We start from the raw sequence: 60,948 nt of genomic DNA on the forward strand, positions 1-60,948 counted from the left end.
TTTCTTCATGTTGTTCTTATGAATGCACACATACACTCTTCTAAATCACTGTTTGAACTACTTGAATCTTCTGAGCCTGAATCTATCATATAAATACTCTCATTATCACTTAAACCATCTAAACTATATATTAACTATATATTTTCCTCTTCTTTTGATTTGAATAACTCCATCAAATGTACTTTATATCTCAGTTTTTTACCTTGGACATTTTGGTCTTATATGTCCTACTTCTCCACATAAATAACATTTACAACTACTTTTATCTTTTGGTGCATTAGACTTTCTAATCCATGGTTTACTACTTCTCTTCCTAAATTGTTTTGGAATATATTTTCGCTTTCTTTATGTTATGAATGTCTTATGCTGAAATTCTTATGTGGTTTGTTTGGTTTGTATGACTTATATTTCTTTTTATATATTTTCTTATGTTTATTCTTCTTATGACAATCATACTGTAGTGGTCAATCTATATTTTTACAACTCATGTAAAATTGTTTCCTAATTTGTCTATCTCCTTTTATTTGGCTACACTCTTGTCTAAGTATATCAATACATGTTGAATTATAGATTCTATTGCAATATCGTTTTTCCTTAAATGTTTTTCTCATTCATTCCAAATCTTCCCTCCTATTGGTCCTTTTATTTTTGTCGTATAAGTATCTAACAAATTAATATCACTAATTCTAGATGTTCTTCCTAAATATTTAAAGAAATCTGAGGTATAATCAACTATGTACTGTAAATCACAAATTTATAAGGGAACTATTATTAACACTCCAAAAATCTTATTTTACACTCCTTAGAAGTGTATTTTTCTTTCTAATTATAGAAAGTTTGGAGTGCAAAATGAGATTTTTAAAGTAAATGACAATTTTCATTTGTAATTGTTCATTTCTAATTGCTGCTATTTGTTCTTGTTCATTTCTATCATCTAACCTATTATGATCTAAAAACTCTTGCTTGATTAAAGTAACAAAACCATCTATATTAAAATGTATTTTAGTTACCTGAGGCTGTTCTAGATTTTGAACTTTCCATGATTGAAAATAATAAAAAACTAATCCATTTACAGTATGCTCAAAATAATCTAAAATATTTTACACAATCTTTTTCCCATATTTCAATTGTTTTCTCCTAATCTTGTGGATCTACATTATCTAAGTTTAATATATTACCTACTTTATTAATTTGTCTAATCCTCTCAAGTATGGTATTCTATTTTTTTCTAAGTAGTCTCATCATTTTTTTCATCCAAATAATCTACTCCTACTTGCTCATTATATTGTTCATTTGTTTGCCTTGAAAATTGTTGATCAATTCTACTTGTGCATCCTAAATTATTTTCTACTCTTGATGTACTACTTGCTTCCGCTGGATTACATTCGATTTTTAACTCTAATAACTTATTGTATTCTTTTTATTCTAAAGTATGTTCTACTCCTATTTCTAAAATTAATTTTTTTTCATTTCTTCATCTAAAATTCTATGTAGTCCTAAATCATTTGTCTTATATTTTTCTAAATATTGTTCTTCATCTAGATTATCAATATCTTCTATGAGCTTGTTTACAATATGATCAAAATTATGTTCAACTAAATTAACATCTAAATTATCAAAAGTCATGTGAAGACTCTCATTTTCCAATTTCACTCTCATCATCTTCTATATTTTCTAATTGCTTGTAATTACTAAATCTAATTGTTTCTTCTCTTGTACTAGTTTTATACATTTGTACATTATATGGTTATCTATTTCTTACTACTTGTAAATTAGGTAATGTCTACTGAGTTCCTTCTAAAAAGTTATTATCTACAAGTTTTGCTTCTATCATATTTACATGCTTGCTACCAAATGTTTAAACTAAATTTTGAAATTCTAACTTAAACTTAAGATTATTGTGACATCCCACATCGCCCAGAGGAGTGATCCTTATATGTATATTCTCATCCCTACCTAGCACGAGGCCTTTTGGGAGCTCACTGGCTTCGGGTTCCATGGGAACTCTGAAGTTAAGCGAGTAGCGCGCGATAGCACTCCCAGGATGGGTGATCCATCAGGAAGTTCTTGTGTGAGTACCCAGAAACAAAACCGTGAGGGCGTGGTCGGGGCCCAAAGCGGACAATATCGTGCTATGGTGGAGTCGGGCCCGGGAAGTGGTCCCGCCCGGACCGGGATGTGACAATTTGGTATCAGAGCCTAACCCTAGCCGTGGTGTGCCGACGAGGACGTCGGGCCCCTAAGGGGGGTGGATTGTGACATCTCACATCACCCAGAGGAGTGATCCTTATATGTATATTCTCATCCCTACCTAGCACGAGGCCTTTTGGGGGCTCACTGGTTTCGGGTTCCATGGGAACTTTGAAGTTAAGCGAGTAGCGTGCGATAGCACTCCCAGGATGGGTGACTCATCGGGAAGTTCTCGTGTGAGTTCCCAGAAACAAAACAGTAAGGGCGTGGTCGGGGCCCAAAGCAGACAATATCGTGCTACGGTGGAGTTGGGCTCGGGAAGTGGTCCCGCCTGGGCCGGGATGTGACAATTATATTTGTCAAAAACTTTACCAATATACATTAAACTAATACATAAATTTTTATATTCTTTTTTCATATTACAATTTTTTTTGTTCTTATACTTATTTTAATAAATTTACTAAATTCATTAATTGTCGTAACATAATTAGGAATACAACATATAACTGCTAAATTTAATCTTAAGTCTACTTCATCTATTGCTATTGCATCATGTTGGTGATTATCTCATCTATCATCATATATGTACGCTAAAGCTTTTATGCCTAATTGTAATCTAGTTAATCATGTTATTCCCATTAATATTGTTTCTATATGAGTTTGACTAAAATGTGATTTTCTTAAGTGAGTAACTGTTTCTTTACTAAGTAAATTAAGTATAACTTCTTTATCAATACAGCTAATTTCATGTTGACTGATGCTACTTACAATTTTGCTTCTATTTTCAAATAAACCTAGTTGATACAAACTATATTTATTTTTCTGTGTTCTCTCAAAACCTTTTCTAATAAATTCTTGTGCTTCTTCTTCATTTAAATAAATATCTTTAGCTTTAACTACTTCTTTTCCTTTTCTTCTAAAGAGTTTCATTTTCTACTATCAAAAGGATTTATCTTAGGTCTTCTAATATTATTATTTGTACTTAAAGTTAAATTTTCTAATTTTTGTAACAAAGACGATGGAAGTGATGAAGATATGTTATGTAAAACTTGATTTATTTCTACTATTTGTTCTGCAACTTGATCTAATTTTTCAGCTAAATTTAAAACTAATTTCATAATTAAATAATTTTGTCTAATTTGGATATTACTAATAGCTACTTGTGTTGAAAAAACTATTAAACCTATTGGTTCTTTATCTAACTTACTAATTTCTTTCAAAATTTGGATATATTTTCTTTTAGTTCTAGAATCGGTCATTAAACTAACAATCTATCGATTTTATTATGTAACTTATCAAATTGTTCACTCAAATCTTTTTGTACTAGTTGAATTTTTTGTACTTCTAATTTTAAGTGCTCAGCTATTTCTAATGATCTTAAGTTCTACTTCCTTAAGCTTACTAATCTATAAAATTAATAAGTTCTTTTATCTCTTTTTTGCTAGGAAACCTTTGAATTTTTTTATCATTATCTTCTAACTAAGATGTAATATAATCTAAATTTTGCCTAATAGTTTTTATGGAATTTTCTAAAAATAGGCTAACAACTGGTTTAATAAACAATTATGCTTATTATTTGCTAATTTTATATTTTATGTTTGACTAATAATAAAATCCACAATACTATTGGTTTGTGGATTTTCTTCACTATGTAAAATATAATTATGTTTTCTTAATGGAAAATAACAAACTAAGTTATTTTGGTCTAAAGTTTTTTTTTTATTTTTTATTTTTTGGTGGTTCACTAATTTCTATTAAGTTATCAATCACAAACTGCAATATAAGGTTATGGCTAATTGATTTCTTGAAAACTGTCTTTCTTCGCTCAAAGTCTCTAATATATGATATGTTGGTCTTTTTGCTTCTAATACGTTATGCTGCACTTCTTTGTTTTTATATTTACTAATAAATGAAGGGTGTTCAAGATAACCAAGATAAAACTTCTGCTTCTTCAAAGTCTTGCTAATTCTATTGGAAATATATGCTAACCTTCTTTTTATGCTAGTTATAGTGGGTGTCTAGTACAATAGATACTTGATGATTGTGGTTGACAAGGTCTATAAAGACAATAATATCTAGTATTTATACAAAATAAACAAGTGTAATATCAGTTGTGTTAATGACTTCAGTCCTCAAGGTACTTTACTATTATAATTATACAATTAAAATGCTAAACTTGGCTCTAATACCAATTTCAAAAACAAAGGCCCGGTTAAATAGTCGGATGACCATTATAACACTAATACCAATTTCAAAAACAAAGGCCCGGTTAAATAGTCGGTTGACCATTATAACAACTAGACATAAAACCATGCACATGGAACTCGGCATGCTTCAGCATGACGAACATTCACACTACAGGTATAAGGCCTTAGAGGCTAAACTCAGCGGTACGAAGGACTCAGAAGTATCCTGGTTAATGTCCAGTTATTTGTATGGCAAGCATTCAACTATAACAGAGGGCTCAAACAAAGTATGATCGTCAATTTAGCCAGTTAATAATATAACTACAATAGTGTTTCTGTATTTTTAACTGGAAGTCTAATTAAATGACACACTATAAGTTTACAAAGGATGCTAGGAAGTTTTCAGATGCTCTATGCTTGAACTTGCAGATTAAGGTGTGTGACGTATGTTTACAATGAGGAAAACCCTATCTTATATACATAAATGAGAATATTATTGGACAAAAAGTCTTTTCAAAATGAATGGTGTAGACGTCTTTTTGGGTGCTAGTCAACTTTTTCTTGATTTGTCACTTTGTTTCCATTGTTTCTGAATTTGCTGAAATTGTCAATATTGTTTCTGAAACGTGGACTGAATTATTTGTCTTCCTTGTGTTTTGTCTCCTTTTGCTTTTGTTTTGATAATGGCCATGTGAACTTGTTGCATGCCTTGTCTCCCTGGAGCCCATTCTTGTCAGCTTTTCTTTATGTCCATTTTGGGTATAAACACAAAGTTTTTAGGGGTCTTTCAGTAGTTTTTCAATTAAAAAATAAGGGCTTTTATAAAATCAAGTGTGTCATAATTTAATAATAAAATGATCAATAAGTTAAGAAAAATAAAGAAATATTTGTGCCCAACATTAAAATAACAATTTTTTTACGTTATCTTCAAATTCGAGAGCAAAGTGGAGAATGTCAATTCATGTAGGATTTTGGCATCTCCTTTAGAACTAGAAGACCACATTTTTTTGTTAATGAAAACTAATGAGAACTGTAACATCCCACATCGCACAGGGGAGTGGCTCTTATATGTATATTCCCATCTCTACCTAGCACAAGGCCTTTTAGGAGCTCACTGGCTTCGGGTTCCGTAGGAACTCCGAAGTTAAGCGAGAAGGGGGCTAGAGCAATCCCATGATGGGTGACCCACTGGGAAGTTGCTCGTGAGTTCCCAAAAACAAAACCTTGAGGGAATGGTAAGCCCAAATCGGACAATATCGTGCTACGGTGGTGGAGCAAGCCCGGGAAGTGATCTATTCCGGGTCGGGATGTGACAATTGGTATCAGAGCCTAACATTGGCCGCGTATGTGCCGACGAAGACGTCGGGCCCCTAAGTGGGGTGGATTGTAACATCCCACATCACCTAGGGGAGTGATCCTTATATGTATATTCTCATCTCTACCTAGCACGAGGCCTTTTGGGAGCTCACTGGCTTCGGGTTCCGTAGGAACTCCGAAGTTAAGCGAGAAGGGGGCTAGAGCAATCCCATGATGGGTGACCCACTGGGAAGTTGCTCGTGAGTTCCCATAAACAAAACCGTGAGGGAATAGTAAGCCCAAAGTGGACAATATCGTGCTGTGGTGGTGGAGTGGGCCCGGAAAGTGATCCGTCCTGGGCCGGGATGTGACAAGAAGGGCTCAAAAACTTTAAATTTTAACCAAAAATCATCTAATAACTTTATTTATTGATAAGAACGAAAAAAAAAAAAAAAAAAAAAAAAAAGAGAAAAAAAAAATAGGCCAAAGAAAACCTCATCAAAGGCGCTTGCATTGCGCGCAAACCAATCTTTCGATTTCTCGGTCTCTCAAACTCTATGGAAAAATCTTCATGAGTAGGATTCAAGTTCTCGGTCTCTCTCTTTTGATGGATTGTCCAATGTCATTGCTTCCATGCATATTACCCATGATGTGCAGACTGGGTCCCGCACATGCATTTATATATTATATATAATATAATTGTGGTTATTTTATATACAATATATTATATTATATAATATACAATTATGGTTCTATATTAATCTTATATAAGATGCATTTGTTCAATATATATTAAACTGATTTCATATTTAATGTTACTATCAGACAAATATCATCACAAAAATCTTTATAAATGGAAGCTGCAAATGTGCGGATAATAGAAGAAAATTAAGTAATTGATGTAGAAAGTTAAGAAATCGAAAAGATTCAAAGAAAATTTGATGAGAATCAAAGAAAATTAGAAGAAAATGTGACATCCCGTCCCGGGATTATTAGAATGCACGTGTGAAATTACATAATTGCCCCTAGTTCGTTTTCGTCACGTTTATTGGTTGTTTTGTGTGTTGTGGCATGGGTTGGGCCACACACACACCTGCACATTCACTGTCTCTCTCCACCCTTTCTATGTCTCTGTCTCTCGTCTCTCTCACCCTTCCTGTTCACCTTAATACGTACGGACAAACCCACAACCCACCAAATCCTCACAGATCGAAGAAACTAAGGATACCAGTGAACTCGTGTGGTCGAGGCGAGCACAGCCATACCATTTTCAGCTCGTAGGTAGCTTGGTGGTGTCCTAAGGAGCCTCGGAGTGCTTCGTTGGACGAATTTGGACGTCGGGATCGTCCTGCTCGAAGTTGGCCGGTTTTGGTTGTTTGCACAGGTGACACGTACCCCGAGGACGAGCGTGCACACGCGAGGCAGGGGGGTTACGACCCTTTTACATATCAGTGAGTGGGCTTTTGTTTTCCGTATATACCTATATACATTTATATTCCCAGAAATTTATTTAAAAAGGGTTATTTGCCTTATGCCATGCATGTTATTATTATCGTTTATGCATCATTGCACGCATTAGTAGTGGCATACATATATATGCATATTGGGTGCTGTGGACGCACAGGTAAGTGCCAGGTAAGTGGTATTCATATTTACTTTCAGCAGTAGTTTAAGAGACTTAGAGAGCTCATAACCTGCACCCCCGGTGTTAGTGCTCCCGCCCAGAGTAGGGCACAGTCCTTCACGTGATGTTCACCTCCCGCACCACACGCTCAGCTTGGATCCAAGTTAGGTGCATAGGCCTGTCGTACAGACCACATTAGGTGGTTCCGACTCGTAGGTGACTCGCGATTATTCGCACAGCCTTCACGTGATCGTAGCACTAGAGCGTATATATATATGTTACACCCAGGCCTGTCGTACAGACCACCTAGAGTGGTTCCGACTCGTGGGCAGGTTCAGTTATAGAGTTGAGATTTGAGCTCTAGATGCAGCCGTACAGGCCACGTTAGGTGACTCCGGCTGCCAGATGTTATGATGTTGATATGATTTATACCTGGGCACTTACATTCATTATGAGGTTTTGACATGGCATATCTTGAGCATGATTGGCATACCCTTGAGCATGTTTGGCATGTTTATACATACATTTATATGTTTATTTTCTGGGAAGTATACAGGTTTCACGGCGAGGGGTTAGAATGTATTTTGCTAAATGGTTTTCAAAGAGCTTTGTTTTTGCCCACTCACGCTTTTGTTTTGCGCCCCTCCAGGTTCTAGTTGCTTAGCAGTTGCGGTGGTTTCCTTTGAGGGCTTTCCGGCGTTTCTGACAGACACTCCCCATTGTAGGCTCGCCTTCGGGCGTATTACTGTTATCGTTTTCGTTTGGGCTGCTATAGACCTGCTCTGAAATTGTATCTCACTTACTAGCACTTGTTTTAGTACTTTGTATGCTAGTTTTTAATTATTCGTACTTTTATATTACTACTTTATTAGCTTCTGCACGTGCACATGGCTACGTCACCTTCGTGTGACGGCCAGCACGCTCCGATCTCGGTCGGGGTGTGTCAGAAAATGTGTTTGGAAGGTGAGAAAGTGCCGAGAAATTCAAGAAGAGGAGAGAGAAGAATGATCGTTAGACTTTATGAAGAGATCCATATTCAGTTTAATAAATAGTTAGTGGACGCCAAATTTTAAAAATAGTACTTATGCTCTGTTTCGGAAATAGTGTAATACTCGTGTTTAGTTTCAAAAATAGTGTAGTACTCGTGTTTAGTTTCATAAATAATTAGTGTTCAACTTTCCGTTCAGTTTCAAAAATAGTATGTGTGACTGGCACACGCGTTAATTTTTTATTGCATTTTTCTATTTTATTTTTATTATATTAAACTTTTTTTCTTTTCGATTAAAATTTAAGTACTTTTCATTAAAGTTTAAGCTCTTTTGTCCTTTTCATTAAAATTTAAGTCATTTTTTTAATTAAATAAAGTTATAGAATGATTTTTTGTTAAAATAAACTTAAACCAAGCCATTTTCATTTAAGCTTCATTTTTGTTAAAATATGCCACATAGGATCTTTGACATTACCTTTGAAGATGCTCTTAGTTGTCATAAATAAATTTGGACTTCTCATAAACAATCTTATACCCAATCACACTATGGCTTAATTTATATGTCTCCCAAAAGTTACTGAAACCATCAATAGAGGCTAGGAAATTTCTTGGAATAAAAAATCTAATTTCTCCCTGTGGTTGTGGCTTGGAAAGATGTATATTTACCTAAGACTTTAGGGGGAATGCGTATTAGAAAGCTGAAGATTTTAATCTTGCCTTCCTTGCGAAGCTTGCTTGGAAATTTATTTCAGATAATGACAATTGGTGGGCTAAAATTGTGAAGGTAAAATATCAATGAAACCTTTGTAATGTGAAGTGTAAACAAAATCAGTCTATGGCATGGAAAGGAATTCTGGCTAATAAACCTATCATTCAAAAATGAATGAGATTGATTGTGGGAAATGGTCAAAACATTTTGTTTTGGTCCCATAACTGAGTTTTTCCTTTTCCACTATCCACTCTCATTCAAGACCAGTTAATAACCTCTTTAAATTTAAATCTGAAAGTTAGTGACGTGATGGTAGATAAAATGTGGAACAAGAAATTAATCCTTCAATTGCTGCCTAATGATGTGGCTGATAAAATTTTTTCCATCCCTATCCTTTTAAGACATGGAGGATGAGTTAATCTGGGGGACCATATGCTAATGAAAATTTCTCAGTTAAATCAGTTACTTGGATTCAAATGGATGATACCCACAGTAAACCTTTCAAAGAGTTACTAAAAAAAGTGTGGAAACTTATCATTCCACATAAAGTTAATTTTTTTGCTTGGTTGCTTATAAGAAATAGATTGTCTACCTTCAAAAGATTAAGTAAGTATCATCATAATGGTCAAACTCTTTGCCTTTTATGCAATATTGCAATGGATGATCAACTATACTGTTTTGTTTATTGTACTCATGCTCAAGAAGTTTGGAAGCTTTGTAATAACCTGTCTCCACCCTCCTCCATTAGCAATATGAATGATTGGTTAATGGGGATGTCAACTTTCGATAAAGATGGCATTTCTGATCTTAATAAAATCCTAATTCTTTGTTGGCAAATGTGGAATGAGAGAAATAATTTTGTTGTTAAACAGATTAAACCTCATCCAACTCGTTGTCTGATGGCAATGGCTACAATTGGTAAAGAGTTCTTGAAGGCTAATTTGAAACAGAAACCAAGGAAGACTAAGATTTCAAGCAATACCATTAGTTGGAAAGCACCTGCATAAGGCTTTTATAAGCTCAATTTTGATGGGTCAGTGAAGGGCACTTTTGCCGCTGCGGGTTTTATAATCAGATTCATTGGAAACAACCTTCTCTCTCGAGTGCTCGACATCTTGGACCAAATGCTATCACTGTGGTTGAAGCTCAGGCTCTTCGGGATGCCTTGGCTTTGGCCAAACAACGTCAAATCAGGAAAATTGTGGTAGAAGGGGACTCAAAGGTTGTCATTGATGCAATTCTAAAAAGTGTGCAGTACCATAGAGAATTAGGTCCATCGTTGAGGACATTAAATGGCTTGCCTCATCATTCGAGTTAGTAGAATGGAATCATGTCTACAGGAAAACAAACTTCACAAGGGATGCCATAACTTCTCTTGGGCATAATTGTTCTAATTTATATATTTGGGATAGGTGTGTTACCCAAGCAAAAAAGGCTCTCTTGTATGATTCTCAAGGCCTTGGGTGTCTCCAAGGTTTCTCTTTAAATTAATCTTCTTTCTTCCTCCAAAAAAACAAAAAAACATAAAAAAATCTCCCCAACTCAAGGGGTGGAAACCCAAAATTAGCCTAGTATTTTCAACTATTCATCTATACGTATGAGGTTAGTCAAGTTTTTCTTCCAAGGATAACTGACTTATAATTCTCACTTCTAATTTTATAATTTGTTAAATATTTTAATTTCTCTAATAATTTTTTTTAACAATTGTGGATTTAGTTTTATATCATCTTTCTTATTTTTTACAAACAATTCGATGTAAAAAATCTGGGTTGCACAACAATATGACCGTTGGAAAGGCCTATAGATGGGAGCGCCTCACTAGATCATAACCATGAGGCTCGACAGCCTATGGATGGCAGCAGTCATGAAATCACATATGCATAGTTTTCTCCAACCATATGTTACACCACATTGAATCAACCTGCGTCAGTGAAACTTACGCGAAGGCTCTGTTGTCCCCCTTTCCCAAACAAAACAGGAAAGGAAACTGGAACATCATAACAACGAATTTGACCAACGGGTCCTTGAACCGTAAGCGGTTTCTTTTCATTCATTCATTGATTGATTCAAGGTAGCTGTAGCTTGCTTCCAAGTCCAAGTGCTAGCGGTAGAAGCTAGTCGCCAGAAGCGAACTTCCGGGGAGATACATGCTAACTATGTGTAGGAAGCAGGAACCATTATGTAAATAATTTAAGGGAGTTACAGATCTCTTATACTACATAGGTTTGCTTCCAAAAACCTTATCCACCCGGGGTGTATACTAGACCCAATTACCCACCCAAATCCCCAAAGCTTGTTTTTCCCACCCAAAATACACCACTTAGAGAAGAAATGGGCTTAAATTCTAATTTTTTTTCCCCACCTGTGTTGGAGATAGTCTAAGGCTTGAGCTACATTCTTTTGACTTAGAGCATCAGTAATGAGAGATGCAAATTACCTTGAAGTGAGCACGTTTACATTTGTTCTTTGCCTAAAGCTCTATAATAATGTAAACTATCAATCTTTGTTTGAACATGTAAATAAATATGTGTATTTATTTTGTTTTTATACTTTTAGAAGGTGGATTCTGCTGATCAAAGAGAAAAAAATAAATAAGATTTTAAGTTTACATCAATTTACGTCTTCAAGTAAAATGAGATGTAAATATAATTTTTACATCTAAAATTTGCATCTCTCTTAAACACCTTTATTAGGTGAGATTGGATGCAATAATTGTAATCTCTTGTAAAGTGAAAGTAAACTGATCCCTTTTGCATTAGATTTTGAATCTCCTTGTCACGGTTATTAATGATTGTTTGGAAGTACTTAAAATGATTGAAAACGCTTTTAGAAAACACGTTTTTGAGTTTAAAAAAAACTTAAAGTGTTTTTTGTAGAAAACACTTCAAGTTTTTTTTTTTAAATTCAATTGCATTATATCTTTTTTTGATGAAGAAGAAATTTATTAAAGCTTAAAACCTCTAATACAATTGTTTCCCATACAATCAAAATTAAAAGCCTCCATAGCCGAAGTTGGAAGACAAAAATCCCAAAAATGTGGGTTGGCAACAGTGAGGCTCACGTGAGCTAATGCGTCAGCCACAAAATTAGCCTCCCTATAAATATACTTCCAACTAATACGCTGAAATTCAGAAGCCAACCATTTGATGTCCTCTATGATAGGTTTAAGATGCAAAGGGGGCATCCAAACATCTTGCACCACCTAGATGACAAGCTTAGAATCCCCTTCCACCATCAACTTCTTCACACCTTTGCGCCTAGCAAACAAAAGCCCTTCCTTTAAAGCAAGAGCCTCCACAACCGAAATGGTGACGCCATCAAGGTTCAATGCCCCCGCACCAACAGGTTGCCCCTCCTTATTTCTAAAAACAAAAACAGCTGCAGAGCGATCCAAACTAACCGACCCATCAAAGTTTAATTTCACATAGCCATGGGGAGGAGGACGCCAACAAATGGGGTGTTGGTGGCAAGGATCACCCCTAGAGATCGTCTTACAATTAACCTTAAAAAAAGATAAGCCTACACTTGCGGCAATGGAGATACTCCTAGCCTGATTAGGAATTATACTTCTAAAAACTTATTATTTATATCATTCCATATTTGCCAACAATTCAAAATAGCTTTACTAAGATCACTCAAATCATTGCATTCAACATTGTCAATTAGTTCCATACAATCTAACACATTATTAAACTGAGTCAAATTATTCTTCCAAGGACTTACCGGAGAGAGGTTCTACATTTCTTTAGTATGCTCGCAATTAAGAAAAAGATGATTTTGAGTCTCATCCTCATTGCCACACATAGGGCACAATTTGTGAATATTTTGAATAAATTTACTCAATCTCATCCTAGTATGAAGCTTTTCATGAGTAAAAAGCCATGAAATTTTTTTTACCTTTGGAGGTATCATTAACTTCCTTATCTTCTTAAGGAGCTTCTACCTTTTAACTTCTTGATTATTATTACTCTGAATCCAAGTCGCTAACTTGATTGAGAACTCACCAGTAGAGGAGTGTTCCCACACGAAATTGTCACTTTTATTTTGAAGGGAAATAGGCACCATACAAATTTTCCTCACGACATCCAAGTCCAACACTTAGGAAAGACGAACTCTATCCCAACTTTTATTATCAATAAACTCACTCACTTTAGTGTTTCAATTTATGTTTTGTCGTTGATTTTTAGGAATTAGCTGGAACAATGGATAAGGAAAAACCTAATGATGGGTCCAAAAAAGGATATTCTCACCATTACCTACAACCCATTTAATTCCTCTGTTAATAACATGTCTATTATTCAAAATCTCTTTCTAGGCCGAAGAGTGGTTCTGCTTGACTTTGCAACTAAAAAAATCATGGGGCTTTTAGATCCAGGTCCAAAAATGTAGTTTGTTTTTAGGAATGAGTCCAGTTATCTAATTATATGTTTTTATTTCTTTTATACTCATTTTATATTTTCTAAAAATATTAAAAATCAATTAAAATCTTCTAATATTATGCATTTTCCAACTCCAAAAGAATATATTTAATATCGTATAACAAAAATACTAATATACTAACATAAATTTATCTACAAAACATTCTACCCTAACTCAAGTAACAAATATATGAATGTATATAATACCTATACGTGAGATATGAAACCTAATTAAAATGTAGAAAAAACATAACATACCTACAAGTAAGACACATTAATCTGTGACAGGTTGATTATAAAAAAAGAATCTGTCATATAGGTAGATAAATATAATTAACCTGTGATATAGGTTGATTATAAAAATTAAAAATAAAATCTATAAATGGGGTTTAAAGTAGGAGGAAGAACGAGAAATAACAAAAAGATAAATAAAAAGAAATAAGCAAAGAGATAATTGGGAAGAAATTTGATTTTTATAATAAATCTTATCATTGAACAGATAACTATTGATAATTAAATAATTAAATATAACAAATTGGACTTATTTTAATAAACTGGACTATTTCTACTATTGGCTCAAAAAATTGGACTTATATCAAGTTTCCCCAAAAATCATCCTTCTTTAAATATTTTCTTTTAACAATTTACACCCACCAATTGCATTATATCAAGAATTAATTTTAAAAACATTTTCAATAAAAATATTTTCAATCATTTTAAAACAACTCAAACGAGCCTAAAATAGTTTTGAGAAGAATATAATCGTGTAATAAAAAGATACCGTACCGGTTTGTTGTATCCTCCACCGGGTCGGGTTTAACACAAGTCATTTCTCATCGGTTTTATTTTGTTATTCTTCTACTGTCGTCGTCTCTCTTTAGACGAAGCATTTTGGTTTGACGCAATCAGTTGCACAGAGAGAGAGAGAGAGAGAGAGAGAGAGAGAGAGAGAGAGAGAGGAGAAGGCTCCGGAGCAAAGAGATGAGCGGCCACGACTCCAAGTACTTCTCCACCACCAAGAAGGGCGAAATCCCTGAGCTCAAAGAGGAGCTCAATTCTCAATACAAGGTCATCTCTCGCTCTCTCCTCTTTCTCTCTCTACACTCATATTTGTATGTTCAAATAGATCTGTGATCTACTTCTATTAGGGTTTCGATTCTTCGTTACGGTGTTTTGTTGCCAATTGGGGATTGGTTCGAGCAGATCTGTTGGTTTACAATTCGAGTTTTTGCTTAAATTGGTGTTCGATTTCTTCATACTTGTCAGTGTCACCCCGGGGTTTTGGAATTGTGTGGATCCGATACGGAATATGTGTATTTCACTTGTAGTGAGCTTTGTGTTCTGTTTGGTGCTGGCAAAATTAATGGAAATTGAAACGGAAACGAAAACGAAAGCGTAAAGGAAAATCTGCTCTTTTGTTTTTGTTTTCTTCTCGAGTGAGTAGAATTCGAATGCAATTCCTTTTTCGTATTTGGTAGTAACGAATCGCAGCATTTTTTATTGCTCAAAGTGCAGTCAATTGTAATTTTACATGATAATTTTACATTTCTGATGTCGGCATAGCTTATAAGTTCATTCCTGTGATTTGTTTGATTCCCATCACAATACCCTCGTTTGCACCATTAAATTTGATTTTTTTTAATATTGGGCCTTTTTTTCAGTTCCGAATTATGTTTCTTGTGTACTTTGGTGGAGACTGAGAAAATAATCGTCTTATATGGGTGGTACAGGATAAGAGAAAAGATGCCGTCAAGAAGGTGATCGCGGCAATGACTGTTGGGAAGGATGTTTCATCACTTTTCACCGATGTAGTAAATTGCATGCAAACAGAAAACTTGGAGCTGAAGAAGCTAGTCTATTTGTATCTGATAAATTATGCTAAAAGCCAGCCTGACCTAGCTATACTTGCGGTGAATACATTTGTCAAGGTAAAACTGCAATGGAACCTTCAGTTTTATACAGTTCACGCATCTTGATGTCAGAATCTGTTGCCCATCCAATATGTTGGTTGATATGCTGATTTTCAAATTCATATCTTCTCATAGTTTTCGAGTACCACACACTCGCATGTAATCAGATCAGGTCAATTCAGACATTTTTACAGATGACTTGTATGCTTTAGAAGAAAAGATAAGATAGGCGGACTATAGCCATTTGATTATAAGTTAACGGGCAAAGAATATGTGATGGATGCTGAAATTGCAATGTTCAAGGGTATATATAATAATTCAAACAGATAAGTATTGTAAAGAAGTGAACTTTATCATGCTAAAGCTAGTAGAAATGGAATTTTCCACATGATATTTAAATTCCAAGTCTATAACATCATCTCTTTCTTCAGTACTCCATCTGCTTCAGTTAATTGTCTGTCTTTATAATGGAGTAGGTGATGTTCCAAATATGATGTTCAGGATAGCCAAATTGGTCTTATGGCACCTTCACGATAGCCAATGTGATGTTCCAAATATAATGTTCAATAACATCATCTCTTTCATTTTTTTCCTTTTTCTTTTTTGAAAGGAGGTTAATTCCTACTTATGTCAAGAAAAAATTGAATTGAGCATTTTTCAAATAATTCTTTGTTCTAATTGGCTTGTGTTGCATGATCAATTATGCAGGATTCACAGGACCCAAATCCTTTGATTCGTGCTTTAGCCGTCCGGACAATGGGTTGCATTCGTGTTGATAAAATTACAGAATACCTATGTGATCCCCTTCAGAGGTGTCTTAAGGTTGATATTTAGTGCTTATACATTTTTTGCACATGCTTTCTTGTCAAAACTTAGTCTTAAGTTTGTTAATAATTTGCAGCTTGCAATGGTTACTTTTGAACATGTTGTAAAGTAGTTTGCGTGGCTTGGCTTGCATCTTGTTATCTGTTTCTTACTTTTCTTTACTTCATGACAGGATGATGATCCTTATGTTCGGAAGACAGCAGCCATATGTGTGGCCAAACTTTATGACATAAATGCAGAGTTAGTTGAGGATAGGGGTTTTCTGGAATCTCTCAAGGATTTGATATCTGATAATAATCCTATGGTTGTAGCCAATGCTGTGGCTGCTCTAGCCGAAATTCAAGAGAATAGTAATAGACCCATCTTTGAGATCACTAGTCACACTTTGTCAAAGCTCCTAACTGCCTTAAATGAATGCACAGAGTATGTGTACTTTTAGTAGTGCTTACTCAATTATTTTTATGTACTGAATAATATTCATGCAGTTATATCATGCTATCTTTTTGTTAAAATCCATTTCATTTGTTTATCTAACTTGATTATGATAAGTGCTCAGGTGGGGTCAAGTTTTCATATTGGACGCTCTTTCTAAATACAAGGCAGCAGATGCTCGTGAAGCTGAAAATATAGTAGAGCGAGTTACACCACGATTACAACATGCAAACTGTGCGGTTGTACTTTCAGCTGTTAAGGTGTGGATTTCATTTTCTAATGTTCTGAATCATTATGCCTTCAATTATCATCAATTGGTTACTTCTGTAATTGTTTTGTCTTTTTACCTCTTTACTTGCAGATGATCCTCCAACAAATGGAACTTATAACTAGTACTGATGTTGTTAGAAATCTTTGCAAAAAGATGGCTCCTCCACTCGTGACATTGTTATCTGCTGAGCCTGAGATACAATATGTTGCTTTGAGAAACATCAACCTTATAGTACAAAGACGACCCACAATCCTTGCTCATGAAATTAAGGTAAATAAAAATTAGTATCGGTGTAGAATCTTACTGTTTGATCCAATATAACAAGGAGTTGAGACTTGTTATAAACTATGTAGCCAGATTGTAAGTAAGGCAAGCGCACATAACTCTTGACTCTTTGTAGGTGTTCTTCTGCAAGTACAATGATCCAATTTATGTAAAGATGGAAAAGTTAGAAATCATGATCAAGCTTGCTTCAGACCGTAATATAGACCAGGTATACAAATCTTGCCAGGAGCTACTATTTTATAATAGACTTAATTGGTTGAAAGTTGTCAGTCTCAAAGGGGAGTTAAAATCGTGCTTGCTCCAACATTTCTGCAGGTTTTGTTGGAGTTTAAAGAGTATGCTACAGAAGTAGATGTGGATTTTGTCCGAAAAGCTGTCCGCGCCATTGGTCGCTGTGCAATCAAATTAGAAAGAGCAGCTGAGCGGTGCATTACTGTTTTACTGGAGCTTATTAAGATCAAAGTAAATTATGTAGTTCAAGAGGCCATTATTGTCATCAAAGATATATTTAGAAGATATCCAAATACGTAAGTTATGGGTTTTCATTTTTTAATTTTAAATTGAGATAACGAAAGCATCTTCCCTTACAAACTTTGTAATTGATTGCTATCTTGATGACAGCTATGAGTCCATTATTGCCACTCTGTGCGAAAGCCTTGACACTTTAGATGAACCAGAAGCCAAGGTACTTATGTTTATCTTCCTGTTAAAATATAGATCCCCAGCTTAAGATTTATGTTTTTTCTTTTTGTATTGCTATTAAATATTTCACTCCTTAAGCCTTCTGATTTTTACTTCGTGTTTCAATGCTCGTGTTCTTTCTCACTCTCTCCCCCAACAGGCATCAATGATCTGGATAATTGGTGAATATGCAGAACGAATTGACAATGCTGATGAGCTACTTGAAAGTTTTCTGGAAAGTTTCCCTGAAGAGCCTGCACATGTCCAATTGCAATTGCTGACTGCAACTGTCAAACTCTTTCTTAAGAAGCCGACTGAAGGACCACAGCAGATGATACAGGTTCTACTTTTGTATTATTCATGCATGGTTATCCTCTCTAGCTTCTTTTTCCTGTCATTCACCATAATTGCCACATTAGAATGCATAGTACCCTTATTAGAGCAGCCATTGTTCTAATATAATGTAGCATCTAAGAGGCGACACTCTTTTTTACTATGAATGAGAATGCATAAGGTTATATGTTTGTTCTCCTTTTGAAGTATTTCCTTGCATACTTGGGCCATAGTTGTATTTTCTAGATATTATCCAAGTAAAGTTCTCACTTTGTAGATCCATATTTGCAGGTTGTTTTAAATAATGCTACTGTGGAAACAGACAATCCTGATTTGCGAGATCGGGCCTACATATATTGGCGTCTTTTATCAACTGACCCAGAGGTGGGTTTGGCCAAAACGAGTTTCAGTTCTTTCTCATTATAATAACCTATCTTATTTTTTCCCCTCTCTTAGTCGATATATAGTATTTTGTTTCTTTGTCCATCCAATAGTTAATACATGCCCCTTTTCTTTTACATGTACAACCACAAATTTGATTTTCCATTTTCTTTTTCTTCGGGGGGACAGTTTGGGTTTGAAATCTATTTTGGGTGAAGATTTCTACCGGTTACCATTATTGTGCTCATGTGTATGCCACTTAAGTACAATTGGCCTGCTGTGAACCCTTTGGAAAACCATAGTTTGACAATTTAGAATAAAATATCCTGTTAGGGTTGTAGTTTTGAGCTCATGGGCACGCTTCTTATTTCACAGGCAGCCAAGGATGTGGTGTTAGCTGAGAAGCCAGTGATCAGTGACGATTCAAACCTGATTGATCCATCTCTTCTTGATGAGCTTCTTGCTAACATTGCTACGTTATCCTCTGTGTATCACAAGCCTCCAGAAGCATTTGTTACCCGTGTGAAGGCCACAGCGCAAAGAACTGAAGATGAGGACTATGGTAGCGAAACAGGAAATTCTGAATCACCTGCTCATGTTGCTGATAGCTCTGCATCCCCAACCGCAACTAGTTCAGGTGTTCCATATGCTGCAGCTAGACAACCTACACCAGTTTCGCCTGCACGTGTGCCTGCACCTGCACCTGCTGCTCCAGTACCAGATTTGCTTGGTGACCTTATGGGCCTGGAAAACAGTGCTATTGTCCCTGTGGATCACCCTGCTTCTCCTGCTGGGTAAGTATAATCGAAGTTGCATAGTGATCTTATTTATGTGATAGATTCCTTGTCATGTGGAGTGGACTGACTCTGATGGCTGTGGGTGATATTTTTTCCAATTTGTGTGAAAATTAGCTATGAGCTTTTGTCCAAAACAAAAAACTGCATATGAACTGGTTGATAAAGCGATCCAGTGGTTTAATTTAAATGCCACAAATAGTCATTGTCCAATGTAAAGTATCAAAATAACTTAATTTTCTGACCTATAATTGCAGACCTCCGTTGCCTGTCGTTCTGCCATCATCAACTGGTCAAGGGTTACAAATCAGTGCTCAGTTGACACATAGGGAAGGACAAATATTTTACAGTTTATTGTTCGAGAACAACACACAGGTTCCGCTAGATGGGTTCATGATTCAGTTCAACAAAAATACATTTGGTCTTGCAGCTGCTGGACCCCTTCAGGTACTTATTAAACAAGTAAGTTGAGGGAGATTTCTTGCCAAATAAAATTTGTAACAAAATACCTTAATGCCTATTAGGTTCCACAATTGCAACCTGGGACATCAGCGGGGACTCTCTTGCCTATGGTTACGTTCCAGAATATGTCTCAAGGTCCTCCAAGCTCACTATTGCAGGTTGCTGTGAAAAACAATCAACAACCAGTCTGGTACTTTAACGATAAAATCCCATTGCACATCTTCTTTACTGATGATGGAAGAATGGAGCGTGCAAATTTTCTTGAGGTAAAATCATCATGCACCTTCTGCTTCCTTTCAACTTTTAGGGTAGGGTCGTTTCCGTCATCAATGTTTGAACTTCACGACACGTCCTACTAGGGCCCCGTTTGGTATTGCTTTTTTTCATCAAAAACTACACTTAAAAGTTAAGCAATATAAAAGTGTTTGGTGAACTGCTGCTTATTTTAAAAGCGGTGGCCTACTTTAATAAAAAGTGGAGTTGAGCATTTAATGAATATCTTCAATTCCTATAATACCTTCATTAGATTTTAAAAATGACATTGTTTAACCTTCTACACTCATTTAATCCCTGGGAGAGCAAAGTGACTGCCACCACCTACCACTACCAACACTAACCTTACACCACCACTGCCATCATTGCTACCACCACCACCACCATAACCACAACCGCCACCACCTTCATCACAACCGCTGCCACCACCACCATTGCCACCACCATCACTGCCATCGTTGCTACCACCGCCACCATCACCACAATTGGCACCACTACCCCCAATACCGCCACAGCTGCAGCTGCCACCACCCCTGCCACCATTGTTACCTCTACAACCCAGCCACCACACTCACTATTTTGGCACCACCACTGCCCTTGCCACAGCTGTCATCGCCACCAATCTCACTACCATGTCCATTTTTTGTCATTATATACAATTATATCAAACTATTACATTAAAATTTACCAAAACTTTTACAATGCTTTTTATATAACACTTATAAAAATAGAGTTTATTAAACGCTCAACTGTTTTATTTTACAACTGATTATTCATAAAACTCATCATAAGCAGTTTTTATTTAAAAGTGCAACAATCCCAAACTGGCTCTAGATATAGGACCCATATCAAGCTGAAAATATGTGTTGGCTTTTTAAAGTTTGTTGACTATATTATTCTAGTGTATATTTAAGCAATGACGTCGTTTAGTTAGACACGGAAGGGAGCTAAGGTTGGGAGATGATAGAATACGACAACAATGGACACCTAACATCCCATTAGGGCCATTACTAGAGCAATGCTTTGCTCTTGTGCCTTGTTGCCGTATTTCCTTTCAGTTAAAAAGCTCGAGAGGAGTATGATGGAATGAAGATGAAGTGGGTCAAAAAGTAGGCTGTTGATTAAAGTGGGAGTTTTAAAACACAAAAATGGTAGAGAAGTTAAAACGGGGGTAAATGTTTTCGAAAAAGCAGTATAGTCTGGAACTTATTGATTGTAGCACTTAAACTCTGGTGCTTATCCCCATTGCAGACATGGAGGTCTCTTCCGGACACAAATGAGATTACAAAGGACTTGCCTGGAATTGTGGTGAGCAATGTTGAAGCGACTCTGGACCGCCTGGCTGCAACAAACATGTTCTTCATTGCGAAGCGCAAACATGCCAACCAGGACGTGTTCTATTTCTCAGCAAAAATCCCTCGAGGAATACCATTCTTGATTGAACTCACCACTGTCGTGAATAACCCCGGGGTCAAGATTGCAATCAAGACTCCAAGCCCGGAGACAGCACCTCTTTTCTTTGAAGCCATGGAGACTCTCCTCAAGGATTGATTCTGTTTTATATGTTTATAATTTTTGTATCTCTTTGTTTTTTTTTTTTTTTTTCTTCTTCTTTTCTTTAGTATTTGTAAACTCAGCAGCGGATAAAGAGTTTTTTTTGTCTTTTTTCGTGGTCGATCTGTCTGCCATTCTTTGTACTTTTCCTTCATTGCCAATTACATTGACCTTAAATTGTTCAAACTTTTGAGTTATATATTTCAATACACTGGTTGTCGTGGTTCGATTCAACTCGGTGTCTGATCGTTATATTCTTCGCCCTTAAGTTTGATGGTTCAATTCGTGTTAGAAATGTGTTTACCGATCACAGTTGTTAGAAATGTCAGCGACAGTTGCCCTGTCCGTGGACGACGTTGAACAGTTGACGTTGCAGGCTCTATTTGCATCAACGGTTGAAAGTCATTCACGCTCGTGGCAGATTGTGGCAACTGGCAAGCACGCCTAGAGTTAATGCTATGGAACCTGGATTTCCAATTTCTGCGTAATTTCTAATCAACCAATACCGTATCTTCCATTCCATTGATCTTCATATAACCATTGAGAGCCACATATGACCTAATTTGAGTTTGAGGAATGACTAGATGTACACAAAAAATGAAATGAAAGGGGTGATGTTATTTACACATTCTTAGCACTAGACGACTGATCACTGCCACAAGTAATCCTTAAGTGTTTAGAACTAATCACATTGTTGATACACATTTATCATGAATGGCTTTCATGTAAACTTTTACGTAGAAAGTAAACAACAATGTAAAAGAAAAGGAAGAAAACATGAAAGTGAATGAGCTTTTTTACAAATGGTCTTATATCACAGTAGTGGAGATGAGTGTTGCCCTTGCACCACCACTTTGCATGTGGGAACTGAGGAAACATCGCCCAAATTGCATTTGTTTATACATTTTCTCTCCCTTCGGGTCTGAGACTGTTTTCTTCTCGCCGAGTTAGGGCATCCGAGTTGACTCAGCAATCCCACCAGCCACACCCAGAGGTTCTTACAATCTTTCTCCCTACTTTCCATCTAGAGCTTTGAAGCTCTTTAACGCTCGTTTGACTAAAAAATAAAACAAAAAAAAAAAAAAAGATGTTCATGTATAGTTAGAATATTTCGAGTAAATGTGATTGATTTAACAGCAAAAGAAAACGGTTTCAAGTTTTGATTTGTACTGTCATTTGTTAGGTTCTAGAGAAAATGCAGAAACCAAATGAGATTTCAAGTATTTTTTTTTCTCTAGTTTTTGTCTTCGGAACTTAATTATGCGTTCCATTGAGTTTAATTTAAACTTTTTACAGCCGAATTATGTACTTTTAGGTGTTAATCACCTCCTAGAAAGTAACAGTGATCATAAGCTAATGAAGCTGTTCATTTGACTAATCTGTGAATCTGAAACCAATTTATCCCTAATTAATACACGTATATTATTTGTGGCTGGTGAAATGAATATATGGTTGGAGGCAGGGTCCTACCGTTGGTAAATTGCACAATGGTGGCTAAAGGAATGCTAAATTGCACAAAGAAAAAAAAAAAATACACGTATACTATTTGCATCTGTGTATGTATGTATAAACAAAATGCATATGGTTGGAGGCCCGTATTTTAGCTGTATGCGTGTGTGAATGTACACACGCATTCCCGACACCTATGTTCACATTATACTGAAAGTTTAATATTTTTGATGGGTATCATACTTGTTTTTCTGGTTTTACTCGTAGATGCCATACCCAAGAGAAAGAAGGTCAGAATTCGTTTTAAGCTACATGGAATTCCATGTTTGTTCACTTAATATTGAATCAATGATATTAGTCCCACAATTGCTCAATTGATTTTGGTGATCACTGTCTTAGGTCCGGTTCGCCACACAGCTCTCCTTCACCTGTCAGAGGCCACCGGTCGAGATCATTGTCGAGGTCTAGGAGAAGTCGTTCTAGGTATACTGGAAATCTCAAATTCCCTATTTTTAACCTGTTTTGGTTTTATGGTTTCTGTTTTATTCAAACCTAAATACTCTGGTCAAGCTTTGTTGAGTTGAATTGAAGAAAACTCTGGTTTTTCTTTCTGCAGGAGCCATGAACCTGTCGACGCATTTGTGAAAATTTAATGGCTTCCTTTCCATTTACACTTTAGTCATGATATTCAAGTGAAGCCTTGCTATTTGGTTGTAAAAATAACTGTTCTAGCTTCTAACATAACGTTTTTACCTATCTTGTCCTTTCTTTATTAGACTTCACATAGAATAGGTCATGCTCCATGTTTACTATTTAATCGCTTCATGTCAATTTGGAAAGTAATAATCTTTCGAGAACCTTAATACATATTATATTCCTAGAGAATCACATATGAGCTCTTGTTTCAGGTACTGGACTGCCATCTGGTTACAGGCCCTCACACCAGAGAATCTCGTGGATTTGGCTTTGTCGCAAAGGAAACTGTTGAGGATGCAGAACGCTGCATCAAATACTTGGATCGGTCTGTGCTTCATGGTCGATTAGTTACAGTTGAAAAGGTATTAGTTTCTGTCAAATGATCAAGAAAGTTGCCGTGCAGTATGCAGTTGAATTGTTTATACTTTTTCTTATGAAGATTTTACCTATTAAAGATGTTGCCAAACAAGTTTTGACAGCAGGTCTGGTCACTGTAGCCTTCACTATCTAAGCTCTACACAGTCGAAACTATCCCCTTCACAACATGAGTGTTTGCGTCGACATTCAAAAATCATCAATACAAACTCAACTATTTTGCCGAGGGTTGAATGCCCTTTAGTCCTCTTTTTCGTTTGCAACAGCGTCTTCCATGGTTGTTATTTACCTTACTATTTAATGCCCTAGAGGCATGGTAAATTCTTCTTGTCGCATTGCTTTTTGGGCTTCTCCTACTTAATCCATCCGAACTATATGTTGTACCTAATTAAAATAAAAGGTGGAAGTTGGACAGAAAATCTCCTTGCAGCCAGTCTGGTTAGCAAGGCATGCCGTTTGCTTGGTATACAGTTAGGAGGGTGACTTTAAAAGTACGATAATGCACTGCTATGGACCGTCCGTTGCGATGATTATGATCCACATGGAAGCAGCCGCAAATGGAAGGCACTGTTACTGTTTTAAGTAGATTGTTGACTTGTTTACCTATCTTCTATTCACTTCGAGTCATCTATTCACGTATTTATCTTCCATGACGCTATTTTGTGTTTTGTGTAAATGTGCAGGCAAAAAGGAAACGAGGGAGGAGTCCAACTCCAGGAAGGTATCATGGTTTGAGAGATAAACGAGGTACAGACATGGATCAATATTCTAATTTTCTAGCAATTGTGCATCGTTGCTGACCTTAACATGGGTTGGTCACAAAACCGAACTCTTACTTGGATCTTTTGTCACTCCTCTCCCTGTAACCTTTTACACACACTACCGCAGGAGGTCTACTGTGTTATTTTATGCCTGGCCCTCTAGATCTGAACAATCTGCATTTCGGGTGTACAATCGAGTTCGCCATAGCTAATTTTTAGATTAGAGCCTATTTTAATGCTTTGTTTGAGGTGTGGTGATGGGGGAATGTGGTACTCTTGAAATTTCATTCCTTCTTCAGCGCAACGGTGAAAATGTTTCCTCTTTGACCTCACTTAGCTTTTAAGCCCCGATAATGTAGCCGAGTTCACCTTACCCTTTTCGTCGTGTCCCATTTATCATAAGTCTACAGTGCCTACTTCCTTTGAAATGGAAAGATACTAATTTTGAAGTAGGATTGAGACACTGGATTCACATCTCATGTGAACCATCTTAGTGTATATGTGTTTTCTTTGTATTTCAATGGAGGTTTTCGGCAACCTTCGAAAATGGCAGAGAATATAGAAAGAATTTCAAAGAGAAGATGATGAAATATATTTCTGATTTTTTTTTTTCACCCTTACAACATGTGTGTGTTTGTTACCGTTATACATGGAAAGGAAGGGAGATCCTTCATTCACCAAAACCAAGGTACAATCTCAACCCTTAATTGCCATCATCCTATGAGATGATGCCACTTGCCTTAATCTATCACTTAAGCTAGATACAAGATTGAGCTACCATATGGACTATGATCCAATGGCTCAGATTCAAACTAAAAACAAAAACATTTAAACTAATTATTTGCCGCCAAGCTTCAGCTGAAGGGTTACACACCAACACTCCCATCTAACCCTTTAGTTGATTTAACTCCGAGTAGCTCCCTTAGATTTGCAAATCGATCGTTAGGCAAAGCTTTAGTAAGTATGCCTGCAATTTGCTCCTCAGTCCTACAGTACACCAGTTCAATCTCTTTGGCTTGAATTGCTTCTCGGATGTAATGAAATTTTCTGCTGATGTGTCTTGTCTTTTGATGAAGGACAGGGTTCTTTGCTATAGCAATGGCTGATGTATCTACATGATCTAAGTTCCTTCCACTTGTTCTTCTCCAAAATCCTCAAGTACAAACCTCAGCCATTTTGCTTGAGAAGTAGCTTCTGCAGCACTAACATATTCTGCTTCTGCTGTGGACAATGCCATTGTTCTTTGTTTGATTGATGCCCATGAGAATACACCGGATCCTAGTGTAAATGCAAACCCTGAAATGCTCATCATATCATCCTCACTTCCTGCCCAGTCACTATCACAGTAACCAATTAGAGTAGTTGTCTTCCCTTCTTCAAAAACAATTCCAAAATCAATTGTTCCCTGAATGTATCTCAGCACCCTCTTTTGCTGCCCCCATGTGTTTCTTGGTAGGATTATGCATGAACCTTGCCAATAGACTTGGTCGAAACATCACATCAGGTCTAGTTGTAGTCACATAGAGCAAGTTTCCCACAATCTGCCTATATTCTCCTTCATTTACAGCTTCACTTCCATCAATCTTGCTCAATCTCTCATTCATTGCAAGTGGAGTAGCTATTGTTTTGCAGTCTTTTAATCCAAACTTCTCATTAAACTTATGTGCATAGTTCTTTTGGTGTATGAAAATGCTCTTCTCAGTTTGTAATACTCTTATTCCAAGAAAGTGATGTAACAATCCCAAATATGTCATCTTATAGTGCTTCATCATGTCATCTCTAAACTCTTCAAGCATTTGTGGACTGCTACCTATGTATACAATATCATCTACATATAAGGAGACAATAATGATACCTAAATCCTCATTTGTTTTAACATACAAGGTTGCTTCACGCTTCACTTAAACTCTTCTTAAAACCAGCACTGTTGAAATATGCATCAATTTCATCATACCAGGTCCTTGGTGCCTGTTTCAATCCATATAGTGCCTTGTGCAATCTGTACACCTTAGTTTCTTCATTCTCCTTCACAAAACCTTGTGGTTATTCAACATACACTTCTTCTTTTAATACTCCATTGAGAAACGCAGACTTCATATCTAGTTGGTACAAGTTCCATTTCTTTTGTGCAGCAAAGGCAATCAAGGTTCTAATGGTATCTAACCTTGCCACTGGGGCAAAGGTTTCATTGTAGTTAATTTCAGGCTTTTGTGAATAGCCTTTAGCCACCAATCTAGCTTTATTTTTCTGCACAGTACCATCTAGATTAAGTTTGGTCTTATAAACGCACTTGACACAAATGACAGGTTTATCAAATGGTCTCTCAACAAGCTGCCATGTATTATTCTTCTCTATCATTTCCAACTCAGCTTCTATTGCATTTCTCCATGATTCATCTTTAGCTGCATCATCATAGCTTTCAGGTTCAACAATACATATGTAGCACTGAGCCATAATTTCATTCACACTTCTCCACAATTTAAGTGTAGAAACACATACTTGAGACTTGTCAATCACATTTTGACTTTGAGAAGTAACAAGTTGCTCAAAATGAGAACTTTCACCAATTTCACAAATCTCAGTAGCACTTTGACACTCAGTGACATATGGAAATCTTACTTCATTGTTGATAGTGCAGTTCCAATCCCAGGAAGCATTCTCATCAAATGTAACATCTCTTGATAGAATGATCTTCCTTGAAATCGGATCATACAATCTGTAACCTTTCTCACTAGCACCATATCCTACAAAGATGCACTTATGACTGTTTTCTTCCAACTTGTGTTTGAGATTTGAAAGAATGTGCACATAGCAAAGTGAACCAAAGACCTTCAAATGAGCTATCCCTGGTTTTCTACCATTGTAAGCTTCAAATGGAGTTGTTTTCTTCAATGCTTTGGTAGGACACCTATTAAGTAAATAAACTGCAGTATTCACTACTTCTGCCTAAAATGCATATAGAAGATTCATTTCATGTAACATTGACTTTTCCATTTCCACCAGAGTCCTATTCTTTCTCTCTGACACACCATTTTGTTCGGAAGTGTAAGCCATAGTTAACTGTCTTTGAATTCCTAGCTCACTGCAGTACTTGTCAAATTCTGCAGAAAGGAATTTTCCCCCTCTATCACTTCTAAGGCATTTAACCTTATATCCACATTGCAATTCAGTCTTTGCTTTAAATTTCTTAAAACACACCAATGCATCAAACTTATCTCGCAGAAAGTACACCCATGTCATTCTAGTGCAATCATCTGTGAATAACAGAAAATACTTGTTTCCAAAATAAGTTTCAACTTGCATTGGACCACAAATGTTTGTGTGAATCAATTCTAGTGGATCCTGGGCTCTCCAAGTTGATTCAGAGGGAAATTAATCCATATGTTGTTTTCACATCATACAACCCTCACATACACTTGTGGACATTTCCAAGTGAGGCAATCCATGCACCATTTCCTGTTCTTCAAGCAACTGGAGACTTTTCTCATTCAAATGTCCCAATCTTTTATGCCATATCTGAGAGCAATGTGTGACACTAGCTCTTAGTGCAAACTATATTGCAAGCATCATTGTCAAAGGAAAACACCTATTATTAGTCATTTGTACTATCACTACCAAATTGTCAAGTGACCAACCATCAAAAATATTCACTACATTTCCTCCAAACACCAAGTAATAACCATGTTCCATCATATGTCCAACACGGAGAAGATTCTCCTCAAATCAAAAAACAAGCATCACTTCTTGTATGTGTTTTCTTCCTAATTTGGTCTCTATCACCAGAGTTCGTTTTCCAGCTACCTGAACAATTTCTCCAGTTCCCATCTTCACTTTCGAAGTCAAATTTCTCTGGATATTGACTAACAACCTCTCATCACTTGTCATGTGATTACTACAACCACTGTCAATATACCAAGAGTTATTAACCTTCACATTTGTCATTGCATTACAAACATAAAACAGTGAACCTGTCTCTCCCATTTGCCTTGCATAATTGACCTTTTACACTCCCTTGTTCTCATTACAATCCTTCACATCATGACCTGGTTTCCCACACCCTGTAGACTTTGGTTTTCCTTCATACCAGCACTTCCCATAGTGGAACCTGTTACACCATTTGCAATCTCCCTGAGTGTTGTTTTGTTTCTGAGCATAATTAGGCCTATGATCCCAATTTGTCTAAACATTATTCTGCCTCTGAGCATAATTAGGTTTGTGATCCCAATTTCTTTATTCTACCTATGGACAAAGTTAGGCTCGTGATCCAAAATTTCTCCCTATTGGCTTCCAGTTCTCTTGAGATCTCTGATTCCCAGATAATCCATCACTTTTGGAACCCTTAATTGCAACATTTAAACTTGCAAATGCTCTCTCAGTAGATGACTCAACATGTAAATCAAGTCTTTGTTCAAATCCCTTGAGAGAAGCAACAACTTCTTGGACCTCAAGAGTTTCGAGATCTCTAGGATGCCCAATCACAGAACAAATTGCATCATATATTTTTGGAAGACCAATTAGTAATTTCTACACAATTCTCTCCCTAGATAGTACTTCTCCATAACTTCCCATTTGATTAATAATATCAACAGTCTAGAGAGATACACAAATAACTATTCACTATCCTTCATACGAGTATACTCAAAATCTCTGTGTAACCCTTGCAATTTTACATTTCTTACTTGTTTATGTCCTCGGAATTCACCTTTCAAAACATCCCAAGCTCCTTTAGATGTTTCTTCATTCATGATTATGGGGAAGATCTGATCTGAGACAGCACCTTGAATCATTCCAAGCACATGAGCATCCTTCATCAGGATCTCACTAAATGACACCACCTCCAGCGTCTCCTTCTTCGTCTCGTCGACCACAGCTTTCTCAGTCTTCGGATCTAGAGGTTCAAACCCATTTTCAACCAACTCCCACAAACCAAACGATTTCAATATAGTTGTCATGCAAATCTTCCAAAACTCATAGTTCTCTCCATTGGACACGAGAGCTCTAAGCTCGGCACTGCTTGATCTAGCCATGTTAGACTTGGATTCAAGGAAATCTCAATTTCTAGATTCGATTTGAGCTCAAAATGCAGCTCAATCGCACTCACAGATTTCACTTCCAGTTTAGACGATGAAACCTGGCTCTAAGGCCATGTTAGTGTATATGTGTTTTCTTTGTATTTCAATGGAGGTTTTCTGCAACCTTCGAAAATAACAGAGAATATAGAGAGAATTTCAAAGAGAAGATGATGAAATATATTTCTGATTTTTTTTTTCCACCCTTACAACATGTGTGTGTTTGTTACCGTTATACATGGAAAAGAAGAGAGATCCTTCACTCACCAAAACCAAGATACAGTCTCAACCCTCAATTGCTATCACCCTATGAGATGATGTCACTTGTCTTAATCTATCACTTAAGCTAGATACAAGATTGAGCTGCCATATGGACTATGATCCAATGGCTCAGATTCAAACTAAAAACAAAAATATTTAAACTGATTCTTTGCCGCCAAGCTTCAACTGAAGGGTTACACACCAACACTCCCCTCTAACCCTTGAGTTGATTTAACTCCAAGTAGCTCCTTTAGATTTGCAAATCGATCTGTGGGCAAAGCTTTAGTAAGTATGTCTGCAATTTGCTCCTTAGTCATGCAGTACGTGATCATGACCCTAGACGATCCTGAAGTTATTCACCTCGTAGTTTTCAAGACAAGGATCCTTATTCTGGGGACCGCCAAGGAACATCACCCTCTCCATATGGTATAAGGGTGGATGAACACTTGGACTCGTACAGGAAGTGCAGGAAACGCTCATTGTCCGGTGGCAAAAACCCTAGATAGAGAAAATTAATCCAAATGAGCTTCTGACCGTCCTGCATTTGTTTGTTTTACACCTAGATGTGGGGTTTTGGGATCTTTAGTACATTTTCACCAAGTATTTTTGCAATGTTGTTGTACTTGTGTATTGTATTTGTATGTAAACAATTTATTCTTAATAAAGTTGTTTACATCTTCCATTTTATTCCCTTGATCTTCATTTAACCATTAAGAGTACATGTGACCCAATTTGAGTTTGAGGAATGACTAGATTAAGCAATGGAAGACAAAAAAGCGAAATGAAAAGGGTGACGTTATTTACACATTATTGGGCAAAGATAATCCTTTTGAGCAAAATTTACTTATAAAAACGCTTTGATTTGGCCTCCAAATACTTTAAATTTGAAATGCTTTTAAGCTAAGATGGTCCCTAAGATTGACATAACTCGTTAATGTGATCTCTGAGATTTGAAATCGATAAAAGTGGTCATTGGGTTTGTTCACCATTAATCGTTTTGGTCATTTCGTGAAAAAATTAGATAAGTACCAAAATAACAAAAACACCCTCAATTTAATAAATAATGAACCAAAATGATTTGACAAAAATTACGGGTATTTTTGTTATTTTATTCTTATTTCATGGAGATTTTCATAGAATGACCAAAATGATTGATAGTGTCACGCCCCAATCTCGAGATACGTCCAAGATCAACACGTGAGGTCACCACGTACCTATACATCTATCATGCCTCGCCTCCGAGACATGAACAACACAAAACTCCAGGTCCAATAATGTAGTATTTTCTAGTAGAAAAGTATAGAATCCTAGAATCACTTAATAGGAGTCAACGAGCATTGATTCCAGTTTTTAGAGCAATCAATTCATGACCAAGGTTGTCATTTCGTCATTCACATACATCACAATGTCAAACCCATATTCACGATCATAGCAAATAATCAATTCAATGACTCAAATATGCATAATTTAACTATGTTAATTAATCAATAAGATCAAGTATCAATTCACGAAGCTTAATACAACAAATCCTCATATTTCCCGTACTTGGATTTCAAGCAATAACATTGTAACCCTAAGTTACAAACAAAAATGTCTACATGAGCAATCTCTATTCGCTAGAATCTAAGGTCTTGGACTAACTCAACGAAACCAAACTAGAAAGCAGTCGCCCATCGTGGAATTATCAATCAGTCCACACAATTCTAGGTAGGCAGTGATCACCCATTACGAATATACCAAGCATGATCACCTTTAAAATATGTATGGCCCTCATTGCGGATATACCAAGCAGGACCGTAACCAGAACCATCATGGATATACCAAGCATGATCACTCCTCTAATGCATATGGTCCCCCATCGCGAATATACCAACCAGAACCATAGCCATAGTCTAATCATATAGGCAATGATCCATCGTGGATATACCAAGCATGATCACCTTTGTAATACGTACAATCCCTCATCGCTGATATACCAAGCAAGACCATCTTCTACAACTCTAAGTAGTGATCATCCATCGTGGATATACCAAGCATGGTCACTCCTACAATGCGTATGGTCGTCCCTTATCGCAGATATACCAAGCAGTCATGTTTCCTATAACTCTAGGAAGTGATCACCCATCACAGATATACTAAGCATGATCACTCCTACAATATGTATGGTCCTTATTGCGGATATACCAAGCAGAACCATAGGCATAATCTAATCGTGTAAGCAGTGATCACCCATCACAAATATACCAAGCATGATCATCCCTGTAATACATACAGTCCCCCATCATGGATATACCAAGCAAGATCGTCCATGTCCCACACTGCTACATAGTGCAGTCGTATGATCAGACATCAAGCATCATACATTCTACATCATACAATATTTCATCATAGATTGCCACTGTTCATCACATACTTTAACGATTCCACTTGACAACGATTATCCAGTCACACAGATATACATGTTCTATGATACAACTCAAGTATGGTCCTCGACTCATTTATTCATACTAACAATTACACTTTATCATTACTCTTATCTAGAAAACAAATAAACATGAAACTCCTTGTAAAGTGTCACTTGCACGAAAACCGAGGTGCACATCCCCATGATGGCCCACTGATGGGAATAACTCCACTAACTCTATAGGGTTTCATTAATACTAATTTCAATATTTAAAAGCTACTCGGAACATTTGACCCAAAGTCAACCCTCGGTCAACATGGTCAACCATAGGGTCAACAACCCTACGTAACTCGATCCGGAAGATCTGCCCACTAGATTCCCGATCCATAACTTCCTAAGAGTCTCAATATGTTTCTACAACAACATACGAAAACTTTGTAACAAACCGACGGTCGGATATCTGTCAATCATAAATTTAAGTAGCAGTCAACGATTGGTTCTACAAACTTATAAATTCATTTCTGGAAGATCGTATGCCAGATTTTCAATCCATAAATTTCTAATATTCTCAGCTATTACACCAATGACATATAATAATTTCGTACCGATCTAACGGTTGGATTTGATGTCAACTACATATAATAAGTTCTTCAATCCGGAAGATCCGTACGTCAGATTTCTGAACTGTAAGTTGCTAAGATATTAAAATAATATGTACAATAACATATTATAATTTGGTGACAATCCAACAGTCTGATCATTGACTACTGTACAAGGATCAATAATCCAAGATTCTCCATTTCAAAAGGTTCGTACATCGGATTTTCGATTCATAAGTTCCTAAGGTTCTCAAATACTACGAACAACAACATATTAAAATTGCATAGCGACTATCGGATCGACGTTAATTATCAAAATTGAATGCGCGATGGTTCTGGCAAACGAAAACCAAATTTTCCGATTTAACTCCAAAATTCACCAAACTTCACAGCATGTAAAACAAGTCAATGGGAGAAATTTTATACCTGAGCTGACCCCCAAAGGTGGTCAAAAAATGGTGAAAACCATCGAAGAAGTCCCAAAGACAGTGAATGACGCACCCACAGCGCGTGGCCATTGGACGTTCGACGCTCGATCAAAACCCAAATTGTTAGAACATGTACCTTAAAATATCTTTTTTTTCCTGAAAATATAAATCAACCAAAATGCCTTGAATGGGTGTCTTGAGTAAATACAGACTTTTCAATTAATTTCTAATTACTTATATTTTCTTATTTTATCATATTAGTTTTCTTATTTACGAGTGTGTAGGCAAAGGCAAAATTGAATTCAGAGTTGTGGAAGTTAAGTTATAATTTTAAGTTGATGAAGGGTATTATCGTAATTTTAGTTCAATATATTTTAAGTGAGAATTACCCTACTTCGATTTTCCTCCCTTCTCACTTCTGCAACTCATCTTCTCTCTCGAACTCTAATTCTCTCTGTTACTCTCTCTAAGCCACCGAACACCATCATTCCCAATCACCATTTTTCCCTACCATAACCAACTCGAAACCACCAATTCACCATCTAGGTAACCTGTGGAGTTGAAGGATGGCTCTGCATGTCCAATCCGATGACAGGAAGAAGCTGAACAGAGGGCTCCATATTTCCCAGCGAACCTAAACTAGAACTCGACGATCCGACTGTCAATTTTTACTCAGAAATCTTCTCATCGTTTCCAAGTAACCTTTCTAGTCCCTATGAACTTAAACCAAGCTACACTTTTGAGGTTTTAACCCTTATGAATTTCTGTTTGCATCCTCAGTGTTTCCAAAGAGGATATCCGGTGGAATCTCGGTGAAATCCAAGCGGAAATCGACCCCAGTTGCCAAACCTTAGTCCTTGGCGAATTTCCAAACATCATGTGTGAAGTTCAAAGTCAAAATTGAAGGGTTTAAGGTGGTGCAGCATTTGGTTTCTGTGTCCAAACACCGACGAGTCTCACCGATGTAATCTCGGTGAACTCTTGAAGAGGCTAGCTACTCGAGGAGAATTTAGCTAGCAATCTTCTTCTCCTAGGTCACTCATCTTCTTCCTCAACCATCCTTGGTGTTGGAACTTACATATAATATGTAAGGTTAGTGTTTGTAGTAGTAGGTGGGGTCGGTCACTTTTTCATTTTTCAAAACTAATAAGGGTATTATAGGAATTTAAAATATTTATTACAGGCTCACTCCGCTCTTTATTAAAGCAACTTACAAATTGCTTTTAAAAGCAATAAAAGTTGATGTCTAGACGTCAATTAAATAAGCATGATGTTTTATTTTCATCAAATTTTTTTTTTTTATTGCTTAACTTTAAGGTGAAGCAGTTTCTGGTGAAATTAAGCTACCAAACTTGGGTGATTCGAACATAGGGCCTATATATTCCTTTTGGAAATTGTTATTGGCACTCCAAACTTTATATACCAAATAGATTAACATTTCGAACTGTTGCTTAATCCATGGGCAGGCAAAAGACAACCCGGCAAACTGAAAAACATCTCAATTTTAGAAAGAAATATAGATTTGTGAAGAGTATATAATGAGATTTTTTTTAAGTGCCAATAACATCTTTTTATAAAATAAAATAAAATAAAATAAAAAAATCTTCTAGGATTAGTAGATTCAACCAACCCTTCTATATCACGTGCCGATCTGTAATTTATTAAATATATTTTATTAATTTTGAATATGTTGCCAGAGCCCTTACCGAGCCTTGTCATGCACATGCCTTTAACCCTTCCACTTTAGCGCGAGTGTATGTCTATACTCTTAAATTAAAAACCGAGAGTACAATAGAAAGTGTGAATAACGTCGTATATCCGTATTCACTGTTATTTAAAGTTTTGAAAGCCAATTAACTCGAAAAATAAAAGACGGGATAATTCTAGATAGACGCATCTAATCCGTAAATCCACCAATTTCCAAGAATAATATCGCGAAACAAAAGTAAAAATGAACCTTCTATTTCTTTGGCCAAAGAAAAGATAAAAAATCAACCTTCTATTTTTCCACTTTAATCGTACTTAAGTTTCCTGTTTTACCCCTTTTGCTAAGATCAAGATGAAAACCAAAAGGAACAATACCATCTCCTCCCGCAAAGTTTGGGAACTGAACGGCCTCTACTGTGCCGTCGTATTCGTCCGCCAAGGGTCGTCATCGTCCTAGTCTTCCTCTGGCATCGTCTTCCCAGGTTCCTTCCTCCGCCAGAGTCAAAGCAGAGAGAAATAGGGGTAAAACGGTCAGAATGGTGTGTTCCCATTTCACGTTGGAGCTCTGAGGGACACGTGGCTGGTACCGTCACCCGCTGTCTTTTTTTTTTTTTTTTTTTTTTTTACGTATTCTGGAGGCTTTCCTGTGCTTTGCTCACTCCCTCGTCTCCGCCTCCGCAGGACCGCAGCTCTGCAGATTCAGGAAGGTGGTTGCTTTCCGAAGCCAAAACCAAAAAGAAAGCAACCCAGAAATGTTCAGGTAACAAACAACATTTCTGAAACACTCTGCAAATCAAATAGGGCAAAGGGTCTCACACCCTCTGCCCCAAAATTTGAAGTCTTTCAGTTTCTGTTGGGTTTGAATTTGACCTTTTGGGACAAAGATTCTTGTTGGGTTTTCATTAGTCAAATCGAAGTTCATGGCAGGATGGTCATCCTTAACAACTGGGTTTGTCTTAGATTGCGTCGAAACTACTGATACATGTCAGAAAGATGGTGTTTTTCCTGAAACTAATGATGTTGGTTCTGTAAAAGATGGTGTGGATTCTGATGAGGGTGATCAAAAGGGTAGGCTGAGCTGTATATTTGATCAAGTCTTGGCTGCTTTTCTTAAGGAAATTGGTGATAAAGATGGTGTTGTTAGGCCTGTCCCTGCCGTGATTGATGATAGGCAACCTGTGGATTTGTTCAAATTGTTCTGTGTGGTGAAAGATAGAGGTGGGTATGATTCGGTTTCGAATAACAGTTTGTGGTCTTTTGTTGCTGTTGAACTGGGTGTTGATCCGGAAGTAATGTGTTCTGTGAAATTGGTTTACTTTAAATATTTGAATGAGCTGGAGAAATGGTTTACGGAGATTTGTGGAACTAGGAGCTTGGGAAATGGGGAGTCTGGATGCAAAGGGAATTTGCATCCGTTGTCTTCGGAGTTGGAGAGAGAGTTTAGAGGTTTGTTGTCCAGTTGGCCCGAGCAGAAGGGAAAAAGTGATGGAGAGGTTCATCTAGAATCTGGAGAATGCAATGGTGATGATGACGAAAAAGTTTGTAATGACGATCAGAACGATGTTATGATATCACTCTCTAGTCTCAATAAAAAAGAAAATGATCGTAAAAGAAAGCGAGAATCCTTAGTACGAATGCTGAATTGGGTAGGCCAGATTGCAAAGCAACCAAATGATCCTTCAATTGGAGCAATACCAGGGCCAACTAAGTGGAAAGAGCATAGGAGCGATGATGAGTGCTGGGTCCAAGCAATTAGAGCAAAAGAGGCATTGCTGATAAGAAGGAATGTTAATTCAAAGACTGAAGAATATCTCCAGCAGGTACGTTTGTTTGTTTGTGTGTTTGTCCAAAGGGTTTTTCTTTTTGCTTCTCGACTACAGCCATTTCTTGAATTTGATATGCATAGTATAGTTAGTCTTTCGAGTATACTCTTCTTGCTTCATAACTTTTATCTTATGAAATTAAAGAGTTGTTGTATCTGTAAAATTTTTAAGTTATTAATGAGATGATGAAAATCATCCCCTGTGATAATTTGCCATTGTTTCTGCCTCGAGGAAGTTAACCTCCACAATATGATAGCATCATCCACCTTAATAGGGCATTGCATTAGTTTGTAATCTGAGTACTGCTAATATACTTTTTCGGGAACTGCATGGCACTCGTAAACCTAAACAGGTTTGCAGATAGTTCACACATCAACCCTACTTAATTCAGCAATATCCACTCTTTGGTCCGATGCTTCTGGTTCATCAAGTTTGTCTAGCTATACTCTTCCTTTTCCTTTTCTGCTCCAATTTTTATTTTCCTGGAACTGTGAATATTCACATATGAAATTAAATTAGTTTCCAATTTTATAAACAGATCATGGTCTAAACTTGCAGAAGAAGCTCAAGACGCATCCATTGTTGTTTGAAGATAATATTGTTGCTGGTCGCCAGTGCTCAGGGAGGTTACGATGTAGTGAAAGGCTTCCTCATTCAGTTAAATCTCGCTCATGCCCTTGTTGCCGTAAAAAAGAGGTGGAAAACGATTCTGTGGAGCAAGCACCTGCAGAAGTTGATTTATTGGTCACTGATACGGCGTCTGAGGATAATCCCCGCGAAAAGGATGTCTCTGTAGGCGCTCACGCTCAAGCTGATGTCCCTGAATGGACTGGTGTGGCTTCTGAAAGTGATAGTAAATGGCTAGGCACACGGGTATGGCCCTTGAAACATGAAGAAGACAGCCTCCCTAGTGAAACAGATGCCATTGGCCAAGGAAGACAAGATAGGTGTTGTTGTGGATTTGCAGGTTCTGTTGCATGTTTCAGATTTCACATTACTGAGGCTAAGATGAAATTGAAGAGAGAACTTGGTTCCTTGTTCTATCATTGGCGATTTGATCGAATGGGTGAGGAAGTTTCTCTTCGGTGGACAGCCGAAGAAGAAAAGAGATTCAAGGATTTGGTAAAGTCAAATCACTCAAATTCTCCTTTTATTGAGGGAAATAACTCAAAATCTTCTTCCTTTTGGGGTAGTGCATCCAAGTGGTTTCCTAGAAAAACACGGGAAGATTTGGTCACCTATTACTTCAATGTGTTTCTTGTCCAGCGCAGAAGTTATCAAAATCGTGCCACTCCAAAACACGTTGATAGTGATGATGACGTAACAGAGTTGGGATCTCTAAGTAATGGTTTTAGGCGTGAGGTAGTCGAACTTTCAGCCAATTCTCTGCCATGTTCTCTGAATCAGCAGTCCACTGATTTCGACTAGATATAAAATCTGTCCCTGGAGTTAGAGAACCGGCCTGGGGTTTCAACCGCTGCATTAACATATTGAATGGGGATGCAATTTTCAAGGGTGTGTGTGTCGTTGTGGAAGCAGACCTGGTGGGATTAGTGGTGACGCCAGAAGGTAGAATTGGTGGAATGCGCCGAAGAATGTTGTTGGTACTCAACAAGTGTCTCCAGCTTTCGTTTTGAAGAACCATGCTACAATTTTGGATGGCTGCATCGTGATATTGTATCTTATACCAGGTTCTATAACCTTGGATACAACTATAGAAGTAGATAGGGAAACATGAGAGGAAGAGACACAGAGTTGTCAAGTTTTTGGGGCTTTTCTTTTCCTCTCTTAGAAAACCTTTTTTTCTTTGTTGTAACTTCTGACAGGTTTTTTCTTTCTATAAAATCTAAAATTAGCATATGGAACTAAATGCTGTGACCCTTTGCCTTTCAGTTTTAAGTGATGTGATTTTGTCTTTGCCATTCTCGTTTTGGTTCTCTGTTCCAACACAAACGTGTGGGTTATACTTAGGTGTACGTGTTGCAACATTTTCATTTTTTTTGTCAAACGATAGATTTTGGTAGATTAGATGTTAAATTAGTCACCGACGGGGTTCAAACCCATGATATTTTCCAAAAGTCCTCAACACGACGAAGTCTTTATGGTCCCATTAAGTTCGTATACATAGAGTTGTTCCAAGAGTTAACTGCTATATATAACTTTGATGTTTTGATTTGGATAAATTTTGTTCGGTTCCAGAGAAAATGCAGGAAAGTAAATTAGATTTCAAGTAATTTTCTCTAATTTTTGTGTTTTGGGAACTTAATTATGCGTTGCATTGAGTTTAATTTAAACTGTTTATAGCTGAATTATGTATTTTTTGTGTGTTTATCACCCCCTGGAATGTATCACTAATCAATACACGTATATTATTTGTGGCTGCGTATGTATGTATGTATGTATGTATGTATGTATGTATGTATGAATGTACGCACGCATTCCCGACTGCTATGAATGAATGTTGTATACTTGTTTTTCTGTGTGCTTGTTGATGCAATACCCTAGAGAAAGAAGGTCAGAGTCCACCGGTTGAGATCATTGTCGAATTCCTCTGTAAACTGTTTTGTTTTTATGGATTCTGTTTTATTCGAACCTAAATGTTTGGTTCAAGCTTTGTTGAGTTGAAGAAAACTCTGGTTTTTCTTGCTGCAGGAGCCTTGAATCTGTCGATGCATCCAATACTGGAAACAACTTGTACATAACAGGATTATCCATGAGCGTTGCCTCCACTGATCTTGACAAATTTTTTAACAACGGATCACCTGACAATGAGAATAACAATCTTATACGGATACAACTCACCGTAGGACATGTACTTTATTCTGCTACGCGGTTCAAATAACTGTTCTACGTTCTAACGTTGTGTTACCAAGAAAACATGCTGTCCTTTCTGACTAGACTCACATACAGTAGGTCATGCTGCGTGATTACTAATTCATAGCTTCCTGTTCATCTGGAAGATAATAATATTTCGAGAGCCTTCCATATCATATTCTGAGAGACTTGCATATAAGCATTTGTTTCAGGTACTGGACTGCAATCTGGTTACAGACCCTTGCACCGGAGAATCTCGTGGATTTGGCTTGGTCATAATGGAAACTGTTGAGGACGCAGAACGCTGCATCAAATATTTCGACCGGTCTGTTCTTGAAGATCGATTAGTTACAGTGGAAAGGGTAATAGTTTCTGTCAAATGTTCAAGAAAGTTGTTGTGCGGTATGCAGTTGAATTGTTTATACTTTTTCTTATGAAGGTTTTACCTCTCAAAAAGTGTTGCCTAATAAGCTTGGCAGCAGGTCTGGTCACTGTAGCTTCATCGAATTCACAATCTAAGCTCTAAACAGTTGAAACTATCCCATTTACGACATTAGATTCTGCGTTGAGATTCAAAAATCATCCATACAAACTCAACTATTTTGCCGAGGGTTATTCATGTTTCTTTGTTGGCAACAGCGTCTTCCATGGTTGCTTATTAACCTTACTATTTAAGTACACTAGAGGCATTGAAAATTCTTCTCGTTGCATATGCTGCTATGGACCATCCGTCGCCATGATTATGATCCATACGGAAGCAGCCGCAAATGGAAGGCAGTGTTACTGTTTTGAGTAGAACTGAGATACTGTAGTATTCTTGTATTCATATCTCATGAAGCATGGTTTACAAAGATGCAGGACGTGATCGTGATCATGACCGCAGATGATCACGGAGCTATTCACGTCGTAGGTTTCAAGACAGAGATCCTTATTCCAGGGAGTGCCGAGGAAGATCACGCTCTCCATATGGTGGGAAGGTGGATGAACATTCGGTCCTTGTCAAGTGGCAGAAAGTTAGAAACTCTAGATACAGAAAACAAATCCAAATGCGCATTTGATCATCCCCTGCATGTTTGTTTTACACCTAGATGTGGGGTTTTGGGATCTTTAGCCCATTTGCCCTTTTATTTTCGAGACGAGCTTGGCTCCTAAGGAGTTACTCCTCAATTCATTTTGAATTCGATTCACAAGACTTTGTATTTATGATCGGAACTGTTTATATAATAAATCACTTTGTAAAGATCATCTTTAGAAAAATCAATTAAAACTAAGGTCGTTTAGTCAATCAATTGTAGTAAACAGATAGACGGTCCATAATGCTTTACGATTTCGTTCATTTGTTTTTTTATATAGTTTGATGATTAAAGGATCTCGTATTTTATTGATTTTTTGTAGAAATGATCTTGACTTGAGAGTAAAATCGGCCACGAAATTAATTGAACTACTCCTCAACTATTGAGGAGCCAAGTTAATTCCTTTGTTTTCACCAAGCATTTCTGCAATATTGTTATACACAATTAACAATTTATACAAAAGTGACACATATCTCGTTCGCTATTGTTATGGCAGCATTTAACATAAAAATATTCGTATGCCAAATTTGTTGATAACTTTCACTATGTTAAAATAATCTTGGTTTTCATGCATCGCTAGTCAATTTTCTTTTTCTATTTGAATTTCAATATTTATTGTAAGTGAGAGGCTTTAGATCTGATTCTCTTTAAAGGTTAAGTTGAATCACATTATTATAGCAAGCGCATTGTAAGGTTAGCCCACTCCCCTACCCCTAAGATAGATACTATCGTTTGTTAAAAAAATAAAAGTTCATTTTTGTTGGTAAATGACATGTTTAGCAAAAAGAAATGTGAAAAATTTATTACACAAGCATGTGGTATCTAACTCATGTGACGGATTACCGGCGGTGTCCTAATATTGCATAATGATTCACCAAGAATTCTGTTCAAATTATTTAGTGATTGATGTTGTCAAACTATGAATTCATACTAAAAATTACTTAAATTTTTTGGAGTTTTAACGAAAAACTCACGGTACTGTTCACTTTAACGAAAAACCATATTTTTACAATAAAAAGTCAATCATGGTACTATTTACTTTACCCTTTATTTTTTCATTATCATTAAAACTCAAAGTTTTCAATCTCTTTTCATTAGTTTTCCTTAAATTTTTTATGCAACATCACTCTTAGACCAACTTTAATAGATGGGGATAAAGCTTAAACTTTTGGGCTTCACTCTCCCCAGCCCACTTGCCCAAATGATTTGGTAGGTCCAAAAGGAATTAAGCCTTGCTAAATCCTTAGAGCAAATTTAGCTTAAAAGTATTTTTTCTCCTTGAGACTTATTTTAGCTCAATAGTCAAAGATAGTCTTATAGTATTGCATATCGAGGCTCTTAAATTGACGAATAGGAGCTAGCAATAGTAGATCCAAGCAAAATTATTCAGGGGTCATATGTAAAAGTTCACAAACATTCTTAAATGTATAATAGCCTAAAAAAATTAAATCGTAGTTTTATTATTCATAATTTATAAACAAATAATAATAAAAGTTACAACTGTCCACAACACGATTTCATATTTTGAAAATGTTGCATTATAGTTTCATTATCAATGGAAGAAAAAACACTGCTCTCAATATAAACAATCATACTATCACTCAACCGTTGACTTTCCATTCAAAATTATGCAATGGACTTTTCACAACTCATAGCAAAAAAGGTTCTCTCCACTGAAGCAGTAGCAACCAGTAGAACCAAACACAATGTAATAAGCAACTACACATGATTATATACTATATTTCTCCTCGTCTCAACCTCTGTTTTTATTTTTTTTTATTTTTTTTTGCAAGATTACCAATTCCTTTCAGCTGAGAAAATTCACTCTTCGAACTCATATCAAGAATATAATGCCCATGTTAATCTTGAAGTGCCAAGAGTTGACAAGTAAAAAATTCATTTGGATAAAATTGAGCAAAATGAATTAGCTTTTGTTCATCAAAAGTCCAGAATGAAGCATTCGTGTGACGACCTGTCCCTAATTTTCCATGTAATTTTCTCCCCAAGTTTGTAAAATGACATTTATGCCTTTTTGGCAAAAGTGGAACCTAACGTGGATGTAGTTATTCGGCTTTTAAATTATTTTTCTCGATATCATAATTAATTAGTACTCATTGTTACAAATGCGTAAGCGCGAGTTAGACCTGAATCGAAGTTGTAACGAAAAAGTTACGTATAGTTAAAGTGCATTAACAATGGGTAGATTTGTACATATGCATGCTAATTATTCAATATTGAAAACTACTATTTGATAAGTCACGTTAGATTTCATGTGATTTCAAATTTGTACAAATCTTATCCCCTTCTCTCTTTAAATGTGTCCCGTGCCCTATTCTCCCTCACCAACCAATCAATCACTTTCCCACATTTTCTCACCCAATCAAACAGCTCCTCTCTCTTTCTCTTTGACCAATTAGAAAACATTTCTCTCTCTCTCTTCTTCTTCTTCTTCTTCTTCTTTCACGCCAAGCCTCTCTCTTCCTTCTGCAACACAAAGAATCATCATCAAACCTCATAGATCAACCCTCAAATCACCACCATCGTGATCCCCTCATCCTCACGAGTCCATCCATATGAGCCAATCTAAGTGGTTGAGTTTTGAGTGTCCAACTTGGAGCAACTTGGAGCTCCGACTTGGATGTAGGTTTTTTCGACGATTTTTCATTCAAGTTGCACGGTTTTGGAAGGTTTGGAGACATCTAGGCAACTCTCTTGAGTCCCTAGCCTAAGTTCGAAGTGGAGCCATCATGAAAACACACGGTTTTGAGACAACTAAAATAGGTTCGAGACTTTCAAGGCTTTTTCAATCCATTTCCATCTAGTTTTTGGACGTTTGAAAGGTGTAAACTTGTTCTCCTCTTCCTAGGCTTCATTTCCATATAAAGTACGTTGAAAATGGTTGAGAAACGAGGAAGTTATGAAGTTTTAAATTTTAAATTTTTTTCCAGAAACTGGCAAACCAGATAGTAGCGAACATCGGAGGACAACCAGAGAAGAAAGAGAATATTTCGTTAAATTTAATGGAATATTCTGACGCCGTTAAGTAACGCTGTGAAACTTAACGGAATATTCCCTAAGGTTTCTGTCAGTTTATCAAGCGCATGGCCTGTGCGTGGTTCACACGAACGAGTCCGTGATGTCGAGTAAAATGTTTTCGTATATTTAAACCCTCCATTTGAGCAAACTATGGGGGATTTTCCTAGCCTTTTAGTGTATGTCCTTAATTAATTAGTATAGTTGTTTCACATATAGATGAGAACCCCGAGGAGGTACAAGGACAAGCAAGGCTAGGAGGCTATGATCCAACCACATATCAGTGAGTGGGAATTTGTTTTTATATATTATATATAAAGTTTATAATTTCCACATGTGCTTTTGGATTGATTTTACGCCTATCATGCCATATTTTATTTAATTTTAAAAAATGCCATTATATTGTTGAGATTTATATATTGTACTGGCATGTTCATATATATATATATATATATATATATATATATATATATATTATACTTGCTTATCATGCATGCTTGCACCAATGTAGTACTCGCCTGGGTCAGGGCTAGGCTTCACGTGTATGTTCACATCACACTGCAGGCTCACCTTGGATCCATTATTGGTGCCAATCCTATCGTACAGGTTCCAATAGGCAACTCCGACTTGTATGTGATGCGCCTAGCACCAGTGTTCACGTCATTGTAGTACTAGAGCGTATATTATGATTACACTTAGTCATGTTCATGGAAGAACTTATCTGCATGAGCTCGTGTGTTAGCATAGGTTGATGAGCACCTGATTTTACTTATGCAACTATTAAGATATTATGATTGGCGTATTTTTGGATTTGTTGTTGATTTACAGTTGATTTCATACTTTTATGTAATATGATTTTCTAGAAACTATACATGTTTTATGGCGAGGGGGTAGTATGTTTAGAAATAAATGTGTTTTATAAACCTTTGTTTGTTCCCACTCACCCTTCTGTTTTTTGCCCCCCCCCCCCAGGACTTAGATAGTTGAACTCGTTGTGGCATACGAGGAATCTCCAGCGTATTTTGACATTTCTATAGATAAATGTAGGAGATTTTATCCGATCGCGTATTAAGTACTTTAATTAGTTTCAATTGCACTACTTTTGTCGTACTGTCATCTATGCTCTGAACATTTGTGTTTTATGGGTTTTTCCCACTACTGCGCACTCGCTACTTTAGATTAAATAAATGTTAGCTTTGGTTTTAAATTTATCCATATTTTTCTTATGCATCATTTTCCTTTTTGGTTATATCACCTTGGGGTGTCGGCTAGCATGTCTCGACTCTGGTCGGGGTGTGTCAATTCGGATTTGTTGCAGCATGCTGGTCTGCTTGTCTAGTGTTTCTTATGAAGTAACCTATTCTAAAACTACGTCGTTTTCTCCAAGTAATATTTTTAAGAAAATTAATAAGAAGAGCAACTCATCTTTTGAGATATTTTATCAAGCAATCGGAAAAGCATCACAAAGGACAACTCCAAAAAATAGCATCTAAGTCATTTATGAAAATTAACGAGAGTTCAAAATGTTAACTGACCTTCCTTGCCCCTTCATGCATGAAAAAGGGAGGAAAAAAGAAAATTATAAGAAAAGGGGAAAAAAAAAAGGGAAAGATGGGTGTACCCTAGACCTAGAGAGAGAAAGGGGACCCACGCTTTGAATTCCCAAAATCAAGAAAGCGGGAGCGGAAAGTTGGTGCGCACCAGCTGCATCTCTTTCAAGGAAATGGCAGACTTCAAATCAAATTTCAAATTTATTCAATTTTCTTTCTTTTTCCTTTTTAAAAAAAAAAATTAAATTGTTAATTTGTTACATAAAAATGGTGAGTGGTATTTTGCTTGCTAGTAGTAGGGCGGTTTTTTCCACTGTGGTCTCTCAAGTATGCACTTGCTAGGATAAGATCCGACAGCTGTGTTCCTGACACGTGTATGTCATTTACCTCTCTCTCCTTCTTTTTTGCGAAATTTTTCATTGTAACATGAACACAAGTGGTACATCACGTGTTTTAATAGAAGTGATGAGAAATTTTATTTTTTAAGTTATTTACTTTTTATCATACATATCCCACTATTTTTATAGTAACACATGGTGTACTATTCCGTGTACCAGTCACACTGAAAACTCTCTCCCCTTTCCCGATGACCGCTTACTTTTTCTCCTCCTTCTCTTTGGCTTCAGTTTGCCTACTAGCTAGTGGCTAATGGCTTAGCCTTTTATTCATCTTGGAGGTGGAGCCCAGGTAATACTTTTGAAAAGACTAAACTACCCCCAGAATGCCAATGACAACACATCTGATCATACTTGGGGAATGATTCGAATGAAGGTGAGCGAATCGTAACCGTAGGTTTCGTTGTCGAACAAATGGCAACAAATTACTTCACATGCAGTTTACAAATTACAATATTTTAATAGAAAAAATTACAAGAATTTACAATGCTTTTTTTCAAAAATACTTAAAACAAATTACAATGAATATTCTCTCTCTCTTCTTATAGGATTTACAATGTTAATAGCTTGTTTGTTATACCTAAAGCCTCTTATAAGTATTTTAAAAAGAAAAAAAAGTTTAGGAAATTGACTAAATAATTATTCTACAAATTTCAATGAATGAACTAGTCATAATCAAATACTTACAATATATGGATAAAAGAAATTAACAAAATATCTATATCGAAATACATTCACAAAACAAAATGCTTGAAGCTAAGTGTCTACAGTTTCTTGGATTGTGAGCCTTAGGCTACAAGCCTCACTCGGGTTCCCACAATACCACCCTTGGCTACATTCATTGCAATAATTTAAATCTCATAGACGCCAATTATTGAACAAAGGTAATGTTAGGGAGAACAAGAGTAATGTGACAGTCCATTCTGAATGTGTCTATTATGTCATCCTTGATGGCATGAATGTCTATTTTACCCTTGGACGTTGTGTAATGTCATCTGGTTTTACTTTGGATGTGGAACTTAGACTTAGGTTTTATTTTCTTTTCTTTTGGTTGGCTGCCATCTGGACCACACACAAGCACACACACCCAAACCCTTTCCGTTGACTCTCTCTCTCTCTCCTCTCTCTTGGATTTTCTTCCATTTTCGTACAACTGTACTGACAAACCTCAAACCAACCTTTCCAGTCGCAGATCGAGATCGTTGTTGGTGTTTTAAGACTCCTTGCAAGCTTAGGAGTTGATCCATACCTTTGGTTGGACGTGAAACCTTCGAAAACCCGAGTACCAGAATTTTCGATTTGATGTATTGTTCATGCAAACGTGATCGTGAAGTTTTTAGTGAGTTTTAAGGTTCTAGGAAGCTTTAGGACGTAATCACGAAGCTCGGGGAGTAATTTTGAAGTGTTTTGGAAGTCGAGAAAGCTCGAATTGGCGAGTTATAGAGGTGACCGGAATATCGAAGGATTTTCCGGCGAATGTCCGTGGGTTTTAGGTTGCAAAAGTGGTAAGAATGTGTTCTATTCGTTTAGAGCTTCATTTTGGTGAAAAATTCATGGATTTTGGTTGAGAAATGAAGAAGATATTAAGGTTTAAAGTTTTTCCAATTTTCGACAACGGCGACGGTCACCGGCGAACCAAGGTTGAAGACGACGGAATATTCTGTCAAGTTTGACGGAATATTCTGTCAATTTTGACGGAATATTCTAGTGGCGTCAGGTTAGTTTTAACGGATAATGCTACTTTCTAACGGAATATTCCTAGCGGCGTTAACGGTTACCATTAGGCGTGCCAGGCACATGGCCACTCGTGAAAGCGCGTCTGGCCGTGCCTTGGCCGGCACGTGGGTGATCGAAAAAATTTTCTAAAAAAATGGGGATGTTCCTGTGGTTGTGTAAATCATGGTGGTATATTCAATCAACCCATTTGAGCATTGTATGAGAAGTTATTAGCTAGTTTCGTTTATGTACTTTAAATTAACGTTTTTATAGTTGTTTCACATATAGGTGAGACCTATCCTCAGGACGAGCGTAGTCAATCGAGGGTTGGGGGCTACGACCCTTCCACATACCAGTGAGTGGGCTTTTGGTTTTTCGTATATACCTATATACTTGAGATTTTTCCCAGAAAATCGATTTAAATAAATTTATGTTTAGAAATGCCATGCATAATGATTTATACGTAGATCATTGAATTAATATAGTATGCATAAATGTGATTTGACGCTATGGACACTCAGGTAAGTACCAGGTGAGTTATAGATTGTTTATGTAAATTGATGATTATGTGTGATCTGTTGAGAGCTCATAAACCTACACCCCGATGTTAGTGCTCCCGACATGGTTAGGGCACAGTCGTTCACGTGATGTTCACCTCCCGCACCATATGCTTACCTTGGATCCAAGTTAGGTGCACAGTCCTGTCGTACAGACCACTATAGGTGGTTCTGACTCATAGGTGACCCGGGATTATTCGCACAGTCTTCACGTGATTGTAGCACTAGAGCGTATTTATTTACACCCAGTCCTACCGTACAGACCACTATAAGTGGTTCCAACTTGTGTGCAGGCATAATTTATGAGCTAGGAGTTCAGTCGTACAGGCCACATTAGGTGGATCCAACTGATATCTTATTTCTCATTGATCTATTTTACCTAAGTTACTTATTCTGTCATATTGAGATATTTGGCATGGCATATTTATGATTAAAGCTTGTTAAGCATGGTTTTGAGATACGAATATATATATATATATGTTCTATTTTCTGGGAAATTATACAGGTTTTACGGTGAGAGGTTAGAACATTTGAGAAACAAAATGGTTTTGAAAAGCTTTGTTTTTGCCCACTCACACTTTCTGTTTTGAGCCCCTCCAGGTTCTAGGTATGAGTTATCGTTGGTGGGTCACGAGGTTTCCAGCAGAGGTTCTAACAGAATTCACAAATGTAGGGTCACCTTTGGGTGTTGTTTAATTAGTACTTGTCCTATCGAACTGCACCTAGGTTATTTATGCTCTGGTTATGTATTTCACACTTAGTCTCGCACTAGCACCTTTTCTTAGCTAGTATTACTGGTAACTTGGTTTTTATTTATTCGTATTTCTCTATATCAATATTGCTTCTGCACTGTGCACATGGTTACGTCACTCTCACGTGACGGCCAGCATGCCTTGATTTAGGTCGGGATGTGTCAGTTTGGTATCAGAGCCTAGGTTTAGCAGTCCTGCATTTTTGGTGATTATTCTAATTATTTTGGTGTCTTCTATCAGAACTATGCCACCTCGTAAAGAGCCAAGTCATTCATCTGAGCCTAGTTTCCCCGATATAGCTCAGTTAGGGGAAGTTATTGCTACTGCTATTCAGTCTGCGCTCCGCCCTCCTCAGAGGACTGCCCTGGAGACCATGTATAACTTAAAGTTGGATAAGTTTGAGGGTCATGAAAGACATGAATGAGTAAAACGGTGGATCGAGCATCTTAAAAAGACTTTTCGAGTGATGCAAAGCTGAGGGAATCTTTCTTCTGAAAGGTGGGTCGAGACGACTACATGGTTTTTAGGTCAAGAACCAGCATCCTGGTGGGAACAGGAGGCTTATCATTTGACCCCAGAGAAAATTGCTGACTAGGAAGTGTTTAAACAGTTGTTTCGAAAAAGGTTTATTCCCCCTGAGTATATGGATCGCAAGAAGCAAGAATTTACTCAATTGAGATAGGGGAAGATGACGGCAAATGAGTTTTGTCTCGCTATGATCCAGAAGTTGCTGCTAATCCGGTTGAGATGCTTCGCCGTTTCATATTGGGTACTAAGAAGAAGTGGCGTTCTATGGCGACCACTACTCCTTGTGCTTCTTACCAGGAGTTCTATGAGATTTTGTTGATGATTGAGGATTCAGAGAATATACCTAGTGAAAGTGAGGAAGAAGAAAATGACGGCAATCAGAAAAAAAATGATAAAGGTAAAGGTTAAGCATCTCAAGGACCTCGCAAGACTCAGAACTTTAAGCGAAGTAGAGCTAGTTCCAGTTCTTCCAACGGGGGTTTTAGTGCCACTGGTTAGGGAAGAGGTGGTAGATTTTATGGGAGGTCCTAGGTTTCAGAGACAGAGAAATGCTAGTAGTGGAAGGGGTCCGTTGTGCCGCAGATGTAACAATAGACATTTTGGAGAGTGTAAGCGGGGTAACAGTGGATGTTTTACTTGTGGGCAGATGGGACATAGAGCTATAAATTGTCCTCAGAATCAGCAGAGGCCCTAGCAACCTTCCTTGCCACCACCAGCGTCGATCCAGCAAGTTCCAGGGTCCGATAGTTATGGCTAGATGGGTTATGGTGGTGCTTACCATTATCAGGGTGATACCGCTCCTTATGCTTCAGGGCAGTATTAGTATTCCTAAGATCCTTATTATCAGAGTAGGTATCCTCAGTATTCTGGAGGTTATACACCATATCTCCAGCTAGTGGATCTTAGTGGTATCAGGGAGGACAGCCCCAACAATGAGAGATTGTTTCCAGTAGTGCAGGATCTTCAAGGCAACCTGGTCAGCCAAGTCAGGGTCGTGGTGTGCAAAGGTGAGGTAATCAACCTAGTAGAGGTCGTGGGAGACGACAACAAGCCCAATGACGTATTAACAATATATATCTGCAGGATGCTCAAAATAATCTGGACTTGATCATGGGTATATTAAACATTCTTGGTCACTTTGCTAGAGTTTTAATTGATTGTGGGGCTACACATTCTGTTATTTCTCATATATTTGCTCAAGTGACGCAACCTCATCCTACACCTCTAGGATATGATTTAGAGTTTGCTATGCCTGGAGGGGAGAGATGTTATGTTGATTGCGTATGTCCAGGATATCCGGTGATGGTGGAAGATGTAGTTATGCCAGCTAATCTTATCCCATTAGATATTGTTAATTTTGATGTGATTTTGGGCATAGATTGGTTGCATTATAATCGTGCCAATATAGATTGCTACAGGAAAACAGTTACTTTCCATCGTCCTGGGTTACCTGTGGTTACTTTTATGGGTGAGCAGAGTAGGGTGAGGCATGGCATTATTTCTGCTGTGAGAACAAAAAGGTTATTATCAAAAGGTTGTCAGGGATATTTAGCTCATGTGGTGTTAAATGATGTTGCTCCTAGTAGTGTGGAGGAAGTTAGAGTAGTCAGGCATTTTCCTGATGTATTCCCTAATGATTCACCTGGATTGCCGCCAGACCGAGATGTGGAATTCACTATTGATTTGCTTCCAGGTACATATCCTATATCTTTGACTCCTTATAGAATGGATCCTGCTGAATTGAGGGAATTGAAAATCCAGTTGCAGGAATTAGTTAATAAAGGTTTTATTCAGCCTAGTACTTCACTATGGGGAGCTCCAGTGTTATTTGTGAGGAAGAAAGATGAGACTCTGAGGCTATGCATTGATTATAGGCAATTGAATCAAGTAACAATTAAAAACTGTTATTCGTTGCCACATATAGATGATTTGTTTGATCAACTTAGCGGTGCCTGCGTGTTTTCTAAGATTGATTTGAGGTCTGGTTATTATCAGCTGAAGATTAAAAGTGAGGATGTTCCTAAGACGGCTTTTAGGACTCGATATGGTCATTATAAGTTTCTTGTGATGCCATTCGGATTAACTAATGCACCAGCAGCTTTTATGGATTTGATTAATCGAGTATTCCAGCCATATTTAGACAAGTTTGTCATTGTCTTTATTGACGATATTCTGGTATACTCTAAGTCTAAATCTGAACATGTTCGACATCTCACTTTGGTGTTGAAAAGATTGAGGGAACACCAATTGTATGCTAAGTTTAGCAAATGTCAATTTTGGTTGAATCAAGTGGCATTTTTGGGACATGTTATATCCGCCCAAGGTATTCTGGTGGATCTTCAAAAGGTAGTAACGGTGGAGAATTGAGTACAACCATAATCCGTCACTGAGGTATGGAGTTTCCTTGGTCTAGCAGGTTATTATCAACGGTTTGTTAAAGATTTTTCAGTCATTGCTTTGCCAATAACTGGTTGACTAGAAAAGAGGTTAAGTTTGAGTGGGACAATAATTGTGAGTAGAGCTTCTAGCAGTTGAAGTATTGTCTCACTCATGCACCTGTTTTGGCACTCCCAGATGATAGTGGTAATTTCGAGATCTATAGTGATGCTTCTTTGAATGGTTTGGGATGTGTGTTGATGCAACATGGTAGGGTGATTGCTTATGCTTCAAGATAGTTGAAATCTCATTAGATGAATTACCCTACTCATGATCTGGAGTTAGTAGCCATTATCTTTGCTTTGAAGATTTGGAGACATTATCTTTATAGTGAAAAATGTAAGATCTTTACGGATCATAAAAGTCTTTAATATCTTTTTACTCAGAGAGATCTTAATCTTCGGGAACGAAGGTGGATTGAGTTGCTAAATGATTATGATTGCACGATTGAGTATCACCCTAGTTGTGCAAATGTGGTGGCTAATGTACTTAATAGGAAGACTCCAGTTAGACTTAATGCCATTTATGCTTGCCATGTTCCTCTTCTTGCTTATTTGAGGTCCATTGGAGTGAAGTTAGGGGTAGAAGAACGAGAAGAAGCCTTACCTGCTAATTTCCAAGTTAGACCAATTTTAATTGATCATGTGCTTGAGGCTCAGATGAATGATGTGGAAGCCCATGAAATAATTCAAGCAAGGAATCGGGGGAAGAAGAAAGACTTCAGAATTAGAGAATCAGATGGCATGCCTATGCAGGAGACTAGAATGTTTGTGCCGAATAATATGGAATTAAAGAAAGAAATTTTGGATGAAGCGCACTGTTCGGCATATGCAATGCATCACGAAGGTACTAAAATGTATCATACCATTCGACCATTTTATTATTGGGCGGGTATGAAAAGAGAAATTGCTGAGAATGTGAGTATGTGTGCCATTTGTCAGCAAGTTAAAGCTGAAAGGAATAAGCATTTTGGGTTGATGCAGCCACTTTCCGTTCCACAATGGAAATGGAAAAACATTACTATAGATTTTGTGTACAAGCTTCCTTGTACACATAATGGTTATGATGGCATTTGGGTGATAGTTGATCGGCTTACTAAGTGAGCACATTTTATTCTAGTGAAGGAGAAGTATTCTTTAAGTCGATTAGCTGAATTATTTATATCAAAGATTGTGAACTACCATGGAGTTCCAGTTAGTATTGTCTCGGATCGTGATCCTAGATTTACTTCTAAGTTCTGGGTAGCATTCCAGGAAACTCTTGGTTCGAGATTACTTTATAGTACAAGATATCATCCTCAGACAGATAGACAATCAGATAGAACTATTCAGACGTTGGAGGATATGTTGAGATCTTCGGTATTGCAGTTTGGTGATGATTGGCATAAGCAGTTGGATTTAATGGAATTTGCCCACAACAATATTTTTCATTCAAGTATTGGTATGGCACCATTTGAGGCACTTTATGGAAGGTCTTGTCGTACACCTTTATGGTGGTCAAAAGTTGGCGAAAGAGTTTTGGTGCCCTGAGATAGTAAAGGAAACTACTCAGAATATTTAGGTGATTAAGTCTAACCTGAAAGTGGCCCAGGATCGATAGAAGAGCTTAGCAGATAAACATGTCACTGACAGGGTGTATAAAGTGGGTGATTGGGTAGTTTTAAAGCTTTCATCGTGGAGAGGTGTGGTACGATTCCCGAAGAAAGGTAAGCTAAATCTTAGGTACACCGAACCGTATATGATCACCGAAAGAGTCAGTGAAGTTGCTTACAGGCTTGAGTTGCCTCCAGAGTTGTCTAAAGTGCATGATATGTTCCATGTTTCCATGCTTTGTCATTATGTTTCAGATCCGTCACATGTGATTCATCCTCAACCCTTGGAAATTAATCCAGATTTGACTTATGATGAGGAGCCAGTGACGATATTGGATTGGAAAGATAAGGTGCTGAGAAACAAGACAGTGCGTTTGGTGAAAGTTTTGTGGAGAAATCACTCGGTGGAAGAGGCTACTTAGGAGACAGAGGACTGGATGAGAGAAATGTATCCACACCTGTTTTATGATTATTAGTGGATTGTATTTATTGTGTGAATTTCGAGGACGAAATTTTCTTAAGGGGGTAGGTTGTGACAGCCCGTTCCGAATGTGTCTATTATGTTATCCTCGATGGTGTGAATGTCTATTTTACCCTTGGACGTTGTGTAGTGTTGTGTGGTTTTTACTTTAGATGTGGACCATTTATGTTAAGTCCTTAATATTTCGGAACCAATTAGGAACTTAAACTTAGGTTTTATTTTCTTTTGTTTTGGTAGGCTACCATCTGGACCACACACACGCACACATACCCAAACCGTGTCCCGCTGACTCTCTCTCACTCCTCTCTTTCGGATTTTCTTCCATTTCCGTACAACTGTACAAACAAACCTCAAACCAACCCTTCCAGTGGCAGATCAAGATCGTTGTAGGTGTTTTTGGACTCCTTGCAAGCTCAGAAGTCGATCCATACCTTTGGTTGGACGTGAAACCTTCGAAAACCCGAGAACCAAAATTCCCAATTTGATGTACTATTCATGCAAATGTGATTGTGAAGTTTTCAATGAGTTTTAAGGTTCTAGGAAGCTTTAGGACATCTTCACGAAGCTCGGGGAGTAATTTTGAAGTAATTTTGAAGTATTTTAGAAATCGGGAAAGCTCGGATTGGCGAGTTGCAAAGGTGACTGGAATATCAAAGGATTTTTCGGTGAATCTCCCAGGGTTTTAGCTTGCAAAAGTGGTAAGAATGTGTTCTATTCATTTAGAGCTTCATCTTGGTGAAAATTTCATGGATTTTGGTTGAGAAATGAAGAAGATATTAAGGTTTGAAGTTTTTCCAGTTTCCGGCGACGGACACGGTCACCGGCGAACAGCGGTTAAAGACGACGGAATATTCCGTCAAGTTTGACAGAATATTCTAGCGGCATCAAGTTAGTTTTAACGGATTATGCTACTTACTAATGGAATATTCCTAACGGCGTTAACGGTTACCGTTAGGCGTGCCAGGCATATGGGGATCAGAAAATTTTTCTAAAAATATGGGGATGTTCCTGAGGTTGTGTAAATCATGGTGGTATATTCAATCACCCTATTTGAGCATTATATGAGAAGTTATTAGCTAGTTTCGTTTATGTGCTTTAAATTAACGTTTGTATAGTTGTTTCACATATAGGTAAGACCTATCCTCAGGACAAGCGTAGTCAATCGAGGCTTGGGGGCTACGACCCTTCCACATACTAGTGAGTGGGCTTTTGGTTTTCTGTATATACCTATATACTTGAAATTTTTCCCAGAAAATCGATTTAAATAAATTTATGTTTAGAAATACGATGCATATTGATTTATACGTAGATCATTGAATTAATATAGTATGCATAAATGTGATTTGACGTTGTGGACGCTCAGGTAAGTACCAGGTGAGTTGTAGATTGTTTATGTAAATTGATGATTATGTGAGATGTGTTGAGAGCTCATAAACCTGTACCCCAGTATTAGTGCTCCCGCTATGGTTAAGGCACAGTCCTTCACGTGATGGTCATCTCCCACACCATACGCTGACCTTGGATCCAAGTCAAGTACACAGTCTTGTTGTACAGACCACTATAGGTGGTTCCGACTCGTAAGTGACCTGCGATTATTCGCACAGTCATCACTTAATCGTAACACTAGAGCGTATTTATTTACACCCAATCCTATCGTACAGACCACTATAGGTGGTTCCGACTTGTGTGCAGGCATGATTTATGAGCTAAGAGTTCAGTCGTACAGGCCACATTAGGTGGATCCGGCTGATATGTTATTTCTCATTGATCTATTTTACCTGAGTTACTTATTCTGTCATATTGAGATATTTGGCATGACATATTTATGACTAAAGCTTGTTGAGCATGGTTTTGAGATACGAATATATATATATATATATATATATATATGTTCTAATTTTTGGGAAATTATACAGGTTTTACGGCGAGGGGTTAGAACATTTGAGAAATGAAATGGTTTTGAAAAGTTTTGTTTTTGCCCACTCACATTTTCTGTTTTGCGCCCCTCCAAGTTCTAGGTAGGAGTTATCGTTGGTGGCTCACGAGGTTTCCAGCTGAGGTTCTAACAGAATTCACAAATGTAGGGTCACCTTTGGGTGTTGTTTAATTAGTACTTGTCCTGTTGGACTGCACCTAGGTTATTTATGCTCTAGTTGTGTATTTCACACTTAATCTCGCACTAGCACCTTTTCTTAGCTAGTATTGCTGGTAACTTGGTTTTTATTTATTCGTATTTCTCAATATCAATATTGCTTCCGCACTGTGCACATGGTTACGTCATTCTCAAGTGACGGCTAGCATGCCTCGATGTAGGTCAAGGTGTGTCAAGTAATGCTAAAGTGATCAAATTTTTTAACCAAAGTTTGCAAACCAAAATGATGTGGTTGTTGATAATTAGATTATTATTCAAGTATTGATTAATGTGCTTATTTTTTATTTATGACACATTATTTAATTTATAAATTTAGTTTATAGTTTGGTCTTCCTTAGCATTATTCATTGAACAAATGAAAACTACTTTGGGTATCTTTTTTTCATTTGTAATTTCTAGTTTTTACCTACAAGATTTTCTATTTCTTTGGAGTTAAAAAAAGAGTCCACAGTATCACGGTCAAGATATGTATGGGCCACGCATTTACATTAGGGTGCGTTTGTTGTACTGTACTATCTCGAACTAGACTAGCTTCAGGGACTAAGTTGGATTGGCTTATACTAGACTAAACTAGACTGACTTAGTGAAGCATTTGATACAATATCGAACTAAAAAACAAAATAATTAACAAACTATAATATTATATTATTTAACACATTTTCAATAATATTTTATTATTAATTCAACATCTTTCTTTCTTCTTCTTTTTTCTTCTAAAAATCTATGCCCCTCTCTGGAAATTTCTTTCCTCTTCTCCCTCTTTAGCTCTGTCCTATCTCTCATTTCTTTCATTATTTTCCTGCAAAACCCAGATCCTTCCCATCTTTCCTTTGAACTCTATAATCTATACAACCAATCAATCATCATCTTTATTAGTTATCTGACTGACTCCATTGATTTTTCCAATTTCTTGATTTTCTTTTTTTGGCGAGTTGGTCAAAGTGTCGATTGAGAAAGAAAAAAGCTTTGAGCATTATTTGAAACAGAGCAATGGGTTTTTTTAGAGATGGTTAAAAGAAGAAAGCAATTCCCGAGGGTTTCTAGAAATTTTCTATTCATCCCTAAAGCTAGCCATCTAGGATTTTTTTTAGGAAAAATGAAGAACAAGCACCGCCAATTGCTAGCCATGGTGACAACGCCGCAAAAAAAGAAGGAAGCCCAATGATTAGATGTCGTTATTTAGCAAGCAAAAGCTGGGGTTTGGATCTCGACCTTAATTTTCTTTTAGTCCCGCTTAATACCAAGCGAAAATATGGGACTAGATAACAGGGTTTAGCGAAGCGGGGACGATCTCGTAATCGAGGCGAGTCCCATTTATTGTAGTTTAAGACCTTATCAAACGTAGGATAATAATCCCGGTTAAGGCAGTCCAAGCCAATCCCTCTTAAAGAGGTGAAACAAACGCACCTTTAGGGGGCGTTTGTTTGCCCTAACTAAGTGGGACTGGACTGGACTAGACTAGATGTTAGTCCAATACCGTATTTGTTCCGTGCTGGGATTAACATTAATGAAAGTAAAGGGGACTTGCATGGACAAAACCCTTCACTAAGAGGTCTTAGCGAGACCTCCCAATAACCATGGGAATGCTAAGACCTTTACTGCGTCTTCGTCCTCTCACGTTCTCTCTCTTCATCACCCTCTTTCTTCTTTTTCTACTCGTTTCGTCTGCTCGCGTTGCCAACATTGTCAACACTCGCCAACCTAGAATCACATCGTCTGCTCGTTGCGAATCTTACAGAACCCAGAACCCGTCGCATTCTCTCCCTGCTCTCGTTGTTGTTTTATTCACTTTGATTCGAATCGCAAAACCCAGACCCGAAAGCCAGTAGATAGAGCCCATATTCACTGAAATTGCAACCCATATTCGAATCACGAAACCAGATTCCATTGCAAATCCCATACTCGAATTGCAAAACCAAATTCGTTAGAAGCTATGCACATCTTTCAATTGTCAAACACAGATTTATGCAGAACAACTTTTCAAGAATAAAAAAGGAGAAAAATAGTAAGAGCTTTCATTCATTCAAGATAGTTTTCTAGAAAACAAAGGGCATAAAGAGAGAGGGAGTGCTTTGGTTCTAGAGAGATAATGAAAAGAGGAAAAAGGATAAAAGAAAATGGAAAGCTTTGGTTCTCGAGAGAGTATGGAAAAAGGAAGAGTGTTCTCGAAAAAATGAAAAGGAATAGGAAAAAGAAAAAGGAAATAAATAAATATTATTTTTTTTTGTTAGTCTGACACTGCACCAAACGCTTCACCAAGTCAATCCAACTTAGTGTAGTTTAAGCCAGTCCAGCTTAGCCCATGAAGCTAGTCCAGTCTGAGATAGTTTGATGCAACAAAATCACCCTTAGGCTATCTCCAACCAAATGGTCCAGAAGGCCAGAATGTCGAAAATAGACCAAAAACTTTCTCCAACTGAGGGTTAGGCCAAAGGGGTCATGGGCCCCACGAAATCTGAAATGGCCAAATGGCCAACCAGCTAGCCCAATCCAGCCAGCCCCGGGCTGAGCCAGAAATTCGAGCATTCCTGTCGGATATAACCGACATGAATATATCCGACAGGAATTCTAGGCCAAATTTCAAATGCAGCGGCTAGTTGATGTCAGCTAGCTGTTATTTTTTAATTTTTTTTTTAGAGTTTTATTTTTATTATTTTTCTCCTATAACTTCTATTTTTTTTTTCTATAACTTCTAGTTTACAAAATTTGTTTTAAATTTTTCATAAATTATATTTTTTTTCCTATAACTTTTATTTTACAAAATTTGTTTCATATTTTTTTAAAAATTCTAATTATTTTTCCTATAACTTCCTAAGTCATTATACAACATTAAATTAAATTAAGTAACATGAAACAACATTAAACAATATGAAACAACATTAAATAATATTAACCAGCATAAAAATTATACAACATAAAAAAAAACATTTAACAACATGAAACTTAAACAATATTTTTAAAAACATTTAGCAACATAAAACTTAAACGCCTACTCCATGCTATTTTTGGCCCAAAGATGTGCAACAAGATCCTATTGTAGGTACTTATTTGTGGCACGGGAATGTATTATTCTATAGCACCTCATGTTCTCATTTATAGAGATACTACCAGTTCTTGGATTGAAAGGCAAATTAGGCCTATCATATATTTTTGCACGAGCCCTCTTAATCTATATGGATCTTCTTGGTCATCATCAGACTCTCCATCAATATACCCATCTCGCTCATCATCCACCATCATATTGTGTAATATGATGCAAGACATCATAATGGAGTCCAAATTTTCTCGACTACACCCTCTTACTAGTTCGCTGATGATCTTCCACCGTGCTTGTAGAATACCGAAAGCTCTCTCAACATCTTTTTGGTATGCCTCTTGGTGTAAGATAAACAACTTTTCCACACCATTCCTAGGGTTTGTAATTGCTTGGACATGTGTCGCCCATTTTGGATAGATGTCATATGCCAAGTAATACCTCATATTGTATTGACGGACATTGATGTAGTAGTCAAGTTGAGGTAATTTACCTTCTGTCAGGCGATTGAAAAAGGGTGAACACCCAAGAACTGTAATGTCATTTTGGGATCCAATGACTCCAAAGAAAACATACCATATCCATGTGTCATATGAGGCAACCACCTTTTCACACAACAGTTGGCTTTCTCGACCTTCCGCAAAAGCTTCATTGCCATCCGGTGGGACAATTCTTCCAATCCCAATGCATACAGTCTAATGACCCTATCATGCCTGGAAACCCATGGTCTTCAACTTTGCGAATGAGCCGATTCAGATCTTCTTAATTTGGCTCGCGGAGGTACTTGTCTTTGTAAACCTGAACAATTGTGTCACAGAATTGTTCAAGAGTATCAAGACATGTAGACTCAAACATACCATGGGTTTCATCCATCAAATCAGCTGGGGAGCCATAGGCCATCATTCGGAGTGTAACAGTAACCTTCTAATGAGGTGAGAAACCAAGGCGGCCTGCTCTGTCCCGCTTCTGTCAAAAGTATGGATTGACCTACTGGACATCACGAAGTAAACGCTTAAAGACATAACGCCTCATCCAGAAGTGACGTTTGAAATCCTCTTCTATGTACATCGAGTTGGGGTTGAAGTAGTTGTTCATCAGATTGGCATGCGTCATCGCTTTGTTTCGTGGTTTGTAAAAGCAACCAGCAACAGAGCCACCCTATTGAGGTTGTTCCTCAGTTGACTGACACACCATGGCTGCTGCTCTGTTTTGTTTCTTGCGCCTTACTTGAACTTCTTCATCAGACTCCTCATCTTCTCGTCTCATTTATGCCTATTTTTCTTCCAATTTGGAATTAGATGAGGACCCCCAGTTGGAATCCGAAGAGAATCCAAAGTTGGAATTAATTGCAAACTTGAATTGAAAAAGATTGAATTCAAAGTTATGTGAATTATAGCTCAATATCCACCCTATTTATAGCAAAAACAAAAAAAAAAATTCAAATCCAACGGCTAGTTGACGTCATGCTGACATCACTTAGCTGTTGGATTTGAATTTAAGTTGTAGTTTTTAAATAATAAATTATGTTTGGCCCTATGGCCCTTGGTTGGAGACGGTTTTTTGTGACAGGGCTAAAACAAGCCCTATGGCCCTTAGTTGGAGATGTAACCAAATATGACCCTATACTGTTCATTAAAATATTAATATCTTGG

At 37.2% G+C, this 60,948-nt stretch overlaps 4 protein-coding genes, 1 long non-coding RNA gene and 1 pseudogene across 5 annotated transcripts; 5 read left to right on the forward strand and 1 right to left on the reverse strand.

Annotated features, from left to right (window-relative positions):
• The first annotated feature begins 14,211 nt into the window (after nt 1-14,211).
• On the forward strand, nt 14,212-21,846 carry LOC137713060 (beta-adaptin-like protein B). The gene is made up of 15 exons (XM_068452300.2): nt 14,212-14,479; nt 15,142-15,339; nt 16,030-16,143; nt 16,319-16,569; nt 16,703-16,838; nt 16,940-17,119; nt 17,250-17,342; nt 17,450-17,661; nt 17,756-17,819; nt 17,976-18,155; nt 18,440-18,532; nt 18,905-19,323; nt 19,581-19,770; nt 19,848-20,051; nt 21,310-21,846. The coding sequence occupies exons 1-15, from the start codon at nt 14,393-14,395 to the stop codon at nt 21,607-21,609; spliced, it is 2,721 nt and encodes a 906-aa protein (XP_068308401.2). The 5' UTR covers nt 14,212-14,392; the 3' UTR covers nt 21,610-21,846.
• A 1,268-nt stretch (nt 21,847-23,114) lies between these two features.
• LOC148691232 (uncharacterized) lies at nt 23,115-24,736 on the forward strand. The gene is made up of 3 exons (XR_015955797.1): nt 23,115-23,351; nt 23,461-23,544; nt 23,970-24,736. It is a non-coding gene; the product is annotated as an uncharacterized LOC148691232 (long non-coding RNA).
• A 1,277-nt stretch (nt 24,737-26,013) lies between these two features.
• Nucleotides 26,014-26,497, reverse strand: LOC148691233 (secreted RxLR effector protein 161-like). The gene is made up of 2 exons (XM_088683954.1): nt 26,377-26,497; nt 26,014-26,267 (listed from the first exon to the last, which is right to left on the reverse strand). The coding sequence occupies exons 1-2, from the start codon at nt 26,495-26,497 to the stop codon at nt 26,014-26,016; spliced, it is 375 nt and encodes a 124-aa protein (XP_088540080.1).
• A 9,155-nt stretch (nt 26,498-35,652) lies between these two features.
• LOC137713355 (AT-rich interactive domain-containing protein 2) lies at nt 35,653-39,106 on the forward strand. Its single transcript, XM_068452647.2, has 3 exons — nt 35,653-35,944; nt 36,043-37,181; nt 37,743-39,106. Exons 2-3 carry the CDS (start codon nt 36,282-36,284, stop codon nt 38,610-38,612), a joined length of 1,770 nt encoding a protein of 589 aa, XP_068308748.2. The 5' UTR covers nt 35,653-35,944; nt 36,043-36,281; the 3' UTR covers nt 38,613-39,106.
• Nucleotides 39,107-49,210: 10,104 nt separating this feature from the next.
• Nucleotides 49,211-50,100, forward strand: LOC148691234 (uncharacterized; annotated as a pseudogene).
• Nucleotides 50,101-50,904: 804 nt separating this feature from the next.
• On the forward strand, nt 50,905-54,051 carry LOC137712235 (uncharacterized). Its single transcript, XM_088683956.1, has 4 exons — nt 50,905-51,295; nt 51,527-51,666; nt 52,425-52,884; nt 53,696-54,051. The coding sequence occupies exons 1-4, from the start codon at nt 50,905-50,907 to the stop codon at nt 54,049-54,051; spliced, it is 1,347 nt and encodes a 448-aa protein (XP_088540082.1).
• The last annotated feature ends 6,897 nt before the right edge of the window (nt 54,052-60,948 follow it).

The sequence above is a fragment of the Pyrus communis genome, chromosome 14 (assembly GCF_041283825.1).
Source record: "Pyrus communis isolate YQ-2024b chromosome 14, ASM4128382v1, whole genome shotgun sequence".
In the NCBI taxonomy this organism is placed as follows: domain Eukaryota; kingdom Viridiplantae; phylum Streptophyta; class Magnoliopsida; order Rosales; family Rosaceae; genus Pyrus; species Pyrus communis.

Excerpts from the sequence above, each read along its gene's own strand:
- LOC148691233 (XM_088683954.1), bottom strand. The coding sequence starts at position 26,497 with ATGAATGAGAGATTGAGCAAGATTGATGGAAGTGAAGCTGTAAATGAA. Across the intron at positions 26,268-26,376 it reads TGATGTGATGTTTCGACCAA|AAGGGAAGACAACTACTCTA; the intron begins GTCTATTGGCAA and ends TTGTTTTTGAAG.
- LOC137713060 (XM_068452300.2), top strand. The coding sequence starts at position 14,393 with ATGAGCGGCCACGACTCCAAGTACTTCTCCACCACCAAGAAGGGCGAA. Across the intron at positions 17,662-17,755 it reads TTTAGAAGATATCCAAATAC|CTATGAGTCCATTATTGCCA; the intron begins GTAAGTTATGGG and ends TCTTGATGACAG. Across the intron at positions 19,771-19,847 it reads CAGCTGCTGGACCCCTTCAG|GTTCCACAATTGCAACCTGG; the intron begins GTACTTATTAAA and ends AATGCCTATTAG.
- LOC137713355 (XM_068452647.2), top strand. The coding sequence starts at position 36,282 with ATGGCAGGATGGTCATCCTTAACAACTGGGTTTGTCTTAGATTGCGTC. Across the intron at positions 37,182-37,742 it reads CTGAAGAATATCTCCAGCAG|AAGAAGCTCAAGACGCATCC; the intron begins GTACGTTTGTTT and ends CTAAACTTGCAG.
- LOC137712235 (XM_088683956.1), top strand. The coding sequence starts at position 50,905 with ATGGTGGAAGATGTAGTTATGCCAGCTAATCTTATCCCATTAGATATT. Across the intron at positions 51,296-51,526 it reads CACTATTGATTTGCTTCCAG|ATGATTTGTTTGATCAACTT; the intron begins GTACATATCCTA and ends TGCCACATATAG. Across the intron at positions 52,885-53,695 it reads ATATGCAATGCATCACGAAG|TTTTAAAGCTTTCATCGTGG; the intron begins GTACTAAAATGT and ends GTGATTGGGTAG.